General features: G+C 50.2%; 2 protein-coding genes across 2 annotated transcripts; both read left to right on the forward strand.

Moving 5' to 3' along the window:
- The first annotated feature begins 1,006 nt into the window (after positions 1-1,006).
- Positions 1,007-5,181, forward strand: LOC121170355 (protein Wfdc21-like). Its single transcript, XM_041001474.1, has 3 exons — positions 1,007-1,169; positions 3,286-3,386; positions 5,023-5,181. The coding sequence occupies exons 1-2, from the start codon at positions 1,064-1,066 to the stop codon at positions 3,378-3,380; spliced, it is 201 nt and encodes a 66-aa protein (XP_040857408.1). The 5' UTR covers positions 1,007-1,063; the 3' UTR covers positions 3,381-3,386; positions 5,023-5,181.
- Positions 5,182-7,432: 2,251 nt separating this feature from the next.
- HEATR6 (HEAT repeat containing 6) lies at positions 7,433-40,519 on the forward strand. Its single transcript, XM_041000455.1, has 20 exons — positions 7,433-7,636; positions 8,364-8,471; positions 10,948-11,088; positions 12,146-12,261; positions 13,690-13,804; positions 15,339-15,440; positions 16,592-16,729; positions 20,024-20,325; positions 20,964-21,141; positions 25,988-26,194; positions 26,558-26,657; positions 28,315-28,664; positions 29,789-29,911; positions 30,582-30,668; positions 33,872-34,006; positions 34,966-35,088; positions 35,508-35,632; positions 36,544-36,640; positions 37,350-37,554; positions 39,297-40,519. The coding sequence occupies exons 1-20, from the start codon at positions 7,433-7,435 to the stop codon at positions 39,878-39,880; spliced, it is 3,540 nt and encodes a 1,179-aa protein (XP_040856389.1). The 3' UTR covers positions 39,881-40,519.
- The last annotated feature ends 25,087 nt before the right edge of the window (positions 40,520-65,606 follow it).

Genomic DNA, 65,606 nt, shown 5'->3' on the forward strand with positions numbered 1-65,606 from the left:
ATCAACAAGGTTGCTGCAGAACATTTGTTTACCTCTACCCCCTTCCTAAGAGTAACTCCCATGCCTGCCTTGTTCATACAACGTTCTTGGTGTTCAGCTCAGGCCATAGTACACAGTAGGAAATCAGGATGCATTTTTCTCAGAAATCAAATGCAATTCTTTACTCACTGAGTGAACACTTGTTTGCTTGTAATTGTACCGATAGGAAGTGACCACAGGGAGGGATTCCAACAGAGGCTTATTCAGCCCCCAAGCTGCCGTCCTTTCATAGAACAACCACTGTGGCAACTTAGGGCCCACACTCTGAGTCCTGTTCAGACCGGTCTTCAAACTCATGCTCCAAAAATCTCCCTACTCTCACTCTTCTCTGCTATACCATTTGGTCAAAGCCTCCAATTATTTGTCTCTCTGTCTCCACCATCATGTTCAAGAGCAGTATGTAAGTGACCGAAGCACAGACTGCTTCGCCTGTCTAGGTGCCTGACACCAGAAAGAATTGGACCAAGCAGAGGGAGGCTGAAGTTGCTTCCTGTCATCAGCAGAAGCACCCTTGCCACTCTCTTACTACTTCTCTCCTACTGCTTCAGTTTGGGGTGCAGGTCCAGGAGGAAGGAGGGGATAAGTGAAAGGGCATGGTGAACCCTTGCTATCCAGCCCCTGGATCCTGCTGGTAATCTCTCTGAGGCTGTGGTCTCTTACTAGGGCACGCCTGGCCCAGAGCAGGCAGCTCACGGTTGTGATGATGTAAATGAACAAATGAATGCAAATACATAATAGAGGCGAGTGCTTACCTACCACTCACTCCACCCTAGCTTTTCCAGTTAACAAGTCTCAAGTTACCGGTCAGAGGAAGGTGTTCCCATGTCTCAAAGCCTGGCTTAGGTAACCTGGCATCACCCTACAAACGCAGGGTGTGAGTTCTGCAACAGTGTCAGTTTCTGGGCAGGGTTTTAGACTTCCACCATCCCAAGTTGCACCCTTGGCCTTGCATTCCAGCTCAGTGAGTAGAAGCATATAAATATCAGTGGCTCTCAGTCCCAAGACATCGTTGCTGAAGACTTGCATGGGCAGCATGAAGTTGGGAGGCTTCCTTGTCCTTGTGGCCCTCCTCACCCTCAGCATGGAGGTACAAGAGCTTCAGGCTGCGGTGAGACCATTGCAACTGCTGGGTGAGTCCTGGAAGAAGGTAGCTTCTTTGTTCTCGAGGTGGAGGGATCCAGTGTGTGCAGGGAGAGAAGGAAGAGAAGGGGAGATAGCCTCCTGGGAACCACTCAGCTCCAGGGGCAGAATCTCTCTTCTCCTTTCCAGGGCCATCCTCCATCACAGCATCTCCCTAAAGCCTTCACAGATTCCAGTCCCACCCCTATCACTCTTCTAAAGCTTTTCTTGCAGAGCCCATTGACAAATATCTTGCCTCTCCTTCACTGCCAAAGCTTTCACCTCTGCAGCACCCGACTCTTTGTCACTTAGCCCCACAAGTTGCTTCTTTTCTGCTTCTTTTATTGCATCTTCTTCTTCTCTCTGAATGTTACTGAATTCAAATTACGCCTTTCTTCACTCTCCTCCCTCTGCATTGCCAAACACTGTGTTCTTGAAACTGTTGTGTGTTTCTTCAACCCTCAATGCCATCCTGGCTTTCCAGCCCTGACTATGCTACACTTCTGCCATCACAGTGGTTTCCTGAGAGCTCTCCCTGCCACCTCGTGGAATGCTATGTGCTCACACTAATTCGTCTTCCCAAATGAACAGCAATCACATCTCTCTTGGCCTCTTAAAAGAAATCTAAACAGTTCATCCAGGGAGACCTGCTCACATGCTGTAACTTTGTCTCTGCTGAACAGCTGATTCCTAATGCTTACCCATCCCTCCACTTACCATCCCTCCTCTGTGTCTTACATGTCAAGGTGAGGACTGGGGTAGATGGGTTGTCTTCGGTGCAATATTGAAAGAAATGTTATTCCCAGGACTGGGAAGATGTCTCCTTAAATTTCCTGCCTTTCCCTCATAGCAACCATGTTGTAGTTTCCCCTCATGAACTTGAGCTGAAACTCACATTCCACAATACTCAACTTCCCCTGCTTCAATGTTGCCTTAAAGGATTCCTGCACTCTTTCATCTGATGAGAGGTGATGATGTCTGCCCTTCTCTGAGTCTCTTTAGGCCTGAAGAGCTATGTGTCTCAGCACACCTGTCGCACACTGTTATGCTTTTAGCATTTTAAATAGAAGTCTTGTCTCCATCACTCTAATGAGTGGATACTAATCAAATCAATGGATGGATATTTAGTGAGTGCGCTGACTGCTCTTGGTGTGGACAAGAGATCAATAGGCTTCTGACTACAACCCCTCAACAGCTGCTAGAAGCTTGGAGGCATCCTGCTGCCTTTCTCTGAGGCCCCTAAGTCTACAGCAGGTGACCCACCAGGCCTCCTGCTCTCCCTCGTCAGCACTCTGGAACCAGGGATGATTTGACTGAGCCCTCTCCGCATAGCTGCAGGGAGCTATTCCTACAGATAGGAATGGCTGTCGTATGTCCTGCTGGATTCAGGAGTCCTGTTTTACCTATGAACAAACACAGGTCCAAAGAGGTCCAGAGACAGAATCTGGTAGGGACATTGTTGATCACAGCTGAGTGAGCAGGCCAGCACACATTCACCTGCTGCCCTGCATGTGTTCTGCTAGAAGCTCCTGTGGTTAGTAATCCACACCATGGCCCCCTTTCTTGGGTTTTCAAGACAACCTTGAGGCTCTGGGAACCTGGAAATGTCCCGCTCAGGTCAGAAGTGACTCCTTGACATTCGGAGATGGGTTCTTTATGTCAGGGTCAATTTCACGATGTGGGGCGGCAGAAGGAGCTTGGGCCTAGGGGGCAGGTAGGCCTGGGTTGAATGCCACTTAAGTCACCTCCTTTAGTTCCATCTGCCACATCTACAAAATGGAGTGAGTAAAACTCGCTGCTCAGGGTGACTGCAAGATACCCCTGATGGACCTCAGGATCAGAGTCTGCCCTCTGCACTCTACCTCCTGCAGCATGGAGAAGGGAGGGCCCTGAAGTGGGTGTCTCCACACTTCCCCCCCACCGCAAACTCAAACATAGTTTCCGTATCCACATCTCTAAAATAGGCCTTCCTTTTCTGCAGCTTCTGTGAAAACATTGCTTTTAAGTGAAATATGGAAGATGTGAATGAATGTTACTCACCAGGAGTCCTTTATACATTCTATTGTGTACTGAGCTAGAAGGATAAAGTACCACTGGCCTTTTATTCAAGAGCTGTCTTCCCTGCAGGTCCCTGTGCCGAGCTCTGCAGAGGTGACTGGGACTGTGAGATAGGAGAGTCCTGTGTGAGCAACGGCTGTGGCCACATCTGTGAGCCCAAATGAGAACAGGTGAAGTCCTCAGATCCTCCCTACTTCCTCATGCTTCTCTCAGCCCAGGCAGGTGCGCCAGCGGCCCTGGTGTCTCTTCCACAGAAGTGGGTAGAACAAAGAAGCCTGCCTGTCTCCCCGTGGTCCCTCCCTCTTTCCCCACACTCCACAAGAGAAAAATGAAACCACTGGAGGATGATGGTCTTTGAGCCTTTAAAATGATCTTTTTACTTTGGAGAAAACTCAGATTATGCATTGAACAAAAAGAAGATAAGAATTACTCATAGTCCTCCACCCCAAATGCATCACAATGCATGTTTTCATGCATATACACACACGCATAATATTTATATAAAATGAGTTTAGTGTGGATCTATTTTTAACTCTTCATTGTTTCATTTAAAAATAGCTAGCAAACAATTTTCACATTCATGTGTCTGTACCACCATCTTTAATTAACCATCAAGTCCATTATTCCATGGGATTAAAAACATTCAAGGGAAAACAGAATTAATCATAATGAATGAGAGGGCCAGCACTGTGGAACGATGCATTAAAGTATTACTGGCAATGCTGACATCCCATATCAGGACCCTGGTCGCTCTGCTTATGAATCAGCTTTCTGCTTATACATCTGGGAAGGCAACAGAAAGTGGTCCAAGTTTTGGAGTCCCTGCCATCCATGTGGGAGACTCGCAGGGAGTTCCTGGCTCAGACCTGGCCACTGCAGCCATTTAAAGAGCGAAGCAGCAGGTGGAAGCTCTCTTTGTTGCTCCCTCACTCTGTTTTCCTGCTTTTCAAATAACAAACACAATGCATGGCATGGGAATTTGGCAGAACTGTTAAGATCCTGCTTTGGGTCACATCCCATGTAAACGTGGCTGGGCTTGAGTCCTGGCTCTGCTGCTTCGCACTTCCTGCTAATGTGCACCAGGAGACAGGATGGCTCGCGTAGCTGGGTCCCTGCTACCCACGTGGGAAACCTGGACGTGGCTCCTACCCAGCTCACAGCTTCAGTCCAACCCAGCCCTGGCTACTGCAGGTATTTAGGTAGATCTCTCTCTCTCTCTCTAGTGCTCTGCATTCCAAATAAAAAAGATACCACATATTTTCCACAAATGCTCATATACACAGCAACCTTCATTAATACACATTTAAGACACTCAAATTTCCTATTTTAGATATGATTAATAGAGTATAATGGGCACTAATTCAAACATGCTCATTCCTTGACATAAACTTCAAGAAGTGTAACTGACGACCAAAAAGTGTGCTAATTTTAATCATTTTGTGCAGGTTTCCATTCTCACCTATGAGGACCCCTTATAAAAATACTTCACAAACCTCACATGGTAGTTTATTTTTGTAGCTATCAATTTAAAAAACAATAATCAAAGCATAACTGGGATAAGTTTTGATGACAAATCACATTGTATTAAACACAACAGAATCTGTATTTTAAAAATAAACCATTTGTAGCCAGAACATGGATTTGACCAATTCCTCCTCGATTCTTGGGATACTTGTGATCCTTCCTGGTCCCTGCAGGTTCTATGTGTTTACAGAGGTGGGAACTGTTGCCTCCGCACTCTGCCCTGTGAACCCAAGTGCCCCAGACTGCAGGTCTCACGCTCACTTATTTTTGCTCTTTTCTCAGATGCAGAGCTCTCATAAGGGCCATTCTTCCCAAATGAGTGCTCACCTCTTCTTGGAGCTTCTACCTTCTACGCTATGATAGCTTGGAGCCTCTTACCCAGGAAGACAGATGAAAATGGCAGCCTGTGGATGCAGAGTAAAAGGGGCCTGGGGAAGGGAACAGGAGGTGTTTGTTGTAATAAATTAGCATTGTTAAAAGCATACCTACTGCACGAGTTATTTGGTTGGCATGGGTCAGGGGAAGAGAGGCGACAGCTGCTTAACAATTTCTGTGCAACAAAGCCCATGAAATTCTGCACAAGCATGATTTCTCCAATACCCATGCTATATGTAAGGACACTGAGATTTGGGGAAATTGAGAATCAGACTACAAAGCTTATGTAATACAGAACAGTGGTCGGGAGCTCCACCCCCGCTTGTGAAACCAAAGCTACCACACTGCTCTGTGGCTTCCCTCCAATGAGTTCTGCCTATTCTGTGGTTGTTCCTTCTCCTACACAACCATGTCAACCTCACAAAACTGGAGACCTATAAGAACGTGGTCCATGCAAAGCAAGTATTTAACATAGTTCTTCACTCATAGAAAGTATACAGGGAATCTTTATGAGGATGATGATGATGAAGAGGCGGCGGCTCACCAAACACAGGGAAGGAGGACTCTAGAATACAGCCCAAGGATGATCCAAATGCGTCCTGACAGCTTTCCCAAGGAAATTACAGAATAAGGTTCCAGATCATCTAATGCAGAATTTAAAAGGGGAATGGATGTGATCTCGTGAGCACCTTCAGAAGACACGAGATCGTTTCAGGATGGGGGAGATTCTCCTGGGAGACAGGTCCTGCGAAGCCGGGAGTTACCGCTATTTCAGGGTGGGTTGTGAGGATCAGGCATGCTATAGCCAAAACTCCTGAGAACTCGGTATGTTTCTTTCTATTGGTTGTCCCTCAGGAACACATTTCCTTGGAGGAACTACATTGCTAACCACAATGTAATATTCTGTCAGAACTCAACAGTTTAGACATTGGTATATTTTGAATACCTGGGCATCCCGCAACATTGTGGTAAAGCCCCCCACCCTTTCCAACAGTCTCTTCACACCCCTTCCCGGTGGAGACGGTGATGCCTGACATTCTTCTAGCGCAGCCCACTGGATATCGCTTAAGCATTGCTTCAAGTGTCCCTGAGCTTCAGCCATTGCTGCCTTGGCTAATTTATCTCAGCTAGCTTAGTACAGATGCAACTTGTCAGGGTCTTGCCCTCACCTGCAAGGACATAACCCCTCGGCCTCACCTCAAGGCGCCTATGTGAAAAGGGGCTCCTGTAGGATGCTGTTCAACACGGAAGCTCCAGGGAAGGAATTCCTGCTGGGGGGCGGGGCGGGGACGCAGCGGCTGTGGTTAGAGGACAAGTATCTGCCTCCCATCCCACCCCCTCCTTATTCACAGGCTGCTCAGAAACTCCTGAACAATCAACCCCTGCTCCCATACTAGCATTCTCCTTTCCCAGTGAATGCCTGAATAGATGTAGGATCTCTCTCTCTCTCTCACACGCACACACACACAGCAATAACATGCAAGCAAGCATCATGGAATTTAAATTCTAGCAAAAAGTAAGCACTCCCCCCAGAGAAGCAAGCTCTGCTAAGGCATAACACCAATGTTTAGGATGATCCGAAGTGTCTTCTTTCAGATATCAAATATGTAACTTCAGAAAACTTGGTTTCCCCTGGGATCCAGAGATGCAGGTTTGTTTTACATTGGCACAACTCATCAGGCTAGCCTGTTCACAAGTGCCTGTCAAGGCCCCATCTCTCTGATGACTGAAAGTTGGTCACAGCTTTTTAAATGACTCAATATTCCCAGCTGTTGAAGTTTTCAGCGACCGGTGGCATGCTCAACTTGAGGGAGGTTGCATTTTATGTTAATTCAGGTTGAACTCCGAACTTTCTGGCGTGGAGCGCTCTCTTGCATTCAGGGCCCAAAAGAGGGAGAAATAGGGGAACAGGCTGTGCAGCGAGCCGTCACAGGTATGGGAGAGCTGCCCTCCATTCCGCCGCTGGATTTCAGTCACTGACTGGAGCCAACTGGCGGGAAGACTGGGCAAGGCGGTGTTTCTTCAGGGTGATTCCGCGCCTGGATCACACACTGCGGGCGCAGGAGAATCTGAGGACCTGCCCCTCTCCAATTCCAGCCCCCAGCAGTTAGCCCTGCCAGGAACAGGCTGCCGCAGGGGCTCACGAGAGGCGGCCGGCCAAAACTCCTCACATTAATCTCCAGCAACATCAGCTGCTTTCAGCCCGACCGGTCCCGCAGCCCTAGGAACCTCCGCTTCTACTCCAAATAAGGCATATCCGGACCGAAGACGCGGGACCGCGGGATGCCCCGGAAGTTATTCCCTGCGAGCGAGCAAGATGGCGGCGATGCAGGTGGCGAGCTTGTTCCCTTGCTCGCAGCCGGAGACGGCCCCGGAGCCGCACGCCGGTTTCCGCCGCTTGTGCGCCAAGCTCTGCGCTCTGCGCCCGGATGAGAGCCCCTCCGCGCGCACCGAGATCCACCTGCTCTTTGACCAGCTCATCTCCGAGAACTACAGCGAGGGCGGCGGCGTGGCCCAGCAGGTAGGCGGCGAGCGAGCCCTCCGACCTCCAGGTCTGCGGCCGCGGTGCGGGCTGCCCGTCCCTGGCCCTCGCCCTACCCTGGCCGCTTCCCCTCTCTTTCCCTGCCAGTGCATCCGAAGCACTTAGCACACAATATCCCGTAACCCTTGACCCTGGCACCCGGCCATCCCCAGGGCTGCCTCTCCCTTCCACACGGGCTTCTGCTCCCAACTTGTTTTAACTCTCAGGTTTTTCGTTGCCGGTTTCTGAACCACTCCGCCCTCCCAACCCTTGAGCCAGCCAGTCGTGGACATGGCCTTGGGGTGCACCTGGTACCCCAGGCTTGACTGAACACATGATGTCAGCTCACATTCCCGCTCCCGACACACAGGTGTGCACAGCTCACGGAGAACACACATTCTTCATCCAGGTCCCCTCCAGTGCGTCTTCAGAGTCTCCCCTGCCCGTTGCCTGCGGACCCAACGTTGTTCCTCTGAACTGGTCCCCAGATTTCTGACCTCCAGTCCAGCCCTGCTTCCGTCTGTCCTTTGCTGCCCAAGTGAGCTTTTCTTGGGTAGAAGAAAAGGATACTCTGATTATAAGAGTAAAGAGTTTGGTTTCTGCCCTGCAGAGCACGAGCGTTTACTGTTTGCTGCTTGACTGGGTCTGGGGGCCGTAGGGGAGGGGTCTTTGCTTGGATGATGGGTGTGTTACCTTTTCTTTGTCTTTCTCCATCTTTTTGGGGCAGGATGTTGGTGCACTTCTGGTCCAAGCTTGCCGCCTGGTGCCTCTTAATCAGAATCATCTTGTCAACAAAGTGTCTCAGCTTATTCACCATTTACTTAACAGGTTACTGGTAAGCATGTGTGTGATGTTAAAATTCAGATCAGGCGGTTAGAGAATAAGTCGGTGCTTTTGCAATCCAACATCCGTGATGGGAATGCTGGATAGGCTGGTCTTGTAAGAAGCTGTGGAAAGGGCGAATGTCTAAATAAAAGTGTTACTGAAACAAATATAACTGGTTAAAAACAAAGAATTCTGTATAATTCTAGACATTTGTTGCAAGTACTGCTGTTTGAGTCAGTCCACCAGCATTACCTGCCCTGTCCCCAGCTCCCCCAGTCTGAGATTTTTCTCCTGGAAGAGGTAGTTGACCAAGGTGTATTTTAGAATAAATTCAGACTGTTCCTTCTTTCTTTTCCATTATGTTTTCTCCTTTCCCCAAGCTAACAGAAGTGGGGCAGAGGGACACCAGGACAGAAAGACCTTAGTTCTGTATTAAAGTCTGTACTTCAGGTCCTTTCTAGAACCTTTTCCAGTTTCCCAAAGAAATCAAGTAGCTTTTTTAGGCGTGGTGCAGAAATAAAGACTGTTAGTATCTGAAAATATGCCACATGAGAACATGAATGTAATTAAACCTGAAAAGTGGATCACCTAGAATTATGTCACATGCTTTTGGCTGTAGGAAACCAGGAAGGGTTTTGGGGGCCGTTAATAAGGCTCGTTGGCACCCTCTCTGCCACGTCAGTGTGGGGTTATCCTCAGCTGGCAGCTCTTTCAGTCATGTGGTAGCTACTTCCATTCCAGGTAAAAGAAATAACCCTCAGGAGAAGCAAAACAACTGCTGATTTTGTGTCTTTATTTTGAAGAAAGAAGAAACTTGTCCCATAAACGCTCTGGCCGACTCCTCTCATATCTCTCAGAAGAGACCTAAGTCATACAAGATGCAAGTTTGTGGGGAAAATGGAATTAGAAAATCAGTTTATTTTGGTGCAAAAAAAATTGCAAGCCATACGTAGTGTTTTCATGATACAGATCGTGAGCTTTTTTTTTTTAATGTTATGTTCTTATTTAATGTGTGTAAAGTAAGTACCCAGTCATTACTAAATTGAAATATGCCAATAGCTTTTGAGTGTAATATTTTTGGCTCTGAATCATACAAAGGTTTATGTGTTACAATAGAACATTAAGAATAATAGGAATGTTTCTAAACAGGTAACAATTTAGGTCCTTCTTTAAATTAATTGGAGTTGACATTGAAATTCCTGGAATTTTGTAGCTATGATGAAGAGCATTGAGATTCTTTAAACAAAAATAATAAAGTTTTTCCTAGTGAAAATGAAAATCTAATCTAAAAGTTTTCACTTTTTACTAATAGGATCATATTTTCTTTCCTTGAAAGTTTTACAGTTTTCTGAAACACCTTTGGCTTACGTACAAAAATTGTACCACATGATACTCAATACATGTAGACCTTGTGCGATGTTCAAGGTAGACTAAAGAGAATTGTTCCCTCAAATATTGATCATTTATCGTCCTGAGCTTTTGAATAGTGTAGATATTATTGTAAACCGCTGTCTGAGCAGGAGTGTGGTGTTGTCATGAGTGACTTAGCAGGGCTGTGCAGCTTGATTGTACGTCAGAATCAGTTGGAGGGTAGGGTCTCTGGGCGGCAGCCCTGTGTTGACGTGTTGCTTGCGGTAATTCTGTGTCATGAGAGGCTGTCCTGTGTGTTGTGGGATGTTCACAGCATCCTTGGTCTCCACCCACGGTCTGCTGTTAGCACCCGTGCAGTGTGACAGGCAGCCATGTCTGCAGACACCACCAAACGTTCCAAAGTGGCGGGGCGGGGGAACAACATTTCGCCTAGTTGAGAACCTCTATTTCAGATGAATCAAATGTGCTGCTGGGTTTCAGGTGGGAGGTGTGGGCAGCCCAGTGAAATCACGGCTTTCCCCACAAGGAAGGAGGCAGTGACTGCTAGGTGACCAGTGTGTGCTACGTGAACTCAAGTTCAGCTTTTTCAAGCTGATGGGTGGGGTAAAGGTTTGTAACATGGGCAGTTGAAAGAGCTTCTGATCCCCTGTGGCACTTAAAGCCCATGACCATCTTCCTTAGCATTTGAACAGCTTGTTTCAGTTGTCTGTAAATTGATATTTGGATTAATCTGTCTCAACAAGATTTTCAAATCTGTGAGGGGAGGGATGTGTTGTCTCTTCATGCTGTGCTTCTCACATCACGGAAAGACATAGTAGCTGGTTGGCAGATTTCTTTATTCACTATGTCCTTATTGAGTGTTTACTGCATATGAGGCAGCTTAATTGATTTATGTATTCCAGTGAATTGGGGTGTTTAAAATCACCAGCATCTGATGGGGTACAAGGGCTTTGCTGGGGTCTGCTTCCAGTGCTGGGGAGTGCTGGGAAATGCTACCAGTGCCCATGTGTGATCCCAGCACATTCAGGGCTAGATTTAGCTGCTAAGCTGTTGAGCCAGGCCCACAAACACGATTGCTAAAGCTCACCTCACGTGTGGTTTTGCTCTCTGGGTAGGTGATTGTTGATGAGCAGAGCTTGGATTTCCTCCTGGCGTACACGATTTCGGCCCTTCGGCAGTGCAGCTCCTGGACGCACATGGAGATTCTTCAAGCCCTGGCTGCCCTCGTCTACTTCAACGGTTCAAAATGTCAAAAGGTAGTTGACACTGTGTTCTGTGTTCCTTTTTTTTTAATTTTATTTTATTGGAAAATCAGATATACAAAGGAGGAGAGACAGAAAAGATCTTCCGTCCATTGATTCACTCCCCAAACAGCTGCAACGGCCAGACTGAGCCGATCCAAAGCCAGGAGCCTCTTCCAGGTCTCCCATGCATGTTCAGGGTCCCAAAGCTCAGGGTCCCATCATCTGCTGCTTTCCCAGGCCACAGCAGGGAGCTGATGGGAAACGGGGCTGCCGGGATTAGAACCGGCGCCCATTAGGCATCCTGGTATGTGCAAGGCGAGGACCCCTAGCCGCTAGGCTCCCATGCCGGGCTTTGTCTTCCCTTTTTAAAAAATTTATTCTCATTTGTTTAAAAAGCAGAGCAACAGAGAAGAAATGAGGGAGTGAATGATAAAGTTTTTATCCAAAATCCTGCAATAAATAGGGTTGGATTAGGCAAATCTCAGACTCTGAAATTCCATATACATCTCATGCACGTGGCAGGGATCCAAGCAACTGAGCCGGCAGTTGGCTCATGCCTCTCAGAATGCATCAGCAGGGAGCTGGAGTGAAAGTGGAGGAACCGGGACTTGAATCTGCATTCTGATTTGGGATGCAGGCATGCCACATGGCAGCTTAATGTGCTGTGCCACAATGCATGCCCCTGTCTTTCCTTCAGAAGGTCAAGAGCCCAGGTACTGGAGGCAGTAGTTGGGTCCTGCCACTTACGAGATGTGTAACTTTGAGCAATGCTTATTCAGCTACTCTGGGCCTTGTTGCCTCCTGAGTGAAACAGGTGCTTTGAGGATGAAGGGAGGTGATGTTGGACACTAGGGAAACATCATTATCTCCGTGAGGCTGGGAGGGAGGAACCTTACTGTTGTGGGCATATCTTCGCATCCTCACCTGCAAGGTTTGCCCAGCAGCTAGTTTGTAGGTACTTAACTGCCCTTTAGTTTAAAACATGAAATCTGTCAAAAGAGTCATTCTTTTTTTTTTTTTTTCTGGGAAGATTTTCTCAGACCAACATTGACTGTTGCTTGGTTTTTAGTACCTTCCAGACTTGCTAGGCAAGAACGGACTCTTAATGAAGTTGAGTGACCTGACTCAATCTGACCTTGAAGTTCGGAGGGCCGCAGTGCACTGTATGGCAAACTTATGTCTCAGGTATGTGGATCCAGCCGGGCCTCCTTGTAATGGTAAGATGGAACCTCTCGGGGACTCACTGAGGCTGGCTTTGTCTAGCTAAAGCCGGAGGCAACTGAGGAAAGTAACTTACTTTTATTTCCATTTTCCGTTTTCTTTGCTAAAAAGATCATCTTGTATTGCCTGTTTTTTAATTTTAATTTTGCTTGTAAAAATAAAGGTTATAAAGAAATGAGGGGAGAAATGGACTAGGATTATATTCCTAAAATATGAGAGAAGTGTTACATGGACAATACGTGAAGTCACTGTGTCCTGTGAGTATACACGCTAGTCGTGTTAACTGTTTTAGAAGGATGTATTCATTATGTAAATCTGGTGAGATTTAACTGTGATGGCCATATTCTTTCCAGGGAATGTAAATAAATTCCAGATGCATGCTCTAGATTCATGTAATGTAATGTGGAGAAACATACCTTCTTTTGTTTTGCTTCTTCTTCTCTCTCAAAGATTTATTTTTTATTGCAAAGGCAGATCTACAGGGAGAAGGAGAGACAGAAAGATATTCCATCTGCTGGTTCACTCCCCAAGTGGCCTCAACAGCCAGAGCTGAGCTGATCTGAAGCCAGGAACTTCCTTCAGGTCTCCCACGCAGGTGCAGGATCCCAAGGCTTTGGGTCATCCTCGACTGCTTTCCTAGGCCACAAACAGGGAGCTGGATGGGAAGTGGTACATCCAGGACACAAACTGGTGCCCATAGGAGATGTTGGTGCTTGCAGGTGGGAGAATTGCCAGTTGATCAATCACACTGGCCCCAAGATTTTACTTATTTGTTTATGTATTTATTTATTTGAAAGGGCGAGATAGGAAGGGATACATAGAGATCTTTCGCCCACTAGTGTACTTCCCAAATGGCTGTACCCAGAGACTAAAACCTGGAATAGCATCCGGGTCTCCTCGTGGGCGGCAGGGCCCACGTACTCGGAACATCTGCTGTTTTCCCAGGATCATTAGCAGAGAGCCACACAGGAAGCAGAGCAGCCGAGACTCGAATTGGAGCTCTAATATGAGATATCAGCACTCCAGGCTGCCAGTGAACCCACTGTGCCACAATGTGAGCCCAGCAGCACAAACTTGAACTTGTCTCTGTGTAGCACAGTGGTGTATAGTTCTTAGGCTCAGCTGCGCACTTCTGACATGACTGGACCTGTTTGCATTATTTTTCCCTCTTAGAATTGAAAATGATTTTCTTCTCCCATCCTTCTTCCAGACTTTGTAACTGCTTTCCATAGAAACTGCTGTTCTTTGTCTTCATCCCAACCATTGTGCCTGTCCCACAGCATTCGCTAAGTAACCAGTTTTCCACGGCATCTTTGTTGTTATTGCTGTTACTTTGTTAGTTTGCCAGTGGTCTTTGAAGAGAGACACTGGAGGTTGTTTTCTGTGTTCTAGTGCGCCAGGACAGCCAACCCTGGAGGAGCCCTACCAGAATGTCTGCTTCCAGGCCTTCCTGAAGACTTTACAATCTCCCAAATCACCTGATATGGATGATGTCACGTTCTGCATGGTAGGTCAACCATCACTGATCTTGGGAAGGTCAGAGTTGTCTAAAAGCAGGGTAGAACAGAGACCGTTAGCAAAGGGTTCGATTTGGCATCTGTGTTCCTTTTGTCTAGTAATATAAGCATAAATAGAGCTTACAAACTAAAATGATTGAAGTCATGCCTTTCTTTGGGCTGCAAGATTACAAGAAACTTATTTTTGTTTTTTTGTTTTTTTTTTTTGTTTCTTTGTTTTAATTATTTTCAGAGGGAGAGACAGACATAGGCATACAGTGTGTATACAGAGAGAGGGAGACCGCTCCATCCACTAGTCTGCTCCTCCGGTGCCCACGTCAGCTGCAGCAGGCTGAGCCACAGCTAGGAGCCGGGCGCTAAGTCTCTGCCTCCATGTGGGGACAGGAACACAGCTGTGCAAGCCGGAGTCAGAGACAGCAACCAGAGGGGGTGGGAGATGGCAGCTGTCTTAACCACTAAGCCGAATGCCCACGCCCTCCCACCCCACCCCACCCCACAAAAACCTTCACATTTTTCATATTTGTTTTGTTTTGCTTTTATTCTGAGATTCTAGCTTTTGAAAGATCGTTATATTCTTCTTTTTTCTCTCGGGTTTAAAATGTGTACCCAATGTAGTGGCTGTCATTGAGATAAAAAGGAAGAAAATAGATGGTAATAAAATCAGCAATATTGTATTTCTTTAAGGAAAGTTGATATAGACATGACAGCTTGCTAACATGTTCTGAAAAAAAGGTTTCTTTTTTTTTTTTATTGAAAAAGCAGAGTGACAGAGAAAAAATTCTTCCATCTGCTGACTCACTGCCTGAATGGCCATAGAAGCCGGGACTGGGCAAAGTGGAAGCCAGGGGCCTGGAACTTCGTTTGGGTCTCCCATGTGGTGCAGGGGCCCAAGCAGTCAAGCCATCTTCTGCTGCCTTCCCAGAGAGTTAGGTTGGAGGTGGAGCAGCCGGGACTCGAACTGGTGCTCTGATACGAAACGATAGCATTGCAAGCAGTTGCTTAGCTCACTGTGCACAGTGCCAGCCCCGAGGATTAGCTGATAGTCATTGTCACAATGATAGCTGATGGAATTTGAATTTTTTCCACATTTCACATCCTTTCTTGTGGAACATTTCTTAAGCACAGGGTCTCAGAAATGAGATTACAGTGTCCAGAAATCAGACTTAGGGAACCCTCTAGCATTTATCCTCTGCCCTTTGCCTGAAAGAGCCGCTGAGCTTCTGCATCACAGAGCTCTCCTTCTGACTTCCGTCACTTTTCAGCCTGTATGAGACTCCATCTCCTCTTCCTTCTTGCTGCCCACGTGTGCGTGCTGGTCTGTAACTGTACAGTAACATCGCTGAGGGAGAGTGCTCTTTTCTAGTGGCCCATCAGATCTAATCGCTGGATGTTCTTGTGTGCGCGTCTCTAGAGGGTTTTTCCTGTTGCCTGCAGACTTTTTCTTCTCTAACCTAAGCAGTGCTAAGAAGTGGGTCCCTGGACATGGAAATCTTACTCTGGCTTCTTGGTCTCTTTTCCTCCTAGTTGTTACAGAATGCATTAAAAGGTATACAGTCACTTCTCAATGGTGGCAAGATGAGACTGTCGCAGACGGATGAACTTGGAGCTCTTCTGGCTGTGCTGAAGGTGAGGCAAGTCTGCTTATCATCAGGGTTTTCCTACTCAGTCCCAGACACGAGGACCACCTTCCATCATCATTCTGAAGCTACATTTAAGATCTTGAAAGGTCTTAATATACTTAAAGAAAGCAAAACTAAGCGTTCACAATCAAGGACACTGTAAATAACTAGGAACAAAAAGCAACAAGTTTCCATTTAGCACCAAACTACCAGATGTCCCCATGACTCTTAGGACAGTCTCGCAAGTGTGACCTAGGGGTGCTCTACTTACAGGTGATCTTGAACCTGCTTGTTCTTGTAAGAAAAGCCAGGGCTTCACCTTGTCTTGCTCTGTAGAAGGCTGGCAGATCAAGGCGTGTCAGCAGGCCGCCATTGTCAGCTGTCCAGTAGTGGGACAAGTAGGCCCACCTCTCTGGAACCCAAAGGGGTTTCAGTTCAGCCAGGAGGCTCTGTCCTCAGGTCACTGCTGTGTGTAACACAGATCAAGAGGCTCATGCTTCCCTGTCCTGGATTTCCTTCTTTCAAACCAAATCAGGAAAGAAGGAGATAGGTAACTAAAGAAAATGACAAATTGATTGCAAAAAAAAAAAAAATCCTAGATAGATAAAATAATTGGGTAAAAAAATAAATATTTAAGTCAAATTTACAGAGAAAAGGAGAAATAGAAAGATACTGTGTCTGCTGGTTCATTCCCCAGGTGGCTGCAACGGCCAGAGCTGAGCTGATCTGATCTGCAGCCAGTAGCCAGGAGCTTCTTCTGGGTTTCCCATGTAGACACAGGCTCCCACGGCTTTGGGCTGTCCTCTACTGCTTTTCCAGGCCACAGGCAGGGAGCTGGAAGGGAAGTGGATTAGCTGGGACATGAATTGGCACCCATATGCATACAAGGCAAGGACTTTAGTCACTAAGCTGCTGTGCCAGGCCCTGGGTAAAAATTTTAGAAATGAAAAATAATGAGTAAACTAAAACCAACTTAAAGATCTGATCTGGCCAAACTGTATCCATCTGGGGATGAGAATAAGCTCTCCTTTAATCCCTAAATGGACTCTTTAATCATTTTTACTTGCTTAATAATTTTTAAACATTAATCTGTGTTCTGGCTCTGTCTTAGGGCTGACTATATTTTGTGTTTGATATTTCCTTACTCATCATCTTTAGAAATCCATGTTTCACGGACTCCCTGGACTAAGCCTGGAGATGCCCACAGTGTTGTACCCGACTCCACTGCCTCAGTATGACGGGCGGCCCCCCGTCCAGCCCCAGCAGCCAGAGTCCAGCGCTTCCCGACCGGCGGCGGTACGTCTCTGTCCATTGAGATGGTGGTTTGGAATTGTTTGAACCAACTTGACATGCGTCCATTGTGAGTTGCATGACTACTTCCCCCAAGGCCACCTTGAATTTGATTTCAGCTTTGGATTCCTAGTTGTTTAAATTCATCACACTGCTGAAAATATTAATTCAGATTATCTTTCACTTGTAAGGGTCTGGACAGCGAACAGTTCTAAAAACGAGCATTCATTTTATTTACAAAGCCAAGCGTTGTCATCCCCAAAATGCTCAAGGCTAGAAGTCAATAAACCTTGTGTGTAACAGGCTAGCAGATACTTTAGGCCTCTCACAGCCACCAGCCTGTAGTAACAATGCAACCCCAGGCGTCAGCACTGTGTAGGTGAGTAAGCATGGCTGTGTTCCAGTAAATCTCTGTTGTAGAGGGATTTGGTGTCTGGCCATACACTGCCTCTGTAGACCATTAAAAGCCCACCAGCTGATCTGCTCACTGCCTCCACCCCTACATCCACCAAGTCCCCCAGCCTTTCATTAGCTGACAACTCCCTCAAGCTTCGGTTGGAGAATTGAGCATACACATGTATGCCCCAGATTCCATTTTTTAAATTTATTTGTATTGGAAAGTCAGATATACATAGAGGAGGAGAGACCGAGAGGAACATCTTCCATCCGATGATTCACTCCCCAAGTGACCACAACGGTCAGTGCTGTGCTGATCTGAAGCCAGGAGCCAGGAACCTCCTCCGGGTCTCCCACACGGGTGCAGGGTCCCAAGGCTTTGGGCCGTCCTCGACTGCTTTCCCAGGCCACAAGCAGGGAGCTGGAAGGGAAGCAGAGCTGCCGGGATTAGAACTGGCGCCCATATGGGATCCCGGCGCTTTCAAGGCGGGGACTTTAGCTGCTAGGCCATGCCACTGGGCCCCCAGATTCCATTTTGAACATATGTTTCATTCCACTGTTCCATTCCTCAAATGGCTGTAACAGTCAGGCCTGGGCCTGGCCTAAGCCAGGAGCCTGGAACTCCATCTCAGACTCCCACATGGGTGACAGGGGCCCAAAAACTTGAGCCACACTCCCCTGCTTTCCCAGGTGTTTTAACAGGGAGCTGCATTAGAATTAGAGTAGCTGGCAAGTACAGTAAGCAGTGTTTACACCTGTACTCTGAGATGCCAGCATTGCAAGTGAAGGCTTGACTAATTGCTCTACAGTGCCAGCCCTGACCCAGGTTTGATACCAGGAAACATGGTACCTGATTAAACAAATAAAAACACTCAAAATTTGAAGCTCTTCCTGTCATTCACCTTTGGGTGCCGGACCTCTGCTGTATTGTCGGTGTTGTGCTGAGCGTTAAAGATCTGGCTCTAGCTGTTCTTTGAAGTTCAGAGAAGAAGACAGAGGTGCATAAACTCGAGCAGTGCAGTGTTCTGTCTCCAAAATACTCCCGGGGTGGAGGGACAGGAGGCGGGCAGGCGGGCAGGTGTTTGGTTTAGCAGTGAAGATGCTGCTTCAGGTTCCTACGGGTGCAGACCCTGTGAGGCAGTGATAAGGACCCGGGAGATGGGATCCCGGCCACCCACAGCAGAGACCTGGCATCAGCCTAAGGCTTTGGCCGACCCAGTGTTGTAGGGGAGTGAATCAGCAGGCGGGAGCACACGTTTTTTCTCTGTCATATACATACACGCTTACACACGTGCTTTCATTTCTCTCTCATGCACACACGCTGTAATACATAATCTCTCATTTTTGTCCAGCTGTCTAGCTGGCTGCCTCAGAAATTAATACATTTCTTTAAAACTAACAAAAAAGTACTGCTTTAAAAAACTGAAGAATAGTCATCTGGGTTCTCTGGGAACATGCTCAGGGCACACAATCCATGTAGAGCGAAGGACAAGGGTTTTTTTAGTCTTCCTGCTTAGCTGCGACTCCACTTGAACAGTGCTGCACAACAGGAGGGAAATGTTTCCTGCTGAAAGACAAGCTGCCTGAACAGAGGAGCTGAGGATGGGTTGATTAGTAGGGTGAAAGAAAAAAAAGAGCATTAGGGCAGCCCACCCATGAGATGCCAGGTCAGGGTGGTGGGCAGCCCTGGCCAAGCCGCAGGAAGCTGTACTCCAGTCCTGCTGCGCAGAGGAGTAGAGAGGCCAGCCTGATGGCTTCCCTGCTCCCAGGCAGACGGGGGTACTTCTCACTGGGTTACTGCACCTTACCAGGAAAGCCCCCATCATCCTTTGAACTTACGGCTGCACAGGAGCCCCAGCGAGGTGGGTGGGGGTCAGCTTCCTTCAGAGACGGCCAGGCTCAAGGTGGCCTCACTGTGGATCCCTGTCCCACAGCAAGCAAGTAAGAGGATGGGTCTTCGTCCGCAATGAGTGATTTAAGGTTGGAGTGAGGATTTTTCTTTGAGCCCTGAGAATTCAGAGAAAGGCACATATTTCAAATGATGCATAGACATATCCGAAAGAAGGAAATGAGAATAGACAAAGAAATTGGCTTTAATGTAGTATTTGCTTCTGTGTAGCACACAGTACGTGTGCTTTGCAGCAGCGTCTCCTGTGCCTGCGTCTCCAGTAGTACTGTGCAGAAGCACTGAGAAAGCAGGCACTCGGGCTGCTTCCTGTGCACTAACGCCCTTGTGAGTCCCAACTGAGAAGGCCAGGTGGCTGGCGCAGTCAGTGTGCGGGGTGGATGGCTTTGGCCTCAATCTTAAAGAAAAGGTCGGTTTAGAGAGGTTGTGTGATTTTTTTTTTTCCCCAGAGTCACAGAAGTAGAATTTAAATGCAGGCCACTTGTTGCTTTATCCTGTGTGTTTCGTAGCTTATCTCCTACCAGCCAGTAGGGTGTCTATGAGCATTTACCCTTAGCCTGGGTCCGTGTATTCAGGAAGTAAAGTTCTTTCTTTTCTCCTCTTTTTTCCTTCCTTCTTCAAGTTATGTGTTGGGAACTATTCAATTGCATTCAAACGAGGAATACCAGTGATTTAGTTGTATTTATCAGCTAATTACTTAATTATTCGAGAGACAGAGAGCTCCCTTCAGCTGGTTCAGTGCACAAATGCCTGGCAGTGGCTGGGGTTGGAGCATGCCAAGGCTGCGAGCTGGGCGTGCATGCCGGGGCTCCCGCGTTGATTGCAGGCCCCGGCAGCTCCAGCCTTCCCGCTGCTTTCCTGGAGGCTCGTTAGCAGGAAGCTGGAATTAGCAACACAGCTGCGGATGTGACTGTGCTAACCTCTCAGTCAGATGTTTCCCCTGAAAACTACTTGGGAATCTATCTCATATATATGTCTTTATTTGCTTGTAAAATTAGAACAAGAAGAAAAAATCCAAAGTAAAACCAAAGAAAACCCAGCAAGGCGAGGAGGAGGAGGATGACGACGAATCCGGTGGTGAAGCAGAAGCAAAGCCAGCCGGTGGCATGGGCAAAATGACCTGGCCTGGAGGGGCCCCGCGCTGTGCTGCCCCCCTGGGCCATGGGGGTCCCCCTCTAGATGGGGGCGGGGCTGCAGCAAAGGGTTGCACCTCCTCTTTCAACGCTTCCAGTTGGAAAAAGCTCAGCAGCAGTGAGTCGGACTATTCTGATGCCGAGGGAGGCGTGCAGAGTAAAATGAGGTAGTAGTATTTTGTTACACCTCCGCAGCTTGCGTGGAAGTGTGTGACTATCTGAAGACCCGGGGTGGGCGTTCTCTGCGGGGGCTCCCGCGTCCTCTGGAGGTGCTTTGTTCCCTTGGTGTGCCTGTGCGCATGATCCCCCTGGATCCTCCTTCACTTTCTGTTGTTTTCACCCTTTGTCTTTGGCACCCCTGTTTATCTTCAGCATGAGCTCAGAGGTCCTGCTTCCTGGGACCCCTGCTCTAACTGCACAGCTCCCCCTCGCTTAGGTTAAGTGCCCTGTGTGTTACAGTTCTGACTGTCCGTGGCTTGTCAAGGGCCTGGACATTGCTCGTGTCTGACAGCCTCGTGTAACGCCTGGCACGCGCCCGCGGCCTGGGGTGGGCGTGCAGGACGGGAGTGTCATCTGTGCTGTGACACATCCAGCACCTGTTGTCTAACATCCTGGTGCTGCCTCTTCCATGCGTGAAGCTGTGCTTTCTTGTGCTGTAATGTATCCCAACTGCCTTTGTGTGGGCAAGGATTTTTTTTTCTATCCCATTATTCAGAGTTGAATCACCTGCAGTCAATAGCATTTCTTGCTTGCATCTTAAAAAAGCTGCTTTAAAACTTTCTTTTCTTCCATCTCACTGTAAAAGGTCTTACCAAGCCAAAGTTCGCCAAGGAGCGTTAGCCTGTTTTCTTTCTACCATAAAATCAATAGAAAAAAAAGTTCTGTATGGCTACTGGTCAGCCTTCGTTCCTGACACGCCTGAGCTCGGAAGCCCGCAGTCTGTGTCCCTGATGACCCTTACGCTGAAGGACCCTTCCCCAAAGGTAAGAGCGCTTACTCGCCAAGGTGACCGGAAGAGCACTTCACAAGTCTCTGTTGTCGTCTCTGCCCTCTCTGCTCTCGGCTGAATGCCACTCTGATGAATAGCCACCCAAGCCCTGTTTGAGCATCACAGGCAGGCAAAGAATCGGACCAGGGTTTCTGCGAATGACCTGTCGGAGGAGATCCTATGGGGGTCACCTCCTGCCCTAGGCCTGCTGGGAGCCACAGCACCCCGAGTTACAGCCTGGTTGTGTGCTGTGAGTGGCACTGAAGCGGCTGTGCTCCAAGCCTGTCTTGAAAGTGTTGGCAGTCAGGACGTGCACACCAGCAAGAGTCAGTGGGAGACAGCCTCCGCAAGTCACTGCAGTGTCATGGCCCATACTGGGCAGGAAGTATGTATCTGACTTGGAAAAACAGTCATGTTTTAGGAAAGCACAGAATTTGAAATGGTATTTTTAGTAAAATCCCAACAGGGCGCTTTTTTTTTCACTTTTTCATATTTTTGAATTGCATGTAATAAACATTTACATGTATTGAAGAGAAAAAATGATCTTTTAGAAAGAAGCAAAATGACCTAGTAGTCATAGATAGCCACAGTATGGTACCCCAAGGCGGGTCAGATTTTTGCCTCTATTGGGGATCTTTCCAGAACTGAGTCTTGTAAGCAAGTAAGGAAAGGAGCTGTTGATTCCCTTGCTATAAGGAAGATGAGGAAGTCATGTGGACGACCATCTGGGTGTCCTCAGGTGGCCAGTTACCCACTCTGAATCACTGTAGTTAGCCAATAATATAGAATGCCTTTCCTTTATATATATATATATTATTTATTTATCTATCTATTTATTAATTTAAAAGGTAGAGTTAGAGAAGGAGAGAGAGAGAGAGAGCTCTTCCATTGGCTGGTTCATTCTTCAAATGACCGAAACTGCTGGGCCAAAGTGGACCAGGCTGAAGTCAGCATTCAGGAGCTTCTTCCAAATCTCCCATGTGGCAAGAGCCCATGGACTTGGGTCATGATCCACTGCTTTCCCAGGCACATTAGCAGGGAGCTAGGTCAGAAGTAGAGCAGTTGGGACTTGAACTGGCGCCCACATGTGATGCTGGCACTTAAGGCAGCAGTTTTACACACTATGCCACTGCACTGACTCCTTTTCTGTTTTTAAGATGTTCCCTTAAGTTGGGAAATGGGAGGGAGCTGAGTAATCCACGTGACATTGAAACACCCTTTGATCATCTCCTGGAAGAGCTGCTTATATCAGAAGACTTCTAGATGACCCTTCAAAAGCTTTTGCACGGTTGAGAAAAATAAGATCATTTCAGTTCTACATGGGAGGTGTTTGGTAGGTGTTAAGGAAAGTTTCAGAGGTGACATTTGCACCAAATCTTAAGAGCCAAGGATTTGGATGGGGAGGGAAAGAACAATGTAATTCCAAGATGAGGGACGGCCTGATGTTGTCAAGGTGCAGCTGCCAGAGTGCCTAGTATCCTAAATAGTTAAACCAAAAATTTTACAGGTGAACTGAATCAATAGTAAATGAGAACCCAGGAGAAAAATAAGCCTTCTGGAAATTTGCATGCAAAAATAGAAAGTACCAGTTCAGGGCTGGCACTGTGCAGTGCGTTAAGCCGCTACTTGCAATGGTAGTATCCCTTATCAGAGTGCCATTTTAAGCATCGGCTGCTCTGCTTCTGATCCAGCTTCCTGCAGTTATGCCTGGAAAGGCTGCAAAAGAAGGCCTTAAAAATACTTGTGCTAGGGGCTTAGCACAGTAGCCTAGCAGTTGAAGTCCTTACCGTGCATGCACCAGCATCCCAAATGGACGCTGGTTCTAATCCCAGTGGCCCACTTCCCATCTAGCTCCCTGCTTGTGGCCTGGGAAAGCAGTGGAGGATGGCCCAAAGCCTTGGGACCCTGTACCCACATGGGAGACCTAGAAGAAGCTCTTGGCTTTGGGTTGGCTCAGCTTGGCTCTGGTTGTTGCAGCCACTTGGGGGTGAGTCAGTAGATGGAGGATCTTCCTCTCTCTCTCTTCCTCTGTATATGTGACTTTCCAATTAAAAAGAAATCTTAAAAAAAAAATACTTTTGCTTCTGCCAGCTGGAATTGTTAGCTCCCTATTTCAGCCTGACCCAGACCTGTATGTTGGAGCCATTATGGAAATGTGCCATACGTGGAAGATTTATCTCTTTCCCTCTCTCTTCTTAATAAACCATCTTTTTTTTTTAGATTTATTTATTTTTATTGTAAAGGGAGATTCACAGGGAGAGATGAAGATCTGTTCCCTGGTTCACTGCAATGGCCAGAGCTGAGCCGATCCGGAGCCGCCTCCAGGTCTCCCACATGCATGCAGGGTCCCAAGGTTTTGAGCTGTCCTCTGCTCTTTCCCAGGCCACTAGCAGGGAGCTAGACGGGAAGTGGAGCAGCCGGGACATGCATGGTACCCATATGAGATCTTAGTGTCTGCAAGGCAAGGATTTAGGCACTGAGCCATGGTGCCAGGCCTTAAATAGTCTTTAAAACAAGTAAAAGCAGCGGATCCTGTGTTGGTTGGAGCAGCGTCTGGATTGATGAGAAATAATGAAAATGAGCAGCCGTGTGCACAAGGCCAAGGGTCATCGTCATTCAGGAGCTTGGTCTGCATGTAGAGCTGCCTGGCTGTGTTTCTCCCAGGCAGCCGAGACAGGTGATAGCGCAAGTCCTGGGTCCTTGCCATGAGAGAGGCTTGGACTGAGCTCCTGGCTTGAGGCTTTATTTAGCTTGGCCTACTTCCTGCTATGGCAGGCATTTGGGAGACTTCTCATTCTTTCTCTCAAGCAGGTTAAAGAAATGAACAAAAACTTTAAAAACCCAACACGACTAATGTAAGAATGTCATCTGTATGATTTTCCCATGTGTTCTTAAAGCATATCATCAGAGACACTCATCAAGACTTCAGCTCTGGGACATATTTCCCTCTTGGTATCTTGAGAATTATGTTGACTTTCAAGTTCCTTCATGAATATTCATTTTTCTTTTAGATAACTCTGAAAGATGGGAACAAATCTGAATCTAGAAAATAGCATAACTAGAAAAGAGAAAGAAAATATTGAGATTTTTAACAGCGATGGACTTGTAGGTAGCTAGGTCTTTTGTAAGAACAGATGGCCTTTGCTGCAGTGACCCAAATCCAGAGACTCTGACTTGATATTGGCATGCCTCCACATGAAAGCCAACTTCTCATGTGGATGGCAATCGGGGCTTGAACACAGCCCTGCATGGAGACTTCAGTGAGAGCATTCCTGGCAGGAACTTACAGAAATGTTGTGACACAAAATCGGGGGCCATGCAGGAAGCAACTGAGCTCCATCAGCAAACATTTCTGCTACATTCGTAACTAGCAGAGAAACAATAAGTGCTTTTCTGTTTATGTTATCTTTAAACAAGTCTTTAAGGAATGAAACTGCATGTGAGTGAAAAGCGCAGTGATGCTCATAGGGTCAAAGCATTTCATCATTGTAAGTGTGCGTGGGATAAGATCTTAGTGCACAAAATGAGCTCTGTGCAGAGCTGCACCTGTTAGGGTTAGCATGCACGTGCAGTAGTTCCTGCTGAAAGTGCTGGCTATTAAATATTGATGTAAAAATTAAGTGATCGGATACAGTATGGTAACAATTTTATAATAGCAAATAAAAGTAGACTTTTGTTTCCTATACCTGAAACTGTCTCTGAAAGTCAGATGTCTAATGATGAGTGCCAAATTGAAGGGACATTAAGATGCCTGATGTTTAACACAAAGCACTTAGGTGCCTGAGAGGATGATCCAAAACAGAATTTTCTCAGCAACTTTAAAATCAAACAGGTGCCAGATACTTATAGTTTTTCTAACCCATGATCAGTTTTTTGTTTAAGATTTATTTATTTATTTATTTATTTATTTATTTGGAAAGGCAGATTTACAGAGAGGAAAGACCGAGAGAAAGATCTTCCATCTGCTGTTTCCCTCCAGTCATGGCTGCAGTGCCAGAGGCTGAGCCAGTCCAGAACCAGCAGCCCCATCTGGAGCCCTTGTGTGGGTGCAGGGTTCAAAAGATTGGCACTGTCCTCCACTGCTTTCCCAGGCCATAAGCAAGGAGCTGGATAGGAAATGGAGCAGTCAGGACAGGAACTGGCGCCCATGTGGGTTCCCAGTGCGTGGAGGTGGAGGATTAGCAGGTTGAGCACCCCCCGCCAACCACTATGTTCCGTTTTGTTCTGTCTTCTCAGTTGGCCTGGTGTTTAAATGAACCAGGGCCCTGATTACGTGATTTTTGTGGTTAGGTTTCTGTGGGTTTGGTGCTGTGGGTTAGCTTAGGTATATTCCTTACTGCAAGGAAACTTAACAGCCATGTTATTGAGGATGGTTTGGTTAAGTGTGGGGTGGAAATGGCCTACTTCATGGCTGCCTTTAGTATTTGATAGGGCCTGGTACGATGCCTCAGTGGCTAAATCCTTACCTTGCAAACACCAAGATCCCATATGAGCACTGGTTCATGACCAGGCCGTTCCATTTCCCTCCCAGCTCCCAGTGGCCTGGGAAAGCAATAGAGAATGACCCTAAGCCTTGGGAGCCTGCACCCACATGGGAGACCCGGAAGAAGCTCCTGGCTTCAAATCAGCTGAGCTCTGTCCATTGCAGCCATTTGGGGAGTGAACCAGCGATGGAGGATCTTTCTGTCTCTCCTTCTCTATTAATCTGTCTTTCCAAAAAAAGAAAGAAAGAAATCTTTAAATAGATAATCCCATTGCCTTTATTCTTTTAATTAAATAGACACTTTGAATGCCAAATTCCAATTTTTAACTGAGCACTGTGAATCCTTCTGAACTTTCAGACACGGGCCTGTGCCCTCCAGGTTTTGTCTGCCATCTTGGAAGGCTCAAAACAGTTTCTCTCCGTTGCCGAAGATACCAGTGACCACAGAAGGGCCTTTACTCCGTTCTCTGTGATGGTCGCGTCCAGCGTCCGAGAGCTGCACAGGTGTCTGCTCCTGGCCCTCGTGGCAGAGTCCTCCTCTCAGACCCTCACTCAGATCATTAAGGTAAATGGGCCAGGCCCTCGGGGCTGTCCAGAGGGGGTTTCTTGATTTGTTTTGTGTAATGTTTTACATAACTCAAAAATAACTTGAGATTATAATATAAAGGAGCAATAATTTTGTGAAAGCTACGCTGTTTGGAAGTCTGTACCTTTCTGCCTGATTTACACATTCTCTGTCAAGCAAATGACTTTATCTGTTGTATTAAGTTGTCTCATAAAAATGCAAATGTTACTTAAAAAAGATGAAAAAGAACCTGTTTTCAAGTATATGTAAAGGCTCTTCTTTTCAATTATATGCTATACAGTTCTGTTTCTGTGCTATGGTTCAGGCAGGCGTATTGATGAGCCAATATTTTCTGGTTTACAGTGCCTTGCAAATCTGGTCTCAAACGCACCTTATAACCGTCTGAAGTTCAGCTTGCTGACTAAAGTCTGGAATCAGATAAAGCCTTACATCCGTCACAAAGGTTGGTAGTGGTTTAAAACTAATAGCTTCTCAGGCCCGGTGCGGTAGGTAGCCTAGTGGCTAAAGTCCTCACCTTGCCCACACCAGGATCCCAAATGGGCACTAGTTCATTTCCTGGCTGCTCCACTCCCCATCCAGCTCCCTACTTGTGGCCTGGGAAAGCAGTTGAGGATGGCCCAAAGCCTTGGGACCCTGCACCCACGTGGGAGCGCCAGAGGAAGCTCCTGGGTCCTGGCTTCGGCTCGGCTCCAGCCATTGCAGCCGTGTCTGGAATGAATCAGCGAATGGAAGGTCTTTGTGTCTCTCCTCTCTGGAAACCTTGACTTTCCAGAGAGAAGTCTTAGAAAAACAAAAATAGATTTTTTTTACAGAAATTTATTTACTGTGAAAGTGAGAGCTAGAGAGAGATATCTTGCGTCCTCTGGTTTACTCCATAGATGGCCACAGCATCCAGCATAGGGCCAGGCCAAAACCACGAGCTTTGTCTGGACCTTCCATGTGGGTGTCCGGGTCCACTTGTTTGGGCCATCTTCTGCTTTTTCCCCCAGGCCATTAGCAAGGAACCACATATGAAGTAGAACAGCTGAACACAAACTGGTGTCCATATGAGTTGCTGGCATTGCAAACAGTGGCTTGCTTACTGCACCACACAGCTGGCCCCTAAACTAGCATCTTTTTTAATTTGCAATGCAAAGTTACAAAGAGAAAGAGAAGCAGTGAAAGAGCTTCCATCTACTAGCTCACACCCCCAAAGGGCAAGCTGGAAAAGGCTGGAGCTGAGCCAGTCTGAAGTCAGGAGCCTCTCGGTCTCCCATGTAGGGGCAGGAGCCTAAGGACCTGAACCATTCTCCACTACTTTGCCAGGCCCTGAGCAGGGAGCTGCATCGGAAGTGGAGCAGCCACATGGGCTGCTGATGCTGCAGGCAAAGGCTTAAGTCTATTACATCACAGCATCTTTACTTCCTCTGAAGTTGAGATACAATCCAGAGCTTCAGGTCCACACTGATCAGAGTCCACTTATTATTCCTTTTAAACACTTTAGGATGTTTCTTGTTCCTTCACATACAGACTTTCAGATGAGACCGGATTTGGATGAGCCAAGTTTGCCTTTCAGAATTGTAGAGCAGAATGAAGTTCACGTGTTCTCTGGGACGCTGCGGCAGGTGCGCTGGACCTGGAGTTGGTCCAAGGGTCTGCAGCCTGCTCCCACTTTTTTTGCTATCTTGTAGTCATGGGCTCCTGAGCCCCAGTGTCCTGCTGACAGGAAGATTCTCCCTGCCTCCTGAGAGTGATGAGGCTCTCACGAGGTAATGAGGTATAAACTAAGACCAGCCTGCCTTAACACCTGTGTATGAAGTTGCACCCAGAAAGATAGAGCTTGCCTTCAAGTCTCATTACATCAGCGGCAGAAAGAAGATGACAATGGCCCAAGTGTCCAGACTCGGTCGGCCGCCTGTTCTGTTGCACCATTTACTTATGTCTTTGAGCAAAATATATCATGTCTTAAAATCATCTTTTTTTTTTTTTTTAAGATTTATTTTTACTGGCAAGGCAGGTTTACAGAGAAAAGGAAAGATCTTAATTGTTTCTAGAACAACTGTTAGATCGTTGCCGTGGCTGTTCCCGTGGTGATGGGCCCTTACTGTTTTCTTCAACAGACGTTAACGTGCGCGTGTCGAGTCTCACGCTCTTGGGAGCGATAGTGTCCGCTCATGCGCCCTTACCTGAAGTCCAGCTGCTTCTACAGCAGCCCTGTTCTTTTGGATTTAGTAACAGCAATTCGGCTGCTCCTCACCTCTGCACTCCTGATTGGTGGAAGAAAGCCCCGCCTGGAGCCCCCCTGGAGGAGGCGTCGCTGAGCTCCCCGAAGGGCCCCTCGGAGCCCTGCTGGCTCATCCGACTCTGCATTTCCACTGTTGTGCTGCCCAGGGAGGACGCGGGTGGCACTGCCAGCTCCACCGCGGGGAGCCTCTATGAGCCACTTCCCATGCGGCTGGAGGCCCTACAGGTAGGCTTCATTTCCTCAGCTCTGCAGTGGGAGGCGCCACCACTCCTTCCGGGGCGAGTTTGAGCACCAAGCATGAGGAAACAGTGTAAGCCAGCCCTGTGACAGTGGGGCTGCGGGGAGGGCTGCTTCAGGAGTGGGTGAGCGTTTTTGTTGGTGGTTGGAGAGGACGGAGTCCTTGATCTCAGAGTGTCCCGTCCGTTCCTCTTTGACCTTTGTCGCTGCTTTTATCACCTCAGATATTACCTGACATGTGCGTCTAATTGTGTAATAATTCTGAAGGAATACATTCAGTTAAACTGCGATTCCTTCAACTTAACGTTAAATGTTTCACTCTCTAAAAATTTCCTTATTAAAACTTCCTTATCGTTTTGTATCTGGTTAAAGAAACAAAATAATTGCTTTTTCATAGAAGGAAAACGCTCCTGGGGAGAAGTGTCTCCTTTCTTCTGTATCCAGGAGTGATCCAAGGTGGAGGCGTGTCCTAGCGTCCGCATAGCACCAAACAATCTTTAACTTTTAAACCACCTTTTGACTTTTAACCTTCCAATGGAAAAAATAATTAAGATTTCTTTATTTTTATTGGAAAGTCAGATTTATAGAGAGTAAAGGCGGAAAGATCTTCCTTCCACTGGTTCACGCCCCAAGTGGCTGCGATGGTCAGAGCTGAGCCAGTCTGAAGCCAGCAGCCAGGAGCTCTTCTGGGTCTCCTACGTGGGTACAGGGTCCCAAGGCTTTGGGCCATCCTCCACTGCCATCCCAGGCCAAAAAGAGGGAGCTAGATGGGAAGTAGAGCAGCCAGGATACAAACTGGCACCCGTATGGGATCCCGGCGCATGCAAGGAGAGGACTTGAGCTGCTAGGCTACCGCATCGGGCCCTCCAATGTCAAATTTAATATCTACCTTAGTCGGTTATTCTGAGAGACTTAAATGAGCTCACACTGATAGAAGATGATCATTAACTAAAATGCTATGAATCAGGTAAAGTAGAGGTCATGGTTGTTCTTCAGGTTGGGCAACATCATTTCCAGCCCCTTGTTAAATGTGATTTCTGAAATAATGCACCATTGTTCTGGCTCCCGCAGCCTGTGTTACATCTCGGGCAACCTCACTGCTTTCCCTGCAGGTTTTGGCTCACCTGGCAAGGGGCTACTTTTCCACGGCACAGGTCTATTTGATGGAGCTCGGAGAGGTGATTTGCAAGTGCATGGCAGAGGCTGACCCTCCTATTCAGCTTCATGGAGCAAAGGTAATTTCTGTGAGACCCACATGCCGCTGCCTTCACTTTGTAGTGCCCGCCCGCCCGCGGCCGTGGGTTCTGAGACTGGCTATGGGGCTCTCAGACATTCTCACAGCGTTTTCCCGTAAGCCCACATAATTGATTTAATAATAGATTAAGAATGGATAGCTGCTGGTTGTGGTTCTTTTTTTTTAAGATGTATTTTATTTATTGGAAAGTCAGATATACAGAGAGGAGGAGAGACAGAGAGGAAGATCTTCCGTCCGATAATTCACTCCACAAGTGACCACAACAGCTGGTGCTACGCTGATCCGAAGCCAGGAGCCAGGAACTTCTTCCAGGTCTCCCACACGGGTGCAGGGTCCCAAGGCTTTGGGCCGTCCTCGACTGCTTTCCCAGGCCACAAGCAGGGAGCTGGATGGGAAGCGGAGCTGCCGGGATTAGAACCGGTACCCACATGGGATCCCGGCACTTTCAAGGCGAGGACTTTAGCCACTAGGCCACGCCGCCGGGCCCTGGTTGTGTTTCTTGAAGAAGGCCTCTAGTATACAAGTTCTGAGAAGGAAAAGAAAATCAATTGGAAGCTTTTTTTCCCTCCTGAATGAGGTGATGTCCAGAGAGAAGCGGATTATACCCTCCATGGTCCTGATGATCTGCTCTGATAAATTGATTTTGGCAGCTTCTGGAAGAACTGGGTACAGGCTTAATTCAGCAGTATAAGCCAGATTCCACCGTAGAACCTCAGCAGCGAGTACCAGTCGCCTTGGTAAGTAAATGTCAATAAACAGTTCTTTATTTTTACATTTATTTATGTATGTATTTATTGAAAGTCAGAGTTACAGAGGGGGAGGGAAAGAGACAGAGCTTCCATCTTCTGGTTTGCTCCGCAGGTGGCTGCAGCAGCCGGGGTGCCCAAAGCCAGGAGCTTCCTCTGGCTCTCCCGCAGGGTGGCAGGGGCCCAGGCACTTGGGTCATTTTCAGTTGCTTTTCTCAGGTGCCTCAGAAGCAGTTTCATTTTGAGGCTCAGTGATAAAATGGAGTAGACGGTTTCTTCCAGTATCAAAAGTCATGGCTTATAGTCTAGGGTGAGTGAAGCCAGCTTGAATGGATTTTACTTGCATTTTATTATGCGTATAACCTGCAGTGATAAGTCAGTATTTCTTCAGTCCAAAATCTAGTTTGTTCAGCCCTCCCAGAAGCCAGCAGTAATGGTGGGAAGACCCTAAGAGAGTGACTCAGAATGCCTGGGACCCCTTACAGGACGCCTCCCCGACGGAGGTGTGGTTCTGAGTACTCTCCCCAGCTTGCAGAGGAATCCCTGACTCACAGGGCTGTTGGAGAATCAAATGGAATGATGCCAGCACGTAGCAGGTGCCCAGTGACTGCTTGCGCCCCTAACTCTCCCCAGTGCTGATTCCTCTGCCTTTGGATTGTTCCTGCATCTCCATCCTGTGCTGCTTCTCCCCACAAGGGGCACCAGCAAAGGGCCTGCCCAGTGCCACAGCCAAGGCCACTCGGTGTCAGCAATGGCTTCTCCCTGTGTCCCCCTCGCAGTGTCTCATCTTTTCATCATTTCTGTCATCCTTGTGAATTAAAAATGTCTGCCTCCAGTGCCTACACTAGGCCACCAGATAAAGCTTTCAATTTGGGGAAAACTGAGATGAACTTTGTTATCAATCAAAACTAAGTTTTTTATTTAAAAAATACAGTTAATTTATTTCAAAGGCGGAAGGTCAGGGGAAGAGAGAATCTTCCATCCGCTGCTTCACTCTCCAGATGCCCAGAACAACCAGGGCTGGGCACAACTGAAACCAGAAGCCAGGAATTCCCTCCCAGTCTCCAACATGCGTGTCAGGGGCCTGTGTACGCCAGCCGTTTGCTTGTCCCAATGCAGTTGGTAAAAGCTGAATCAGAAGCATCGAGGGCTCAAGGCAGCACTTGATACGGGTGTAGGCAAGCCCACTGAACTGTCCTTAAAGTGGGGTGTGAATCTAAGCTTCTCCCCTCCTGGACAAGTGACCGTAGGCGAGCCTCTTAGTTATTCACACTCAGAAGTTGTTGCAGTTGTAAAAAATGTTTACTTTCTGTAGTACTCATCTAAGTAAGACATTAACTCTACACATTGAGCAGCTTAAAAGAGTGTCCTCCTCTCACACATCTGCAGATCAAGAGTTGATGAGTGAGTGGGTGAGTGGGTCTGGCTCAGGCCTCGTGGGATTGATCATGGTGTCACCCAAGGACTGTTGTTTCCTGAAGTCGGTGTATGGGAGCTGGGGTCCTTTCTTGCAACATGTCCCACTCGGGCACCCATTGAGTCTGTGCTGGCTGTTGGCCAAGGGCCTCCCTCTGCTCCTCCCCAGGAGGCCCTCTCAGCCACCACCCCCACAGCCAGCAATCCAGAGAAGAAGCAAGGCCAACCCACGGTGACCTGGCCCCAGAGGATGCTCTCCATTGCACAGCATGCTTTTGGGCACCTGTGTGTTGGGGAAGAACCCAGAATGGAGTTCCCGGAGCTGAGGTAGAAGGTCCGAACTGGTGCTTAAAACATACCGTGAAGCCCAAGTCAGAGCAGCCGTTTAGCAGAGCAGTTGGGACGGGACTTGGACCCACAGCTGCGTGTCTGAAGTGCCTGGGTTGGAGTGCTGCCTCAGCTCCAGTTCCAGCTTCCTGCTAACGTGCTCCTTCGCAGGCAGTGGTGATGACTCAGATACTTTCGATTTCTGTTTCTTGCCACCTACTTGGAAGAGATCCAGATCGATTTCCTAGCTCCGTACTTTGGCTGCAACCTGTCTGTGTCTGTCTCTCTCTTGCTCACTGTCTTTCAGGAAAAAAAAAAAGACAAATCCAGGACTAAGTCTATGAAATGAAAGCTGGGATACAAAACCCGAGATTTGCAAACAGAAGTCTAATCCCCTGCTTCTCAGAAGCGTAGACAGGACACTGTTTGTTGTCGCGTCCTTTGAAGGGAGAACATTCTTCCGGGTCCCAAGTTAAGAGTGTCTGCTGTGTGTCTATCCTTGTGCTTGGAACTTCACGCACAGTGTCTTGTTTTGTTGTCACACATCCTCTGCAGGAAGTCCTGTTTCCTTTTCTGTTGAAAAGGAAGCGAGTTTAAGAAGCAAGGTTGCCAGTCAGGAAGCAGCAGCTAAAGGACCCATTCCCAGCTCTGCCTCTGGATCCTGTGCTCCTTGGAGTCAAGCACGCAGCTGCCAACTGCTCTGGGACCCGGATCCTTGCACCCATGGGGCACCCGCTTAGAAAAACACTAGCCAAGTATCAAGGACTGGATTCTCATTGACCCCTGCTGCCAGTCAGCTGGTTGTACTCGAGTTATCTTTGTTGTTCACTTCTTTGTGTGAAAATGGGAATAGCTTCATTTAGCTATGCCGAGGATTGAAATGCATTGATGATGACATAGGCATCTGACTCAGTGGTTAAGCCGCCAGTTAGAACACCTGCTTCCGTATCGGAGTGTTTGGGTTCAAGTCCCAGTTCTGGCTCTCTACTCCAGCCCCCTGCTAGTGCAGATCCTGGGAGCAGTGTGCCCACATGGGAGCCCTGGATTGTGTTCCTGGATCCCAATTGCTGCCTGACCTAGTCCCAGGCATTTGGGAATGAACCAGCAGATGGGAACTCTCAGACTCTGTGTCTTGGGGGGGCGGGGGCGGGGAGGAAGAAATTGAGTGAATTGATAAAGAACGTCAAGTGCTTAGGACAAGGTCTAGACTGTGATAAACTCTGAAAAACAGCTGCTACAACACCGTCATCATCCTCACCCTCACTATTGTTACTGTTGCTACTTTATCAATCTGTAGTTGTTTGCTGAAGTCCCTTTCTCACCATTGGAGGACAGTCAGGGAGGGTATTTACAGAAAGCCACTACTGCAAGCAGAATGTGTGGTTCCTGAGGTCCTTTCTGGGGCGCCTGACGTCACCTTGGCTCCCGTCTGAACTGTACCTCCATTGCAGGTGGTGATGTTCTGGACCATGATGCTCAATGGTCCTTTACCCAGAGCCCTCCAGAATTCAGAGCACCCCACACTACAGGCGAGCGCCTGCGATGCCCTGTCCTCCATCCTACCAGAGGCCTTCAGCAGTCTGTCGGTAACTTGAGGGGGGTTTTCTCACCCAAACTGATGGTCTTGAATCTGATTCTTCTTCATTTTGAACGCAGTTCAACAACATTCCTCAGGGAAACGTGTTTGGGGTTAAGGGCATTGGAAATCGGACTGTCTCAGAACAGCGTGTCTTACCTGGCTGTAGCAGGTGGATGGTAGAAGTGAGAGTGTCAGGGGCCCTGAAGGCAGAGGTGTTTCAGCCAGATGCCAGAGTTTACAAGACCTGGGCCTGAATCCTAGCTTTTTACAGCTTCTGCTCCCCGGCTTTCTTCTCTACAACTTCATAGCATCATCTGTGAGATGAGAAGTGGGTGAGACGTAACGTAAGATGTATGAGAACACTTGGGCTCGGTGCCCGCCCCATGTGGGGTTTATCTTAGGCTGCCTGGGCTGGATGGCCCCCCAACAGCAGGACCTTCTTTCATGTGGGCCTGGAGGCCGGGAAGGCCAGGCTCAGGGCACCGGCAGCTCTGGTGTGCAGCCAGGGGCTCTGGTTCCTGGTGGATGGGCAGGGCTGCCCTCTGGGCCCCTCATCTAGGGACACTAGTCCATCCCTGCAGGCTCTGCCCCAGTGACCTCGTTCCCTCATGTTGCATCCCTGTGCGGGCCGGGGGTTTCCGCATGGGAACCCAGTTGGGGGGAAACAAGCATTTCTGGCACAGCAGGCTCAGGGTTCCCCTTTGCTCCCGTCCTCGGGCACACTGGGCATCCACTCTTCTTGCCTATAGACTGTGACTTGGCTCACGTGGTGAAGGCTCCGTGTGATGGGAACCGTGTGCCTTGTGCAGAGCCGACCCTCGGGTCACTGCTGAACCATGGTTAAGCCTGCTCTTCTGCAAGACAGGCTGGCAGCCCCGAGTCCAGACTCCCACCGCATGTCCAGGGCCGTGTGGTGGACCTCAGCCTGTGACAGTGTCTCAGGCCCTCCTCGCCCTCTCATTGCAGAGCGACAGGCAAATGCTGTGCATCACCGTGCTGCTCGGGCTGAGTGACAGCAAGAACCGCCTTGTGAAAGCCTCCACCTCGCGGGCCCTGGGGGTCTACGTGCTGTTCCCCTGCCTCAGACAGGTCAGCCCAAGCCCCGGTGTGTGAGTGCAGAGCTCCTCTGAGGTGGGCCAGGAAAGCAAGCTGAATCGCCCCATGAGCTGGTTGTCTCTGAAACGTGTGTGGTGAGCGGGATGCTGGCCCAGGACCCGTGGATAAGTGCCACGGGCCAGGTGTCAAGGGGTTCACTAGCCAAATCCATGGGCTTCTCAGGCAGCCATATACACCACAGAATCGTGGGAGAGCTCCCCTGGGATATTACCCAGGGGCCGAATTGTAACATGAGAAGAATGGTGTACTGGCTGAGTAAATGAATTTTCATTTCCAAATTGGAATTTGTTGTCGAGGCTTCTAACCCGTATCTGAAAGTAAAATTGTGAATTTCAAAGGTGGTAGGGCGAGCCCCTGAAGTAACATGGTGTTTGGTTTTGCTTATCTTATAGGATGTCATCTTTGTTGCAGACACAGCAAACGCCATCCTGATGTCACTCCAAGACAAATCTGTGAATGTCCGAGCCAAAGCAGCCTGGTCCCTGGCCAACCTGACAGACACTCTGATCGTCAACCTGTAGGTGACTCGGCTCGGCCCTCGCGGGGGACCCCGGGGCCGGCGGACGGGGAACATACCTCGGAGGCCTGCGGTCACGGAATTAGCAGTGATCTTCCTGCATTTTGCAGAAAGTCTTTCTGCTTTGTTTTGGTTTAAAGTTCTTCAAGTAACAGGATCAATAAGCTACTAATTACACGTACATGTATACATAGAAGGAATAGATCTGAAGATGTGTATGTAGAAAAATCCTGTGTGCTGGGAGCAGTGAGATCACATTCTAGAAAACGTAAAGGTGGAAGTCCTAAACCTCGGGAACAGTTGCCCTCCCTTTGAATGTGTCCCTGTGTTTGCGAAGCACAGTGTTCACAGGTTAAACCAAGGTTGAAATAGTGCAGAGCAGTGTCCAAGGGGAGGCCCTTCTCTGCCCTTCCTCCGATTGCTTAGCTTCCTCCCCAGAGGTCACTGTGACTCGGACACAACAGTCCTGCTTTTTGTCACTTCTAGAAGTGACATGTATGAGTGGCATGTGTAGATATTCTCTAATTATTTGTTGTAAATCCTGATTATTACACGGTCATCAGTGTGCAGTTAGAATTTAACACTGCCCTGATACTACACATGTAGGCATTAAGTTTGTAGACATTTATGTACAATGAGCATCGCTTCTCGGCCTTTTGGCTAAGATCAAGTGTATGTACAGTGAGCACTTTGTTTATGAAATCTGCATTTTGTTCTGGAGTATATTAGATGTGGAACTGCTGAGTCAAAAGATATATCCTGCAAATTCTTACTATAATGTGAACAGATTTGTTACAGTTTTGCTGAAGTCTTTGTAGTTACTCTAAATGAATATATTTTCTTATTATTTATTTCATACGTCTGTATTTAAGTGGGTTTTACCTTTCCATGTGTTTTGCCCACTGGAACAGGGAAACATCAGATCCGAGTTTTCAGGAAGAGTTCTCCGGCCTCCTGCTCTTGAACATGCTGCGAGCAGCCACTGATGCGTGCAAGGACAGGGACAAGGTAGAGCCCCGCCAGGCGCGTCGTCCTCAGTGACACTGGTGTGCCGTCGCCAGCCCCGTCGTCCTTGGTGATGCTGTAGAACGCGGTGGAGGCTCAGCTGGGCGTGTAGTGTGCTCTGGCACTCTGGCCTGTCCTCAGGAGAATGACAGGATGCTGAGAGTAGAGCATTTCGCAGCTCATAGGAAAGGCAAGAAGTAGAATTGGCAGGTCAGAAAAATGAGCCGTCCCTGGCTTTAACAATCTGATCCTTACTACACTAACACAAGTACAAAGCCTCAGGCAGACATTGTGGTGCAGTGGGCTAAGTTACCACTTGGGGTACCTGTGTCCCATAGCGGAGTGCCAGTTTGAGTCTCAGTTATCCAGTGTATGATGGCCTAAGTACCCAGGCCCCTGCCACCCGTGTGAGAGACCTGGGTGGAGTCCCTGGCCCTGGCTATTGCAGCCATTTGGGGAATAAACCAGTGGATAGAAGACTTCTTTGTGTGTCTTCTCACTCTGTCACTGCCATTCAAATAAATAATCTTAGAAAGTCGTCATGGAGAGGAGCATTGTGGAGCTTCAGGTCTCCGATGGCGCAGACACACCTTGCAGTTCAAAGACCCGACGTGTATAGCAGGTCATGTGCTCTAAGGAATCCAAAGCTGACGCTGTGCTTTTTGAAATAGTTCTTTGGCAAAAGACATTACTGAGGTGTTTGTTTTTCTAGGTTAAAAGCAGCGCAGTCCGTGCCCTTGGAAATCTGCTTTATTTTCTGCAACCTTGTCATATAGAACAACCTAGGTTTGCTGAAATCATTGAGGAATCTATCCAGACCCTGATTTCCACCATTCTGATTGAGGCTGCCATGAAAGTCCGATGGAATGCCTGCTATGCGATGGGAAATATGTTCAAAAATCCCACCCTCCCACTCGGTAAGAAATCTCTCTATGAAAGTCTCTTTGGACAGCTTATGCCAACCCATATTGCTGTGAAAGATACTTGTCATAGCACTAGAAAAAAACTTACTGAAAACCCAAGTTTAGGGGAATGGTGAAATGAATTGTTGTGTGTATTTTAGTGGATATCATTAACAGGGATGGTGTTTGACAAATGTTTGAGTCGCCACTCGGGACACCTGCATCTCGTCTTGTAGTGCTTGGTGCAAGTTCTAGCTGCGCTGCTTCCGATCGATCCAGCCTGCAGCCGCACGTCCTGGGAGGTGGGAGGTGCTAGCCCAGGTGCTGGGGTGCCTGCCACCCGCCTGAGACCCACGCTGAGTTCCAGGCTCCTGGTTTCATTTTGGCCCAGACCCGGCTGTTGTGGGAAGTTGAAGAGTGCATCAGCAGGTGGAAGATCTTTCCATCAGTCTCTGAGATTCAAAATAAGTTAAATAAAGCAAAATACAAAATATTGTAAAAGGAAAGAAGTAAAATCATATATTTAGATAATTTGGAAAGGTAGCCCTCATGCTAAGCAAGCTGAGGCGGGATATTAAGTCCTTTCTGCAGAATAATCTCAGGAGATGGGCAGAAAACAGACAGAAAGGAAGTTGGCTTAATTATAAACAGTGGTTCTCTCTGGATGGAGTGGTAAGTGGGATGTTTCTCCTGCTTTCATTTTCTATAACTAGCATATATTGTTGTGATAATCAAAAATAAATCAAGGAAAACCTGAATGGAAAAGGAGGATGCAGATTGGCAGTCCCACATGAGCACTCGGTCCATCGTGGATGCTGGTGTAAGGAGAGCCTCTGGCCAGCTGCAGCACTGCTGTGTCTTTGATGTAGCTGCTCAGGTGTGGGAATCAGAGCCTCCTGAACACAGTCAATGTGCATGCTGGCATTGATCTTGTCTGTCCCCTGACAACGTTGGAAACCTAAGGGCTCATTTCTAGGGAGGAAAAGACCTGGAGCGTCAAGTATGGGGATTGGGCTCTGTGCCCAGCATGTCTAGGCAGGGCATGCAGCTTCAATGCTTCCCCCTCTGAGGAGGCAGCTGTCAGTACCACAAAGCAAAAAAGAGCCAGGAAACTGAGGACCCTGATGAGGCAGCGTGAGGACCTCGCGGAGTGGCCCTGGGGAAGTGCGTTATCCCCCACGGAGCGGAAAGGCCTGGGAGAGCTGGAGGAGCTGCACTGGGCAGTGGTAGCCTGGTGAGGAACAAAGCAGGAATGATGATGAGACAGCGAGCTGGGCATCTCATTCCTGAAGTGAGGACTCTTCTCTTTCATTGCAGTACAATGCATGACTTGCTTGGTCCACAGTAACGTGTGGATGTTCATCTGGGTGAGGATATAATTTTGAGAGCATGAGCAGCTCTGCTCCGTACGCTTGCGCAGGTTACACACCGTTCAGAGATGCCCTTCTGAAAGAATAGCTGGGGCTGCAGTGCAATCTGTGCCCTAGGGCAGAGCCTTCCAGGGAAGAAGGCTTTTTCTGGGTGGTCGAAGGTCCTTGTTGGGTGGCAGGGACCCCAGCACCCAGTAGCCGGCCTAGAGAGAGGGGAGATTTGGACATTGCTCCTCAGCCGCTTACGCAGGATCCCACACTTCCTTACAGGAGGATTGCATGAATGAAATGAGCAATTAGGGTGACTGTCTCGAGCACTGGAGTAGCTGCTTCCGTCTACCTCTCCTCTAAGCTCCCATTGTGTTCCTGACTGTGGGTTCTTCCTAGGGACAGCCCCCTGGACCGCCCAAGCCTACAACGCCCTGACATCTGTCGTTACGTCATGCAAGAACTTCAAAGTGCGCATTAGGTCCGCCACCGCCCTCTCCATCCCGAGTGAAAGAGCGCGCTACGGCTCTGTGGACCAGTATGTTCGCATCTGGAGCGCGTTGGTCACTGCCCTGCAGAAGAGCGAGGACACCACAGACTTCCTAGAGTTCAAGTACTGCGCCAGCCTGCGGACCCAAATCTGCCAGGCACTCATCCACCTCTTAAGCTTGGCCAGGGCCCCGGACCTGCCCTGCATCAAAGACACTCTTGACCTGAATGGAGATATGATCCAATCCTTTATCCTGCAGTTTTTGAAATCAGGAGCTCAGGGGGATGACACAGGAGCAGCTCCCAGCCCACAGGAGAGAGACCAGATGCTCCAAATGGCCCTGAGGCACATAGGCAGTATCCAGGCTGGGGCTGCAGACCCATCCCAGAGGGCTGTCGTGGGCTTCTTAGAAGATACCCTGAGTATTTACCTAGACTCGTCTAGATCCCAGGAAACTTTCCTAGAGTTCCAAACCAGTGAATTCTCACCGTAACTCCTGGAGTCAGTGTGGTAATTGGAAGACCCAAGCCTGGACGTGAGATGTGGGGTTGGATCTGGGGGACAGAAACAATCCACATGCTATTAGAAGGCATTCCAACCTGTTTCAATGTGTCACAGACAGCTCATCCACTAAAGAGTGGGTCCACGGCCTTGGCCATGGCAAGGGTTGCTGAATCTCCAAGAAATTAAGGCGTCAGGATTCAATGTGGGCTGGCAGACTAGGAGCTAGTGAGAGCTGTTTAGTCTAAACATTGTTTATTATGTCTTCAGAAATTATTTTTTCTATTATAATAAACCGAGCAAGTGTGCCACATCTCCTGTGTTTTACTCAGCAGGTCCTGGGTGCTGGTGCTGCTGCGTCAGCCACAAGGATGCCGTGACAGGTGCTCTTTGCCGGGGCCTGGCTGCTGCCCTGAGGCCCCGCGTTGGTCTCCCAGCGCCCTGCAGGGAAATGTGGCTGCACACATCAAACTCTTGGTTGTCTTGTCACCTTCTAATTTTGTGCCTTGACAGAAGGATTATTTGTTTCATTAGGATGGCTACAAAAATAAAAGAGGTCTTTAAATTACATTTTAATAACCAGCCAAGTAGTTATGAAAGTAATTTCTCACTGAATAATTCTTCACATTTAGATTTCGCGAGTTTTTAAATTGATTTCCGTCGGGAATGTAGGGCTGTGAGAATGAATTGACATTTTTGCACCTACAGCTGGTACGGGTGTACGAAAAGGATGGGTTGGGTGATGTGTTTGTTATTATTCAGTGTAAAATATGTACTTAAGGGTATGTGTCTCCCGCTTTTCTCCTTTGCCCCTTGGTTGCTCCTCCTCCATTATTGGTTGTTTAGAAACTAGACAGCGATGGAAGCCGAGTGCCGCACTGGAGCACGTGCTAGCTTTCTGTTGGCAGGATCCCAATCTCCAGAGAGCCTAGAGACACGGTGGAAGCACCCATGCAGAGCCTGCTTCATGCTTCCTTCTCGGAGGTGATGGCTGTCAGAGGGCCCAGGCAACCACCAAACCTGTCCCGCTCTTATGCTTGAGTCGTCTTGAGTCACAGCCGCTTTCACAGTTCTCAGCTCTCAGCACGCTTGCATGTGTGTTGAACCCGCAAGATGGCGTGTGCAGGTCATTGGCTCTGGTCCCTCGGGCGTCCCGTGCTAGCCTTCTAGTAAGGTATCTGTGAAACGATTTGTGCTGGTTTCATTGGTAGATTCACTCTTACTCTTTGCTTATTTGCAACAACATCTCATTCCTTCCTTTTTGAACCTTTAGCTTCTGTAAATGTGTCTAGGCGCCAGTAGAAACATTGGTGTTCATATTACAGGAGAGACCAAGGTTTAAGCACTTGGGCCGGGAGGAACCAACGAGTGTGGGGACCAGGTTTCCGCCTCGATGGGACAAGCAGCAGAGAGCAGGAATCCATCTCAGAGCACAGACACCAGGCCCGTGGAAGTCAGTGTGCTGGAAGCCAGGCTAGTTCAGAATGCCAAATTCTAAACTTTCTTTTCATATTTAAAGGAGAACTTTGGGGGAAGAATTCCCTGGATATAGTAGGACACAAGGAAAGATGGGCCTTGCACATGTTAAGCAAAAGAAAGCTGCAGTAGCTATGATAGTATCAGACGAAAGAGACTTCGGAGAAAGACCTGCCAGGGATAGCAAGGCACCTTACATAATAACAGCTGATTTGCACAAAGGACAAGGCACTCTTCCGTACCTATACTCAGCAACTGGACTTCAAAACCTCTTAGCACTGAAAGGAGAAATGACTCATCAATGCTCCGTCCCCGGTGACTGATAGAACAGATACAGAGATTCTGGGTCGTAAACTTAAACTCAGAAGAGCTGGTGCCACAGGAAGGATGACCTCTGGCTGCAATGAAGTAAAACCAGGGACCCTTAACTGGAAAACCACTGGATACTTGGGAACCAAGCAGCCTGCTTGTAAGTGATCAAAATTTCAAAGGAATGAGATCACTAGAAATTTAAAAATGCATAGTTGTAAGTAAAGCAGGACTTAGAAGTCTCAAACAGTTCATGTTTGTATTAGCAAAGAAAAGCTCGGGCCCCATGTCATAGCTCAGTGGCTAAAGCCTTGCTTTGCACACTCTGGGATCCCGTACAGGTGCCAGTTTGTGTCCATTTTCTAAACAGTTCCTTACTGGTGTCCTAGGTGGCCCAGAGCCTTGGGACGCTGCACCCACGTGGGAGACCCAGAAGAAGCCCCTGGCTCCTGGTTTGGATCAGCTCAGCTCAAGCTGTTGCAGCCCTTTGGGGAGTGAGCCAGCAGATGGAAGATCTGTTTCTCCTTTGGAAATCTGCCTTTACAATGAAAAAACATGAAAAGGAAAGGAAATTTCAAATTCATTCCAGCCTCCAATAGAAAAATAAGAGCAAAATCAACAAAAAGGCAAGGAGCTGTAGTGGAATGGAACAAGCCACTCTAAGGGTGCACACCGAGTCCTCTGACACACAGAAATCGGTACTGTGGGAAAGGGGACCAAGGTAACAGAGCCTTGAGGCAAGGTGCACCTTCAGGGAAGCCGAGGAGGTCACAGAGGTGGAATTTACAGAAAATCATTGGGGAACATTCTAAAGTCTGCTAGTGTCTGCACTATTGGACATCCATAGCCAACAGTGTGCCAGGTATCATAGAATAAATTTTTTTTTGCATGACTAGGCTTAATTATAACGGTAATAACTAATAAGTATTGACATTTTTTTTCCCATGAACAGCAAAAAAAAAAAAAAAAATTCTAGCTTTATTCCAAAGCATTTTAAACAGACTCACCCAATCATGTGCAAGAACAGAATATGTAGGTATTTTTATTACTTAAAATTTTCAGTCTTTTTTTGTTTGTTTTGATTCTTTTGGCAAACTCAGAATAAACAGCTAGCAGATAGCCAAGATGTAACAGTAAAGCATGGTGATGTGGGGGAATGGCCAGCAGAGGGAGACAGAGAACACAAGATCACTGGCTTTGGGAGCCTCTCTGGGATGGGTATCAGGTGGCTGCCATTGGAAGAGGGGGTTCTCAAACCAGGCTGATGCAGAAATCCCCTGGAGGATTTTCACCTGTCAGGGAGAAGCTGGGATGTGCCCAAGCTCCCGAGAGCTCTGAAGGCTGTCCCGGTGATTGTCATTAGTGCCCACCTGCAGATTGACTGCTCTGAACTGAGCAGCAGCTGCTGCTCAGCTACCTGTGGGCCCCTGAGAAGCACCCAGGGCACCGGCCACCTCCCTGGGCTCCTGAGGCCCCACGCTCAGTGACGTGAAGCCGCACTGGACGTGGATGCTAACGCATCAGAGCCATGGCAAACTCCGAATGGCTCAGAGAAGCGAGTAGAATGGAAAGCGTGAGAACACTGGAGGTGGAAGCGAGATCAGCAGGGCTGCAGTCTCCTCCGGACACGCCAGAGGCACAGGCTGCAGTCGGATCAGGTACTGGAAGTTTCTAAGGATGTCTTTGGTTGGGGGGGGGCGGGGCAGCTGCACCGTTTCTTTCTCAAGTCATTTGAGATTTTATAAGGGACATGGCTTTCTCATATCATGAAGGGGGCCAATCTGTATTATAGAGCATTTGAAACAACAAGAACCATGTGGAAGTGAAAGTGTTGTCTCCCTGACATAACCACTTGCATCATTTTGGTATCTTTCATTGACGAATCTTTCTTGTAACATGCACGCGTGTGCTGGGGCAGGCACTGTCTGTGTTTGTGCGTGCATGCCAACCCATATGTGTTGTGGGGAACCGAGCTCTTCAGTGTCTTGGACCGTCTGCCTTTTTGCTGCCTGCTCTGAGGAATAGTCATGAACAGCGACTGACTGTGTCTCGGAGACATGGCTCTAACGCCTAAAGAACCCAGCATCTTCGTGCCGATGGCCCAGCCAGCTCAGGGCTGTGGGGCCTTGTTCTCCAGCAGTGGGCTAAGTCCCGGGGAACACCGTCGAGGGTGTTGGACTCGTAGTGTGTGATCTGCGGCAGGCATGGCACTTCCCGACTCTAAGCCCTCAGCCAGCTCACTCCGTGCCACTGAGGGACTCGCAGGCCTTCGATGGCTCCCTACCCTCACATTTCTGCCATGCTGCGTGTGGCTTCCTGGTTTCACTGCGCTCCTTATCGCTGGTCCCCTACTCCTTTCAGTTTGTAGCACAAAGTTTTGCAATTAGACAGGCGCTGGATAGGCCGGGCCTACCCTGGTACTGGGGCCAGCAGTGGGAGCTGCAGCTGATGGTTATTGAGAGCTGATTGCTGGCTTCTAAACAGGCACTTTCTGTTCACGGGCGGGGTGAGGGGCTGTTTGTCGAGTCAGCCCCATTATACTTGCTAACTACAGCTGTCACAGGACGAAGGGGCCCAGAGGCCTGGCAGGGCCCAAGGCACACTGCCTTCCCACTGAGCCACCCCGGGCCTCTCGGAGTGCCTGGGTCTGGCTTTTGGCTCCACTCTGCAACTAAGTTACTTCTTACTTCTACCAGCCCCTCTCTTGTCATTTCTGTCCTTAGTCCTCTGTGATAATGAACTTTGAGTGACCATTGTCAGTGTCAGGCTCTACGCTGGGCGGCCTGTGTCCTCAAATTTGAGTCCTCCCCCAGCTGTGTTGTGAGGCTGTCATTGTAAGCGATGACCCTTGGTTACAGTGGGTGCTGCTGGAGCTGTCTCTGAGACAGTCCCATGCGAGCTGCTGGAGGGGAGGGCAACTGTGACCCCGTGCATGGGAGGGAGGGAGAAGTGGGGTCCCAGGGGGGGATCCACCTGGCGAGCAAGGCGGGGAGGGGTAAATGAGGAGGTACAGTGGAGGTGCTGAGAAGCTCGGAGGCCGCAGGGCTGAGCCAGGAAGTGGTCACAGCTATCCTGAAGGTGCTCTCTGCCTCCTGGAGACCCAGGCAGGAGGCGCTTGGGATCACCCACAGCCATGCTGGCTCCAGGAGGTCCTCTCACTGTCAGCTGCCCCTCCCCGCTCCATCCCCCTCCACCAGTGCTTCCTGGGGCTGACTGTGAGGACATTGTCCCTGCCGGCTGTGTAGGCTGTTTTTCTCCCCTCTGGTTGTGTCTGCCTGCCTGTGCGGCTAGAGGGAGAGCCCAGAGAACTAACAGTTGCCTTTATGGGGACCTTTGCTGCGGAGCACTGTCCTGGGAGGAAGTGATGTTCCAGGCTCAGGCAGCACATCTTCCTGGGTCAGCAGTTGCTGCCCGGCCAGGCCCAGCAAGAGACTGCATTTACCACTTCTCCCTCATTCCTCTCGATGTGATTATAAAAATAAGCCCCACTTTCTGGTGTCATGCCACCTGGGAGGTGGAAAGTGGCCCCGTGCTGATGACAGACAGGTGGGGCAGGGGCCAGGGGAGGCCTGAGCCTGGTCCCCAGGTAGCGCCCTGTCCATGCAGGGCTGCAGCTCCAGCGCTACCAGAATGGGATGAGCAGAGCCGACCACTGCATCTCCCCCCCCCCAGAAAGAGACCCCAGGGTCCAGGAAGGTTCCTGGCCTGAGATGAGGCAAGGAGAGGTAGGAGTTGGGAGCCAGGTGCCATCTTTGTCCCTTAGGTACGTGGGGTGAAGAATGTTCAGTAAACTCATGCAAGTGGCAACTTGTAAGGGAAGCGCCTCTGTTCTCACCACAAGGGATTCCTTGAACGGGGCAGTGTGCTGGGAGCCCCCAGCTCTGGATCTGGCTGTGCAGCTCTGGGTGAAGAACCCCTTCCAGCCTCCCCTGATGGCCGAGCACTGACGGGTGGTGAGGATCTCAAGCCATGTTCTGGGCTCTTCATTTGGATAATTTAAGTAAATCTCAACAAGGCTTTGAGATGCATTATCCCCATTTAAAAAAAAAAAGAAAGAAATATTGGGCCAGCGCCATGACATGGCAGGCCATCGCCTGCAATGCCAGCATCCCTTTCATGTCCCGGCTGCTCCATTTGCCTTTTAGCTCCTTGCTTGTGGCCTGGGAAAGCAGCAGAGGATGACCCAGGTCCTTGGGACCCTGCACCCATGTGGAAAACTGGGAAGAAGCTCCTGGCTCCTAACTTTGGATCAACTCACGTCTGGCCATTGTTGCCATTTGGGGAGTGAAGCAGTAGATAAAAGATCTCTTTTTCTTTCTCTGTAAAATCTGCCTTTCACATAAAAACAAGTCTTTTTAAAAAATATTTCTTTTTGGACCCATTGCGATGGCTTAGTGACTAAATGCTTACTTTGCAAGTGCTGGGATTCCACATGGCATTGGTCTGTGTCCCAGTTGCTCCACTTGCCAAGCAGCTCCCTGCTTGTGGCCTGGGAAAGCAACAGGGGACAGCCCAAAGCTGTGGGACCCAGCACCTGTGTGAGAGGCCTGGAAGAAGCTCCTGGTTCCTGCCTTTGATTTAGCTTAGCTCTGACTTGTTGAGGCCATTTGGGGAGTGAACCAAAGGATGGAAGATCTTTTTGTCTCTCCTTTTCTCTGTAAATCTGCCTTTCCAAATAATATAAATACATTTTTTTTAACTTTAAAAATATATTTATTTCCATTTTATTTGAAAGGCAGAGGAAGAAAAAGATTGAAACAGATCTTTCATCTGCTGGTTCGTTCCCCAAATGTCTGCAACAGCCAGGGCAGGGCCAGGCCTGCACCAGGAGCTAAGACTCAGCCTGGGTCTCCCACGCGGGTGGCAGGGACCCAAGCACCGCAGCGTCACCTGCTGCCTCCAAGGCTGCACATTCACAGGAAACTGGGTTGGGAGCAGAGGAGCTGAGATGCAGATGAGGGGTTGCGCGGGCAGGCCAGGCAAGGACAACCGCTGGGCAAGATGTCTGTGCCTGCTGTTCCCGCTCACCAGGAAGAAATTGGGGTCCCTGGGTCTATGGGCCCACCATTCATCCTCCAGCTAGTGCATGACAGACCCAGGACTGGAGATGATGTGGGTTGGCCTGCAAAACCTGAACTCTTCAGGCTCTCTGCCCCAGGACACTGATATCCTCTCTGTCTCATTGCAAGGGCTGGATCAGACTGGGGCAGGGTGTCCTTCCCAGCAAGTCCTCAGTGGGTATCTCATTAGACAGCTAGGAACACCGAGGCTTACAGAGTTCAGTTGCTTCATGCAGCTCCCTGCACCCTGCACCTTAGCCCTGAAGGCTCGCTCATTCTCATCCACGCAGGACACAGCACAGTCTCAGGACGCTTTGCAGTTAGTACAATCTCCCGCCCAGTGTGTTGGCAAAGGCAAGCTGGCTTCTGCACAGCGGGCACGTGTGAAACACCGTGGGGGCAGGGCCACGGGGAGGGAGCAGGATGTTTCAGGAAGCCCACAGAAGCTTGTAACAGAAAAGAGGCTTCTCCCATTTAACAAGTGTCCATAAAGTGCCCTCTTTCTAGAAGGCCAGAGAACTTCCTGCTCAGGACTAGCCACTGGCCATCTCTCTAAGGAAGACCTGGCAGGGATTATCCTCCTGCCGGCCCTGGCACCCCAGAAGCAGGCCTGCGTGTGGGGCTGCCTTTCCAGGAGGCCACATGTGCCACTGGCCATCCTTAGCCCCACAGCACCCACCACTGTGCAGACACAGGCACTCCATTCTTTCCTGAAATAAGGAGGGCCCTAGCTCATTGGTGTGGGTGCAGGTGCCTCGGCCCATCCCAGCCCAACTACAGCCGGCTGCAAGTTGCTGCTAGTTGGCCCCAAAGGGTTGCCCAACTCCTCAGAGGCTCCTTCAACCCTTCTAATGTCTCCCCTCCTCTAGGCCAGCGTGGGCCCCAGCTGGGAGAGGCCCATGTCTGGGCTCCTCTGGGCACTTCAGGCGCCCCCAGGAAGCCTTCCTTGAGCACCTATGGGACAGGATGTCTGCCAGGCTCAGCCTCAGCTTGTCACAGGAATAAGTGAAAAGATACGTGCCAGGCCCTTGCCCAGAGCTGGGACAGGATAGTGGTCAGCGTAGCAGTCCTGGTCCTTAATGGACACTAGCCACACCACGTGAGGATGCCCCATCTTCCTGGTTCTACCAACTAGCATGGGGACTCCTTGTGTCTTACCCCCTTCCCTGCCTGGCACCTGCTGCTGACTCAGCCGGAGGCCAGGGACTGATCCTGATCACACAGGGATGGGGCTGGAGCCTAAGCCTTGGAGACTCCTCCAGAACCGTTCCCCGCCGCGGCTGCATCGCTGCCTTCAGAGGCAGGAGCCACGCAGGAGGGCTCAAGGTGGAAGGCAGTGTTGGACTCCGACCCTCCCACACAGCTTTTCTGCTCAATTGGGACCTGAGGGAGGCCTGTCGGATGGAGTGCGCTGTTTCCCCTTGGGTCATCCCCCCTGCTCCACCCCAGCTCTCACTCCCCAGGAAACCAAGAACCCGAGAGAGGAAGTGGCCCACTTGGCAGGAAAGGCTCCCTTTCCAGTGCTCCTCTTCTGGGCAGGGTGGGGGCATCCGCAGGAGGATGGGGGCATCCGCAGGGGTCACCTGGGGTCACGTGCTCCCAGGACTCCCTGCGCAGATGGCCAAGCACTGTGGCCAGCAGCATCCCCTCCCCTCCTGCGCTGGGGGTGGGGAGAAGAAAACCCAGTAAGCACAGACACGGTGTCCTTGGCACACCCCTGCCCCCCCAGGCCCAGAGAGTTTATAGGCCATGTTCTTTATAGCTCTTCCAAGACAAGGGCAATTACCTCCCTGAGCTGGGGATTTATGGCCAAAGAAGGGACAAGGGACGTTCCACTGGACTCGGGCCCTTTGAATGGGGGTTTATTTGCATTGTTCCTGGACTGGGACACTGTGCCTTCGGCCTTACTATCCCACCCTGGCCTCCTTTTACTGCCAGCACCTGCTGGCAGCCAGGCCCGTGGCTGCAAAGATGAACCGAGTGAGGCTGAGAGGAGACAATGAGCAGAAACAAGTGGGGAACTGACTACTCCAGGTCCCCAGCAGTGAGCAGGGTCTGCTGCCAAGACTCGGCTCTGAGTGCAGCTGGGCCGTGGTGAGATGACCGCCCCGTCCTGGCTGCCCGTCTCCCCCTGGGGCCAGGGGCATCTGCTCACTCCTTCACTCAGCACCCTCCTCCCTGTGCAGATGTGGGAAAAAGAAAAAATTTAAAAAATCAACTACTGAGTGTCTGGCTGCGATGGACCAAGGGTCCTGAAATGAATAGCACAATGGCCCTGGTCCCAAGGAGCCTAGGACTAGAGGCCAGTGAGATGGCTGGGACAGGGCAGGCCTGGGGAGGACCAGGGCTGTGCAGGAGGGGCCCACCCAGTCCATGCGCAGAAAGCAGTCTGAGAAGACCTCCTGGCGAATGAAAAGGTAGGGAAAGGCTGTTCAGGATGAGGGAATGGAGGTATGGCCGTGCAGGCACATTTAGGAGTGAGCCTGGGACAGGTGACTTACTGTGGTTGACCTGTGTTGATGTAAGTCAGGGAGGGGAAGGAGGCCAGTGGAGCTCACGGCAGCTGTGTGTAGCCCTACAGAGGCCTTAGGGTGAGCCTACACAAGGCAGTGTCCTTGAGTCCGTAGGTGGGCACAGATTTGAAAGGAAGCAAAACTGGGCCTTGCCAGAGGCAGGACCATGGAGACAGGGAGGAGGACAAGGTACCCCAGGGCTGTCGGAAACCCCACAGACAAGTTGCATTCAGAGGTCAGTTGTTGTGGGTGTCATCCACTCACGATTCTTTCATAAGCCATACTTGGCATGGACTTGGCAGAGCCCACTCAGTGCTGCCACGTGGCCCAAGAACTCCACGCCCATGCACACACGAGACAGCTGAACATGTGTCCATGCCCGTGGCTGCTCACGGTGGCGGCTGGCCTAAGCACAAAACTAAAAGTGATACAGTTCCCTGCCTGCTGATGGACGAGGATGCAAAAGGTATGGATTTCTAGTCCATGGAATAACGGTTGGCTCTTTTAAAAAACAAAACAAAAGGCCCAGTGTGATAGGCCCCTGGCTAAATCCTCATCTTGCAACCACCGGGATCCCACATGGGTTGCCTGTTCGTGTCCCGGCTGTTCCACTTCCCATCCAGCTCCCTGCTTGTGGCCTGCGAAAGCAGTGGAGGCTGACCCAAGACCTTGAGACCCTGCACCTGGGAGAACCAGAGGAGGCTCCTTGTTCCTGGCTTCAGATTGGCTCAGCTCTGGTTGTGTGGCTGCTTATGGAGTAAACTAGTGGACAGAAGATCTTTCTGTCTCTCCTTTTGTCTGTGGATCTGCCTTTCCAATAGAAATAATATTTTTGGTTTTTTTATTTTATTTTTTACAATGTTTACATAGATGATCAGGGTGGGAAGGGTTGAGGATCGGGGATTAGTGGCTGAGACCATTATTTACACATTTTTTCTTGTATATGGGGGCGAGGGGGATACAGAGAAACTAAATGTGGACAGCGTGGGTGAGCTCGAAATTGTTATATACTGTCGGTCAGTCACAGACATGGTGAATTCTGCCACATGGAAGGTCCAGTGTAGGCAAACCAGGTGGTAGTTGCTAGGCCCTGGGGTGGGAAGAGGGATTGGAGAATGACGCTGAAGGGGTGGGGAGTTTCTTTATTAGAGTAGTGAAAACACTCTAAAATTGAGATGATGCTTGTATGATTGTGTGATAATACCAAAAGCCATGCATTTACATACTTTATTGTTTATTTTCATTTTGCTTGAAAGGCAAAGACAGGTGGAGAGCGATCTTCCATTGAACTGATTCACCACCCCCCCCCCCAAAATTCCTGTGACAGCTAGGGCTGGGCTAGGTCAAAGCCAAGAGCCCAGAACTCCACCCGGGCCTCCCCCATGGGGAACAAAGCCCCAAGTACTTGAACTGCTTCCTGGGGTGCACCTGCCAGGGTATGCTTAGCAGAAAACTGGAAGCAGGGGCAGAGGAGCCAGGATTCGAACCGGGTACTCCAGAAAGGGTGCAGGTGTTCAAATGGCAACAACAACCATGCCAGGTGCCCACCCCTCACCTCTGAATTGTGTAAGTGGATGAATGGCAAGTTGTGCCTCAGCAAAGCAGAGAGAAAATAGAAAGATAAAAACAAGTGCCTGGGTTGGGATTTTGCCTCAGGTATCAGCTAAATGGATGGCAGATCAGGGTAAGAGGAGTAACTGAGGCTGTGTCTTGATTTATTCAGCCATCCAGCAGAGGCCAGAGTTCTCTCCAAGCTCAGCCACAAGGAGGAAGAGAAAGGACAGACACACCCCCAGGCCTCCCTCCCACTACTGCCACCCCCCTTCCCAATATTACTCTCAAGGTCTCGCTCACAGTGACTGAGCTGGGGCTTGAGCATAGCCTATTGAACTCAAAGTTGATGCCAGCTTCTGGAAGTTTCTAGAAGGTAGAGGCTGAGGCCCTGGCCATAAGAGGGGTCCCAGCAGGGATGGCTGCCTGGGCGAGGCTTGCAGCAGGAACAAGGGGCCAGGATTTGGGCAGGGCGAGTTCATGGATGCCAGGGCTGCTCCAAGGTGTGGCTGCTGGCGGGGCAGGGGCTGGCCATGGAGGGAGCAACACCGAGAGGGTCCTGAACCCGTTTTCTGTCGGTCCTGCCTGGCTCTCAGCTTTGGGGGCACTCTCATCCTTGTGCTGCCTGCCAAGTGCCAGCTGCTCTCCACAAAGCAAGCCCAGGACTGTCAAGAGTGACTTCCAGGCTTGTCAATCAGATCCACAAACTCTGTTAATTCCCATAGATTCCTTCCCAGGTCTCAGTAGGTGACAAAGATCTTGCCCTCCCTGCCAGTCCTTGTCTCCCCAGGGAACTTTGAAAGTGAAGCAGAAATGTGACCGTCTCATATCCCGCCCTCTGGTCACTCCACAATGAGCTGCCACTGCTGGGGCAGATGGGCCAAGTACCTGTGGGGGCACTGCCTCTGCCCACTGACTGGCCTGGGTCTGCCCACTCCCCTCAGGTTGGCTGATGTCCCGTGCGTGGTGGGGACATCACCCATTGCGTGGAGGTGATGACCACTGTCAGTCCACCATGGGGCATGGCCAGGAGAGGAAGCACCAGCACAGGGCCTCCTGCATTTGTGCTTCACACAGTCACCGAGGGACAGTGCATGCTCTGATTGTGGGGGGCTGAGATGTAGGCCAAAATTTTGCCCCCTTCTCAGGGCTTCTAAGTGAGGCCGTTGCTGCTGGTCCAGCATGGGTTAGAACACACAGCCTCCTGCCAGCTGTGTGGCAGGCAGGTACTGAGGAGGTCACTGGCCCCTCTGCTCAGTCTGGCAGCTGGCACTGCACATGCAGAGAAGACCTCGATGGGCACTGAGGAAGTGCAGAGAACAGAGTCTGCCCCCATGCCTCCCAGGCAGAGTACCCACATGGAAAGGACTAGGCACTGGGTGATGTCCAGTGTCTGCTCTGCAGGCCCCCAGTTCCCTGCACTGGCCCTAAAGAGACCCTGCTGCCCTGCATTGTCTAAACATTCACCCCTAGGGATGCCAGCAGCGCAGGCTGAGAGAGCAGGAGGGCAAGGCAGTGTGCAGAGAGCAGGGCCAGACTCTTTTTTTTCTTGTGTTAAATAAAATCCTGGCACAGTGGCCTAGTGGTTAAAATTCTCACTTTGCATGCCCTGGGATCCCATATGGGTGCTGGTTCATGTCCCAGCTACTCTAATTCCCATGCAGCTCCCTGCTTATGGCCTGGGAAAGCGGGAGAGGGTCTTTCTCAAAGCCTCAGGACCCTGCACCTGTATGAGGGACCTGGAAAACGCTTCTGGCTCCTGGCTTCAGATTGGCTCCGCTCCAGCCATTGTGGCCACTTGGGGAGTGAATCAGCTGACAGAAGATCTTTGTCTCTTCCCTTTCTATAATCTGATCTTCCAATAAAAAAATAAATATTTAAAAATATATATTAAAAATTTTTTTAATTTATTGTGGCCCTGGTGTGGTAGCCTAGTGGCTAAAATCCTCTGCTTACACGTGCCAGGATCCCATATGGGCACCTGTACTAATCCTGTGGTCCCGCTTCCTGTCCTGCTCCCTGCCTGTGGCCTGGGAAAACAGTAGAGGATGATCCAAAGCCTTAGGACCCTGTATCCGCATGGGAGGCCAGGAAGAGGTTCCTGGCTCCTTGTTTCGGATCAGCTCAGTTCCTGCCATTGAGGCCACTTGGGGAGTCAATCATCAGATGGAAGATCTTCCTCTCTGTCTCTGCTCCTCTCGGTGTATCTGTCTTTCGAATTAAAATAAACAAATCTTTTTTTAATGAAGTAATTTTTTTTTATTATTGTGTGAAAGTCAAAGTTGGGAGAGATCTTCCATCCGCTGGTCGTTGGTTCACTCCCCAAGTGCCTGCAGAAGACAGAGGTAGACTGGGCCAAAGCCAGGAGCCTTTTCTGGGTCTTTCATATGGATGCAGGGGCCCAAGCATTTGGGTCATCCTCCATTACTTTCCCAGGTCCATAGCAGGACTCTGAACGGGAAATGAAACATCTTAAACCGGAACCTTCCCCCTAGGCATGCCAGCACTGCAGGCTTAGCCTGTTACACCACACTGCTGGCTCCAGGATTCGGTTGTAACTGGGTAACAGGCCTGTCTCCCTCGCCACCTCCGCATCCACACCTGTAAGTCTCACAGAAAAAGCACAGGTAGAATTTAAGCGTGTCTAGCTATGCCAGGCCTGGCATGGGCCACATGTGTGGCAAATGGCAACTCCCTTCTCTGCTCACAGGGCTATTGTGGGGACCAAAGAGCTAAGCCTCCCTGCCACCTCCCTTTTCCTGTCCCTGCCACCCTCCGTCCTTGTTGCCAATAACTGACACTTCACTCACCTGCCTGGTGTATGGTCCCTCCCCCACTGGGACATCTGAGTCCAGGAGGCAGGGCGTGCATGTCCAGATGGTTCTCGAACATTGACCATTTTGTGGAATGACACACTGGCAGGGCTTTGTATCGCATGCCATGGCATCCTTGGGGATACCAAAGGCTTTCCGAGAAGCAGCAGCAAAGCACGGGCGCTGAGCGGCTCCCAGCTCCTGGTGCATGTGGCCCCTGTGCCCGCAGGTGCACCTGCTTCCCTGCGCCTTCTCTAAAGCCTGGGATGTCAGGGGCTCAGAGCTCTCTTCCTCTTCCCGGCAGGCCACAGACGCTGGGATTTCTTCTTCCCACAGCAGGTCTCGAAACTAACCTTCCCCTATCTTTCTGTCTTGGGCCTGGCCCTAAAGAGATCCCTCCTGCCCTGAATTGTCTGACAGGACATGATCAGCCCGCTACGCGCACACAGAGGCCAAGCCGAGTGGGAGCAGATAGGTTTTGCTGGATTTCCTGACACTGTCTCTTGGCATTCTTCCTACACAAGTGCCTGGGTCTTGGTGCCCGTATGTGCAATGAGGTCCTCCCTAAGACCCAGAAGGGCAGGACTGGGAGGGTTCCAGAGGGTTAAGCACTAGCAGCTTCTAGAGGGCAGAGGGCACGGAAGCCCCGCCCCCCTCCTACCCACCTCACCCCACACCTCTCTTCACTGCTTTGCAGCATCCTCGACAAAAAGCCAGGACAGGGCTCCTCTGCGTCCTGGGCGCCACCCCAAGGAGGGGGTCTCAGGAGCCCTGCTTTCTCCCCGGGAGGTTAGATGCACAGGTGAAGCTGCCTGGGTCCCACAGCTGGCACCCGCGGGATCTTGTGCTCACTCAGGGCAGAGTCAGAACTGAGTAGGATTGGAGGGCATGCAGCTGGTGGTGGGCGTGGCAGGGCAGCCTGAGTGAGGAGGAGAGTCTGAGTTGGGGCTGAAGTTGGTTTTTGTTTTCCTATAGCATCTCAAAACCTTCCTACTCAGCTACCAAAAACAAAGCAACAAAACAAAAAACCATTTTACGCCTGGGAAAGTGGCAGAAGATGGCCAAAGTGCTTAGGCTCCTGTGCCCATGTGGGAGACTTGAATGGAGCAATTGGCTCGGGCCTGGCCCAGTCCTGGCCTCTGAGACCATCTAGGGCACGGACCCACGGAACAGTGACTGCCTGATCTCTCTCCTTCGTCCCTCCCCTTCTCTCCCTCCTCTTACTCCTTCCTCTCCCTCCCTATAATTCTGACTTTCAAATATTTTTTTTTATATAAAATGCTGTAGTAACAGGAAATTTTCCAGAAAATATTGATAGATCCCTTTATACGAAAGGGTAAGCTGTTTCTTTCACTTATGAAAGGCAAAAAACCAGAGCTCTCCCATCTGCTGGTTCACTCCCCAAATGCCTGCAGCATCTGGGTCTGGGCTGGGCAGAAGCCAGGAGCCTGGAACTTGGTCTGAGTCTCCCCCATTGGGGTGGCAGGGTCCCGGATGCATGTTAGCAGGGGACTCGGACACAGGCTTCCCGAGCAGCTGCCCTGCACTGTGCCTACTGTCTGTGTGTAAACGCTGAAATGGGAATGCGCGTGGGTCTCACGCTAGGAACTCTCACTACCGGGTTTTTGGGAAGTAACCGGTCAGATCTACACCAGCAGAGGCTGCTGAAGCTGCTGGGGTAACTTCCCCAAGCCTGCAGAGTCTGAGCTCTTCCTAGCAACAACCACACCCTGCACGCATGCGTAGAACATGGACTATCTCCTGGGTTCCGATCTGAGGACCTCCGCGTGCCATCCTTGTGAAAACTGTCAGACGATAGGCTTTCCAAAAGACTGAAAGAGCCTCTCCCTTCTGGAATCCCTGTAAGGAAATGTAGAGGGAAGATGCGCAATGATGCTCGTTACGGACCATGATGTACAGACGGGGGACAAATCCGCAGTCAAGGAAGCACTGACTGTCCAACAGGTGGGCGTAATCAAACTCATCAGGGAACTTCTGCTAATCACCCCACAGCCGTGCAGGGTCATCTTTATAAAAAGAGTTTCCAGCAATGCGGAACATTTGTACTCTAACACTAAGGAAATTCAAATGGCTACCATGATGAAATTCAAACTGCATACTAGCTGCTGCACTGGAACACAGCGAACAGTTCCCCCTTGTGGCGGGGTCCTGACGTCCTGGTGCTGGGACAAAGACTTTTCTTCCCATTCTATCCCGGTTGTTATCTTGTTTTCTTTTATTCTATGTGATGTTCTGCATTTCCAATTTGCATGCAGTAATGCTCATTGTGGAAGAAGAAAAATGCAGGAAGGGCCTGGGGTGCTGCCTGGCATATCTGTGTGGGTGGAGAGCTCCCTAGGGGCAGCTAGGCCGTGGGGAGGTGCCAGGCCCCAGGGCTTCCCAGGTCCCTCTGTTGCCATAGCAGTGAAGGGCCTATCCTCTCACTTGAACGGACATATCTTAAAAGGGTGTGTGGCACAGTGGATTGAGCTCCTGTCTGGGATGCCCACATCCCATGCTGGGAGACCAGGATGGAGTCCCTCTTCTGCTTTCCATCCCGAAGGTGATGATTCAGGTGCATGGGCCAAGTGGGAGGCCCAGATGGAGCTGCTGGCTCCTGGCTGTGGCCAAGCCCTACCCTGGCTCTTGGGGGGATCTTTGGAGGGGGGTCAGTGGATAGAAGATCTCTCTCGCTCTCCCCACAAACCCCCTGTTGCTCTGCCTTTCAAATGCATTAATGAATACTAAAACAGCAAACATGAATGGACAGTAACCACAAAAATACGTTTGATAAAATGAGGCAGTAATTCTCCAATTCTAAACTGGAGATACATCTTGCTTTCTGCCTGAGGATGGATAGGGGCTGTCGGTGGGGAAGTACAGAAGGGACAGACCCACAAGTGGGTCCTTGCCCAGCGACGGGTGCTTTAGAGGGTTGGGACAGACTGGAAGCGATGGACGTGACTCCCCTTAGTGAGTCGTGTTAGGGTAGCTCACATCCCGAGCGCCGGCATGCTCCACACTGCAGCCCCTTGCCCAGCTGGGCTGGATCTCTGGGGCAGGTGTTTCCAGCACAAACAGCTTCCCATCTCTTCAGTGACTCCAAAGTCCTGTTCTCGGTCCAGACGGTGGTGTCGAGTGTTTGCATGCAGTATAGGTAACGTCGTCATCATTTATTTGCAGAACATGTGCTGGGGGTTTGTAAAACCATAAATGTGACGGAGTCGGGCCAGTTCTGAGCCAGAACAGGCCGGACAGGTTGCAGAGCACATAGTGCCAGGAGGTAGCGGAAGCCAGAGAACTCTTCAGGAGCTTACATGCACCGTGCACAAAGCAGGGAGGCCAGGCCCGAAAGGAGGGAGTAACGAGCGGGACCAGAATCCAAGTCCCACAGTGCCAGGCCCATGTTGTATGCCCGCCACACCCGCTGAAGTCGGCTCAGAACAGAAGCTGACGTTTTGTTCTTCCTGTGAGAGCTTTGCTGTAAAGGAGTCTCCAGCAGCAGTAACAGAACCCGGGAGAGGGTGTGAGGGAGCTTCCTGCAAGGGCTTCGCTTTTTCTCTTTGGCTCCTCCCCTCCCTCCCTCCTGCACCCAGCTTAGGGAATCACAGGCCTGTGAACTCCACCGGGAAGGGGCCTGTTCCACTCCTTCAGCCAAGTTTCCAGAAACTTCCATGTCCCGGTGTTGCTGGCCTGGCTGCCTGGTTTGGCGGAGACATGTGACTTGCTGGGTCAGCGGCCCAGCTGGCGGAGAGCGGGGTCAGATGGCAATGCCATGTCTTCATGGGTACTGTTCCTTTCTTTGTTTATTTGTTTCTTTCTTTTGTCTTTCTTTCTTTTTCAAAGCACCAAATACAATTCATTCTAAAATCCCAGCAGTATTTATCAAATTACCTTCCTGTATACTTTCAATCCTCTGCGTCATCCTGCTTTGGCCAAAGCACAACCTCGCTTTGACCTCATTCCGCTTTCTGACCATCTGACCCCACATAATGGAACAGGCTTGGTGAAAACAACACAGCCATGCTGGCTGTTCTCACTGTAAACCCAATGACCTTGACAACAATGCCAGGCAAGCCCAGGCCACACATCCCTGGCCAGGCCACCTTGGCATAGCACACTCAGTCCTGAGGAAATGGAAGGATTGGACTTAGGGTCCCATGAATGCAATTGCTGTGTCTGTCCAACTTTGATCATGTCACACAGTGCATGTGGAAACCAGCTGGCTCTATACCCATCGAAGCGGAAGTAGCCAAGCTTGTCCTCTGCGTTTGGTCCCTATTTTGGTGCTGTTTGCCTGGGCTGGCTCAACCCCGTGGACAGTGAAGGGCGTCCTTGCCTGGCTCTCCTGACTGTTGGAGCTCCCCAGCTCAGACCTGCTTTCCTCCAGAAGGGACCTTGGGAAGTGAGTCTAGGGGATCAGTCCATAGCTCAGGAACTGGGACTCAACTTATAAAGCCATTTTACAGCGTGAAGGTAAATAGTTGGCTTCCTATTTGAGAGAGTTTCTATTTGTTCTCCGGGCAGCTTAGCAGGCTGGGCACCCCCGCCTGAGAGTCTGGAGAGGATGAACCTCCCCTCTGCTGACACTGTTTGCAAATAGCCAACAATGTGTGGCTTGCCAGCTGGGCCAGTCACGGGGTCCTGCAGCCAGGCCGCCTCCTCTCTTAGCCTCACTCTGTCCTTCCCCTGCCTCTCACGACACTTACCAAGAACCTGGCCTCCTTTCCGCTTATTGTAGGTGCTCATGCAGATGGCACGCATTACTTGTTTTTCATTGATGTCAGCAGGGGTAATGATTAAGCGGACACACCCCACCCCATTCAGACAGCTCCTTCCCAGCGGGTCCTGTCTGCATGCGCATCAAGAGCAAGGTGCCTCTGCTGTCATCTCTCTCTGAGCCTGTCCCCAAGTGCAAGTGAGGTGAAAACCCTTGGATCCAAATCCAGCACTTCTGGGGTTGTCCTCCTTCCTGCTTGGATGTTGAATGTCTTTGGAAAACCCCAGAATACATATCCCACGACCAAGAGGGACTCCAAACTGAAGTCGTAAATGAACTGGAAACCCACACACACTTACACACTGATGGAGGTGTAGGCTGTGTGTACTCTTCATGTACCTGGTGTGTAGCCCACCGGGCAAGCAGAATTCTTGGTCACCTTAGGAGTGTATGAGTTAGGGATCAAGCCAGAGCCAGGTAGTCTGGGGCCCACACTGTCAAGAAAACAGTGAGGAGGTAAAGAACGATGGCCAGTTGTTTCCAAAAAGAGCCATGAAAGGAAAATGCAATCACCCCTTGCTGCCCCCAGCCCCTAGCCTTGGCCTCCCATTCTCAATCCCAACAAGAGGTTTTATAAAAAGAAAAGCCCAGGAAATTCCAAGCCTGAGCACCTCCCCAGATGAGACAGAAATGCAAGAGACCCTGACTCTCTGGAGCAAGCGTTCTGATCTTCATGCTAACATGCAGTTAATCTCGGGACAGCGCGGAACAATTACACAGATGAGTTCCCTGTGTGCAATGGTCGCTGAGCCGGGAGAATGTCAGCACCAGGCCAGAGTCCAGCTCTGCAGGGGTCGGCCCTGAATCTGCTGAGTGAAGCACCCACCCGGGAGACCCCGTGCGCCCTGGGCCGTGACCCACCCTTCTCATTTTGTTCAGGGTTGCCTCAGAAAATGCAAATTGACTGTCCCAAGACGGGCCAGGTTTTGACGCGTGCACGTTACACTGAAAATATACAGAAAGCTCCTTGGACGCCTGCTTCCAGGAGACACTGGTGCCTGCTTCTAGAAGGCAATAGTGGCTGTCTGTAATCTGGTCCCCTTTGGATCAGCTGTGTTTCCACACAGAGGAAGCATGGCATAGTGAGTGGCCAACAGGGCTGACACCAGCACTGTCCCCTGACACCCCCAGAATCCTGGGGTTCTGCGGACCTCCACCTCCATGAATGGACAGACATCGTGGCCTCACTCTCCAGTACCGAAACTCCTGCTTGGGGCATTATGGGAATGCCTGCACGGTCAGGATTTGACTTAAAGCAAATAGAAACTGCCTTGATTACACCAAGCACAACTCAATAGCCCAACTCGAAGCCACACTCACGAACTCAGGCCCACACCTGCAAAGAACCCAACTCTACCTGTGACTGTGAAACCAAAAGACAATTGAGGGAGTGGGCATTGGTCCAGCAGTTATAACACCCACAGAATGCCAACATTTAAGTCACTGTTCTGTTACCAACTGGCTTCCCCCTAGTGAGCGCCCTGGTAGGCCTGCAAGTGATGCCTCAAGTCCTGGTCCCTGCCGCCCATGGGAGTGCCCAGCTCCCGGCTTTGGCCTGGGCGATCTCCGGCCACCACAGGCGTCTGCGGGAGGAAGGCTACAAATGGGAACTCTGCTCTTTCTCTCTTTCAAATTAAGCAAATAATATTTTTAAAGATTCTAAGTTCATCAAGTCCCACAACTAAGAGAATGTCCAAGATTTAGGGTTTACAAAGAACAGTATTCCTTAGAGGGGTCTTTGTGTACTTATAACCACAACATTCCCCCTCAGAGAGTCCTTAGATGCAGACAAGCTCGGGGAAATCAAGCAGCCGGCTGAAGATCACGTGGGCAGCAGGAGCAAGCCGAACTGGGGGGGCCAGGGAGCTGAAGGGCTGGAGGGCCGGGGGGTCGGGAGGCCGGGGGCAGGGGGTTGGGGGGTGGTCCCAGCTCCCAGGCCAGCTGGTGTACCAGAATAATGGAGTTCATCATCACTACTTTCCATTTAGCCCGCGCATCTGGTGGCGTGTGGAAATGCTGGCATTTGTTTCAAATTTCAAAGACATCCGTGCAGTAAGAGAAAGCCCACAACAGCTGCAGGACAGTTTTACAAAATGACCAAGAGGTGCAGGAAGGACTCCCTGGGTGGGGCCAGAGGACTCCCCCTGCAAAAAGCAGCCCAAGTGCTCTTCTCCGGGGTTGGAAAGTTGGAGCTGATTTGGGCGTTGGTGTCCCAAGGGGGTCCTGGCTGGCTGGTGGGCTAGGACCTCTAGAAAGGAGGATGGCCTTGGGGGATCAATGGCAAACCAACTGGGCATGGTCCTGGGTCACCCCTGACCCTGCAGCTCTGGGCCCCCATTCCTCACAGTCTCAGATCACCAATGGTGGCATGGTGCTGGCAGTATGGAACCCAGCTGCCCTGCCTACAAGTTGTGGGCTGTGAGGGGGGACCCCACCTCTGACTCTGAGAGCATTGCTGGGGGCACAGCAGGTGTTCACCTACCCTCCACAAGCTCTGCACAGAGAGATGCTTCCATGTGCTGAGCCCCGGTGAGCTCATCTCCCCTTCACGCCTCAGCATGTGTCACTCACAGAGGGATCCAGAACCGAAGGGGCAGGTGGCTTTAACACCTAGCCCTCCCTCTCCTGGCTCAGGAAGCAGTGATGAAGCCAGTGCAGCCTTGGCAAACTTTATCCCTAAGGCCAAGTATGCTGCCCTACCCTCTTCTGCCTTGCACAGTCTCCTCCTCCTGGTGCTGGCTCCTGAAGGGGCACATTGGCCTTGACCCCTCTTCACTGGGACAGGGGATGTCCTCTGTCTGACAGAGGGGCCACACTGAACTTGATGAGACACTGTGCCTTGTGGCCCACAATGTCCCCTGGTCACCATTCCTGTGCACACAGTCAGCCCTCGGGCACACAGCATCCTCAGAACACACCTGCTTGTATGGAGTCAGCCATCAGCAAGGTGTCAGCCTGGCTCTGTCACCCCCTGACAGTCCATTCTCTCTCATGGGCCACAGAGGCTCCCAGGGCTGCTCCTGCTCAGGCCCAGTGTGTGCCACCAGAAAATACCGCACTCTCCAGCGCCCACAGGTCACGAGGGACCCTCTTCTCCATCTCAAGATTTGGGATTATTCTTTAAGGAGGTCTCGCTTGAGCAGATTTTTAAGTCCCATTGCCACTCAGATGCCACCACTACCCTAGTGTCTGTGGCTAAAAGCAAATCAGATCAAAAAGCCATCCTGGGGCCTCAGCTAAATCCAATTCCTGCTTTGAACCTTCTGCCAAGTCTTGGGCTTATCGGCTGGAGCATGTGTGAATTACCATATGAAAGAATTTACTCTGACTGTGTGTTGTGTGTTTAAAAAAAAAATCATTTAGATAAGAAAAATACCCAGTCCTTCAGAAAATGTACAGATGGCTCTGTCACGCCCTCTCAGAGGTATGCCGTGTGGGAGATGTAATTGTCTCCAGGATAAAGGCATCCGCTTCCAGCTGCGGGGGGGCTCCAAGAAGCTAGACCATTCCGCTAGAGGAAACTGCAGCAGGACTGCCACAAGGGGTCGTCCGAGCTGTCGGCTGCTTGAGGGCGGGGGGGGCACGAGTGGGGGCCTTCCGACGCGCATCCAGTGCATCTGGAACACGCTGTTTCCCGGAAGTGCACACCGCAAGTGTGGCTTGCCCGGAAGCAGACGGGAAGGCTGGGAGGGGCGGCAGGGGAGGAATGCTCCTTGTGGAGGGGTTGACGCTTAGCCTGTCACCCAACTGGCTGGCCTCTCTCCTTGCCCATCTTCATGCTGTGGGACCCAGCTCAGCCAGCCTGCACCAGTCCTCATACAGGTTCTCCTGTCACACTCCGGTTTCGCTTTGCATGGAGTGGGAGGAGGACCACGCATGTGTGCCTGCCTTGCTTCCCCGTGCCCCCTCCTCCACTGGACGGGAGGCTGTGCCAGCCAAACCAGGTCTGGTTAGATTCTTGCACCCACTCCCAGGACCCAGCACAAAGCAGGTACTGTGAATGAACAGAAGAGTGTGGGCCTTGCCCTGCACGTCTTCAACCTGGGTGCCAGTCCTAGGGGCTGTCTGGGCACAGTGACACGCAGTCACCATGACCTAAGCTCTGTCCCCAAGTGCACAGGACCCTGCAAAGACATCAGTAGCTCTGACCTGGAGTCAGAACCCCGAGAGACCATGATTCAAGGATTAGGGGGTGGGGGACCAGCCTGTTCATCAGGACCAGGAACCCCACAGCTGCTGTTACACCAGACACATAGAAGCAAGGCTGCTGGGGGACCCAGGAGCAGGTGCCGTGGTCCAGTGCGGCTCCATGGCTGGCTTTCCAGTGGGCCCCGGGCCGCTGGCAGGTGTGGACAGTGGACACAGCAAGGGACATGGGGAAAAGAGAGAAGGGCATCCCCATAAGGAGTGACAGGAACCAGGGCAGAGAGCCAGGGTGCCACTGGCAGCACTGGGCAGGGGTATCAACTCCAAGCTCCAGGGGGCCAGGCTCTGGTGGAAAAGCAAGCCTAAGTCAGCTGGGGGACCCTTGCAGGTGGGAAGCCCACGGCAAGGTCCCTTTGGGCCCCTGCGTGTCTACAGGCCTCCTTCCTGTGATCTGTTTATTCGCTGTCTCCCTCTGGCTTCCTCTGGGTTTGAATGCGAGCCTTTGACACACAGTGGCTGCCAGGGCCCAGAGGTGCTGAGTATGGACAAGCAGCCTCATATTCACTGAAAAGGCCAGATGTCAAAGCAGGCACCGTGTCCAACGTTGCAGACAAGGACCCACCCATGGAAATCAACCCCCAGAGTGGAAGGATCAGGCCCTGGGCTCTGCACTGAATGTTTCACTTGTGCCTTTGGGGATCTGGGATGAGGAGGCAGATGGGGATGGGTTTCGGGGAGCAGATCCCAAGAGCCCTTTCAGAGGCCAAACAGGCTGGTCCAGGCTAGAGGGACAGTGTGCAGCCAGCTCCCACCCACCAGCTCTGGCTGGTGCAGGCCCTGGCTGCATGGCTTTCGTAGGGCAAGCAGATGTGCTGGGCAGAGGCCAGCAGTGCCCTGAGCACACAGCGCCTGCTTTTGGACCAGGTGGCCAGGAAGGAAACCACGAGGATCCCAAGTTCCCAGCCTCTTGCAACAAACTAGATGCAGGTGTCTCCGGCGCCGTGCCCTGCGCCACAGTTCAGTGCGACTCCGTGGAAGCCTGAGCTATCTTGTCTGCTGTCCAGTTACAAATTAATCCCTGCTTATCAGTGATTAACTTGTTCAAGCCACAGGAGCTGCTGAACCGAAACAGGCCCCTTGGGGTGAAGGAGTCTGGAGCATGGCGTGGTGCGTGGCTCCCGGCATCCTGCTGTGTCAGCACAGCCAGGACAAGGGTCCTGCTCTGAGGCCCATGGCCCTAGAACCCCCACTGTGTCCCTCCAGCTGCAAACCCATTCCATCAACAGCGAGAGTTTGTTTTGCTCTGTGTGTCTGTGAAGCAGATTTTGAAGAAGAAATAGCATGCAGTGGCAGGCACAGGGTGCAGATGCGGCTGAACCAGGGCTGATGGGGAGGAGAAGGAAGCCACGCTTTGGAACTCACAGGGAGTTACAGACCCTGTCTTAGAGCCTCACGGTGGGAGCAGGCCTCTGAGGTCCTCAGATCCAATATCCTAACTCCAGAGAGGCCAGGAGGAGAGGGCTTGACCTGCCCCACGTCACATAGGAGAGGGGAACAAGGAACCAGGTTGGAGGTGCTTCTGAGCCAGAGCAAGTCTTGCTTCTTCCCAGCAGGGCTGTCCTTGGGAAAAAAGACCAGAAGAGTCCTCCCAGATGCCACTGCTACCCCCCAGAAAACGTCAAAATAAAATTTCTCTGACTTCTCTGAGTGTTCCTGGCGGATTTAGCCTCACTGCTCAGTTCAAAATGCCTCATAGCAATTTGTAAATATGCCTTTTTTTCACCTCTGTGGGCATCCCTCATAAAGTCATATGCCCTTGTCTAACCCAGGGAGAGACCTCAGCCACCCCTGACCAGAGGCAGATGCTACAGAGAGCTTGACCAGAATGACTCAAACTCAAGGTCTCGACCAAGACCAGGGCAGGTGAGGGAGAGGAGGTGACCAAATAGCAGGGGGTGACCAAAGGAGTAGGGGCAGCAGGTTAGGCCTCTGCCGGGACTGCCCACATCAGGATGCTTGGGGTCAGATCTCACCTCCACATCTGGATTGGCTTCTTGCTCACGCTTAGCGCAGCAGGCAGCTGATGACAGCTCGAGTTCCTTGGGTCCCTGCCACCCACATGAGAGACAGATGTAATTCCTGACTACTGTACTCAGTCTGGCCCAGTCTCGGCTATTGCAGCCATTTGGGAATGAACCGGCAGATGGAGGATCTCTCTCTTTCCCTCTCTCTGTTTCTGTCTTTCAGATAAATAAGAAGCAAATTTAAAACAAAACTGTGGCATCCTAGATATAGCTGAGAGCAAGAAAAGGCCTTTTAGGGAAAAACTAGTGGAATCTGAATAAAGGGTGGAAGTTTGGTTTGATGGGTGTGTAATTATGACAGTCCTTGTTTGCAGGACTAAAGTGTAGCGATAGGGGATGCTGAGGAACGGGGCATGGAAACTCTGCTACCTGTGCAATTTTTCTGTAAAAATCTAAAGTATTTATTAAAATGGTTAGAAAAAAAGCCTCTTTCCATTTCTCCCAATCTGGAGCCTTTATTGAACGTCTCATTACAGAGTCTGTGATGTGGAAGATACAGAAAAAAATGAATATTTAGCCAGAGGAAAAGGAACAAGAGAGAGGGAGAGGAATGAAAAGGAAGAAGCGGAAGGAGTTCAGAACACAGAAGAGGTTGTGACCAGCCACTGCCGAGGACCAACACGCCGTGGGATGGCACACCGTGGGCACTGCTTCCTGCTGTGACCGTGGAAGACGTCAGACACGAGGGACCACGTGCCACAGCCGTGGTATATCCATGTGCAAGACCAACACATCCAAAGGCAAATCCGTGGGACACAAAGATGGAGGGTGAGGCAGTCTGGGGGATGGAGGATAGGGAGTGGCCCCCCATGGCTACAGGGCTTCTTTTTGGGGTGGTACAAACGTCCTGGAGTTAAGTCTCAGTGATGCTGTCCGCCATGTGGTCATGCGACTCATGCGGGGAGGGAGCACTTCAGGCTGGTTGAAGGCAAGCTCCTCCCCTCATGACTGCGCTCCCTTGTGGACAGGGCTCTTCTGCTCACCAC

The sequence above is a fragment of the Ochotona curzoniae genome, unplaced genomic scaffold (genome assembly GCF_017591425.1).
Source record: "Ochotona curzoniae isolate NIBS_2020 unplaced genomic scaffold, NIBS_Ocur_1.0 scaffold_2453, whole genome shotgun sequence".
In the NCBI taxonomy this organism is placed as follows: domain Eukaryota; kingdom Metazoa; phylum Chordata; class Mammalia; order Lagomorpha; family Ochotonidae; genus Ochotona; species Ochotona curzoniae.

Excerpts from the sequence above, each read along its gene's own strand:
- LOC121170355 (XM_041001474.1), top strand. The coding sequence starts at position 1,064 with ATGGGCAGCATGAAGTTGGGAGGCTTCCTTGTCCTTGTGGCCCTCCTC. Across the intron at positions 1,170-3,285 it reads GAGACCATTGCAACTGCTGG|GTCCCTGTGCCGAGCTCTGC; the intron begins GTGAGTCCTGGA and ends TCTTCCCTGCAG.
- HEATR6 (XM_041000455.1), top strand. The coding sequence starts at position 7,433 with ATGGCGGCGATGCAGGTGGCGAGCTTGTTCCCTTGCTCGCAGCCGGAG. Across the intron at positions 7,637-8,363 it reads GCGGCGGCGTGGCCCAGCAG|GATGTTGGTGCACTTCTGGT; the intron begins GTAGGCGGCGAG and ends TTTTTGGGGCAG. Across the intron at positions 30,669-33,871 it reads AGCGAGTACCAGTCGCCTTG|GTGGTGATGTTCTGGACCAT; the intron begins GTAAGTAAATGT and ends CCTCCATTGCAG.